This window comes from Aulonocara sp. 'chitande type north' Nkhata Bay, linkage group LG3 (genome assembly GCF_057382095.1).
Source record: "Aulonocara sp. 'chitande type north' Nkhata Bay isolate Kocher_YH1m ecotype deep benthic linkage group LG3, A_spYH_male_GT1.1, whole genome shotgun sequence".
Taxonomy (NCBI): Eukaryota; Metazoa; Chordata; class Actinopteri; order Cichliformes; family Cichlidae; genus Aulonocara; species Aulonocara sp. 'chitande type north' Nkhata Bay.
The window spans coordinates 10246312-10318400 of NC_141346.1; the positions used below are offsets into that span (position 1 = coordinate 10246312).

The 72089-nt window shown below is 41.9% G+C and overlaps 1 protein-coding gene across 1 annotated transcript; it reads right to left on the bottom strand.

Annotated features, from left to right (window-relative positions):
- Nucleotides 1–21959: 21959 nt before the first annotated feature.
- Nucleotides 21960–53156, bottom strand: LOC147333904 (sodium/hydrogen exchanger 9B2-like). The gene is made up of 13 exons (XM_086287309.1): nt 52917–53156; nt 51374–51482; nt 34662–34832; nt 28932–29074; nt 28701–28828; nt 28419–28500; nt 25398–25491; nt 25210–25316; nt 24974–25123; nt 24730–24838; nt 24413–24549; nt 22136–22310; nt 21960–22000 (listed from the first exon to the last, which is right to left on the bottom strand). The coding sequence occupies exons 1-13, from the start codon at nt 53154–53156 to the stop codon at nt 21960–21962; spliced, it is 1686 nt and encodes a 561-aa protein (XP_086143435.1).
- Between the last annotated feature and the right edge of the window lie 18933 nt (nt 53157–72089).

The following is a 72089-nucleotide window of genomic DNA, read 5'->3' on the forward strand; positions in this document are numbered from 1 at the left end:
ATAAATGCACTCACTGAATTAATCAAAAACCCAGAGAGTTGCCAAGTTAGTGAAACAGGGTAACAACTGAGCTTTGCAATTGCTGTCATTACCATAATGAGTCTGAGAGATCTGATGATGGTGTGCTTCAATACGCTCACTGAAGAAATATAATGAATAAAACTCATGTGTTATGTTGCCCCACAGCAGTAATAAACAGTAAAGTAAGGCAGCTATTTGTTCTTGTGCACCGATCGGACATTTATCTGCTGTGTGACATGTTGTCTTACAGATCACTGGTGGACAACTTGACAAAGAACTTGAAAATGTATCTGTAGACACTTTGTTACCTGCTGCAAAAAGCTGTAATTTGCTCCAATTTCTTTAGTTGAATCTATAAAAATTTCTGGAGTTTGACAGGCATGAAATAGCATTTTTGCGCCAAAGATCTATCCAGTCTTTAAGTGATGCCGTGAGGAATCCTGGATCCGGGCCCAGACTACCCTGCATTTAGTAAGGTTTTTGTGTTTTTAACATGTTTTAATGCTTTGTATCTTGTTCTATTTAATCTTAAAAAAAAAGTGATCACGGCCTCTCTTGGTTTTTATGACCACTATTGATTTAAAAGCTCCGTTTTTAAACCCTTACGATGTAACTCCAGCCCATGCAGCAGTATATTAGTGACTAACCTTATATTGTGGATGGATTATCTCACTTGTTCTCCTGACAGAAGTTTGGTCTGTTTACAGCATCCTGCCATGTGATTGCGTTTGTCCCTAACCATCGAGAATCCTCACGTTAACTTTTATCGAGTGGAAAAAAGTTAGTACTCATCCTCCAGCTTCACTATGCTAATCTCATGCTAACATAGCTGTGTAGCTACCACGTAGCACATCATTATATACCAGCTAGTCCAACTTCAGTAACCCTACAAACATCACTGCTGTTTAGCTTCCTGTCTTCATTTATGTCGGAAGTGATAGACATCTTGATTTGTTTAAAAAATCTCTCAGTCAGGACAGGCTATATTATATTTAGATGGAAACTAGTGAGCTAACTTCCTGCTAACTTCTAACTCTGTTAAATGTAATAAATTCTGCTTCATGGATATATCGAATGCCAGGACTGCCATAATGAATTAATTAAATACACCATTAAATAATTAATTAAATGTGGCAATAATTAATTAAAATTGGAATTAATTAATTAAATTAATAGTTATGACACATGTAATTAATTAATTATTGACACATTTAATTAATTATTTATGTATTTCACATTTTAATTAATTATTGACACATTTAATTAATTATTGACACATTTAATTAATTATTTAATGATATATTTATTTATTTCATTTTGGCAGTCCTGGCGCCTCGCTCTCATCTTGAAATAATTTTATCTGTCAGCCTCACCCATCAAACTCAGGGGGCGGGGTTAACGCTGCCCATGCAGCTTCTCTAACATTTGATTGGTTGCCGTGCAAAGTAAGTCAAAACAGGTCGATCCTAGATAATCGATTGCTTGTGTAGACTTGGGGCAGCCAGGTATCCCAGAATGCAGATCAAATCACAGGCAGCAATGGTGGTGGTGTAGTTTTAAAATACCCCGTTTTTCTGTCACCAACTACACTTTTAACAGTGTTTTAGCCGCGAATGTCGCACCGTAATCTTCACATGTCTGGTCAGGTTGTCAACATAGAACATGTTTGCAAAAGTGCTCAGATGTTTTCAGAGATTCAGTGGTTAAACGCTGGACTTCATTCACTCAGGTTCTGTCTGTCAGGTCACGTTTACTTCGCTGTTTTATTTACAACTGAGCAAATCGGTTTGGCTGAGGTTAAAGTTACGTTTTATAACTGCATAGTTTCACAGACGTTTAATGGTTCACTGGCACATGTGTTAGACTGAACTATTAGCTTTTCTTTATCTGGTGTGTTTTGGATTTAACAGTGAATTTTGAGATTAAACTGACTTTTAAAATTTTTTTATACAAGGAGGAAAGAGAAGGCGCATTTCCACCAACAGGAGCAGAGTTTGCAACAGCATGTTCATCATGAAGTCTGCAACCTGGACAGAAATATTATATCATCTGTTTTTTAATAGTTATTCAACTGTATTCTAAGCACCAGCTGTCTGTTAGAATGTGATTTTTTTCTCTCTCTGTTGGCAGAGGTATAAAAATGCGCAGGAAAATCTGACGTGCATGGCAAACTTCACCGACGATATTTAGGGAGGAATAAACACACATCAAACATAAATGAACTATTTTTTTGCTTTTTCGGTCATGTTATGTTTACCTGTCAAAGGCTTGTTACAAACTATGAAACACATCGTGCAGACTTCTGGATGTTAGAAGAAAACTAATACTGCTCATGAAGGAGACTAAAGGCAGGAAGGTGTCCTTTAAAACTAAACATGTTAATAGGACCTCCCTGTTTATATCATAGTTTATGATATAGCACGTGTATTTCAGTAATAGCCTGCTGATTTCAGTGTAGTGGTGAACAGTCGCACAGCTCACGTGGGCGTTATCTGTGATACTCCTTAACTATAATTTATCCAAGTTAACTTCAGTTAACCATTCAGACGGTTCTTTTGCAATGAAAAACATAAACACCCATGCTGCCGGTAGGTTTCCTCAGTGCCAGCTGTTAACATTATAGCTGCTTATGCAGTAACCATGGTAACCACGGACTCTGAGCGGCTGGATCGACGGAGGTCAGACAACAATTTTACACGTATGATCTTAAAACAGGACACAGCCACTATACGTGCTGGCCTCATATCAAATGTGAAGGCAGACTGAGTCTGTGTTTGACGTTTGTTTATATCTAATCTTCCTCTCAAACATTTAAACAGCAGCGAGTCTGCAGCTGAGGGAATACAAACTCAAACTGTCGGAACAGGTTTGCTCGTTTCTTGGATTCATTTGGTGATTTATTAAATGTATAACTGTTATTCTAATCTGCTGCTGAGTCTCTTACACTTTTCTTTATGCTGTATATTTTCACGTCTCTGGAATAGTTGGCAGTTAGATAGTCAGCTGGGAAACTCTGTGTTAACTCATGGAGCTGAGGATATCGTGGATATGCTGACCTCGCTGCGTGGTGTACAGAGCGAGGTCAGCATGATTAATATTCACAATAAAAATATTAGCCGAACATCATGAAGTCTGTATGTGTTTCATAGTGTCGAACAACCTTTGTACAGTTAAAGCCAGCAGTTACTACATGACGGAAACACCAACGTTATCTCTTTTATGCGTTTATACACAGGTCACGCTGATTACTGAACAAAAACCCAAAGATCAGATGTTAAACAGATTTATTTGCTCTCTCTCCTCCTTAAACATGTTTTTAATGTTAGTTATAATTCAGAATTGGCGACTGAAACACGTAGGACACACAAGAACATCAGGAAATAAAACACCGATAAATATAACCTCAGTAAAAGAAGTCAGCGGGGGTTAATACAGCTGTGTACCGGGGCCTGCACTTTGTCGGTGGGATTGCTTGCGAGGCGAGCGGGTCTATCCCACGCTTTGCCGTGAGACTGGGCAGACATCTCCGAAATCATCGAAGCACTTTTGCAAAGAGGCTGTATCTTGACAAACCGACCAGACACATGAAGATTAAACCACTACATTCTCGGCTAAAAAAATATTAAAACGGTATTTGGTGACACACAAACAGGGTTTTTCAAAGTTCAGTTCTGTTAGTTTCCACATGCCGGTTGTTGTGTGCTAGAAACAATGGCCACCAGGCCAAAGCAATGGTTTTGACTCGATCAGCGTTAACCCCGCCCCCTGAGTTTGATGGGTGAGGCTGACAGATAAAATTATTTCATGATGAGAACCAGGCGTCAGGACTGCCAAAATGAAATAAATAAATATATCATTAAATAATTAATTAAATGTGTCAATAATTAATTAAAATGTGAAATACATAAATAATTAATTAAATGTGTCAATAATTAATTAATTACATGTGTCATAACTATTTATTTAATTAATTAATTCCAATTTTAATTAATTATTGCCACATTTAATTAATTATTTAATGGTGTATTTAATTAATTCATTATGGCAGTCCTGGCGTTCCATACATGGATGCCTGGATGTTAAACTTAATTGTTACACCTGGTAGAGCAGAACGCTGATCATTTTATTACAGATGAAAGAATTTAGACAGTTTTTCAACTCTCAGTAATGCTGCAGTGATCATTTGACTTTGGGACCTGCAGCGGAGTTTGGGCCCAGACACAACTAATGACGTCAGACTTAAAGACCAGATTAGATGAAAACCTGGCCATGTGTACTGAAATGAATGTGGTTACCAAGGAACAAATGTGTGGCTTAAGCTAAGGCTACAATAACAATGCTTAGTTTGATAAAAGATACTTCATCAATACGGTTAGGGGACATTTTTTTTGTTTTGTTTGGTGATCGGTGAAACATTTTGGGACATTTTCCCAACCCCTTTTTCCAATTTGATTTTGTTTTGAAGAAGAAATTGCTCATGCAGCAGTTTCTCTGTTTCTTGGGAGGAGAGTTTTTCTTTGGCCTCGTGAGTAGACGAGCAGAGACCGTTGGAAGAAGCAGAAGAGCAGATTTGGGATTTTTAAAAAGAAAAAAGCTTCCAGTAACTTCTTAACATATTCACTCCATAATTACTTTACTGTGAAGAGTTCACATCTATAAACCTAGTGTTTCCAAAGTATAGGTGAATAAAATGCTCACATTTTTTTACTAACATTACATTCACACTAGCATACACACACACACACAGGGCTGAACCTTACCACGACTGTGGGCTGACGTCCGGCAGGTGCTCAACACTGAAATGAAAGTCAAACCACACAGTGTGTGAGTGCTTCTGAAAACTCCCAAACATTTGAGTCTATGTATTTGTGTTACTTATATTTGACACAAAGTTACGGGTGAAGCTCAGTCGTTATTTAACTTTCAGAATCAGAAAAGGGTTTATTGCCAAGTGTTGAGCAGATTTACAACATTATGAAATTGCTGCAAAATGTAGGGGGTTTTTGTTCAGTACTTACAGAGGAGAAGCAAAACTGTCTTCATAGCGTCTGCACGCTGCAGTTTCACTAACCGTTTTGTAGCAAAAGTGGCGACAACATCCTGTTAAAAAACCACATACTGTTGGGGGAGGGGGGGGGGGGACTTTAGCAAACCAAAAAGAACATAAAACATTTTAACCTTTACTTTGCATACTTCTGGGATTCATTAACATTTTGCTTTGTTGCTTTTGCTTTTTCCTATTATACTATGTTAATGTGTTTGTGAACAGAGCGAACACAGGAAAATAAGACACAACACACATCCTCTCTCTGCATTTTTGAAAGATCAAGTACAGGTCACAGTACAAAAAAGGCAAAAGCCAACTGCATGGGCGAACTGTACACTTGTCCCGTGTGTGTGTGTGTGTGTGGGGGGGGGGGGGGGGGGGGTGGACTGAATATTATTAGTAGGACAGATGGTGGCATCATAGAGGAGAAAACAGAATGCTGATGAGGGGTCTTAAATGAATGAGCTGAGTGAGCTGATTGTGAGTTTCTGGTGTGTGAAGAAGTTTTAACATTTGGCTACATGAGAAGAAACTTATTATGTGATGAGACAACAAGGTTATGCTGTATGTTGTGTGTGGCTGATTGGATGAATGTTTGAGATTAAACTGGCTGTTGATTTGTCTTTTGTTATTAAGTTGAGCCTGCCAATTAGGTTTGGTCCCAGATAACAAGACGACATTGAATTGATGTTGATGTGATTCTGTGAAGTGGGAGATTACATCGCTTAGCTGGCTCTCTTGAACCCACCCCAGAATGCAGCAGAAGATGGTTATCAGGTTGTCTTTTTGCCTCCCTTCAGGTCACGTCAGGTTCTAGTATTTTCTCCAGGGTTCGTACGGGTGCTTGAAATCCTTGAAAATCCTTGAATTTCAATGTTGTCTTTTCAAGGTTTGAAAAGGGATTGAATTTCAGATGTGGTGCTTAAAAGTGCTTGAAAGTGTAACAGTATTTCATTCACAATAAATAGCTATCTGATTGAATAGTTTTCTTATCAGGTAGAGAAATAAAATGAGCCGCAAAATGTAGAGGCAAATTTCCCCGCCTGGGCTGCCTTGCGCCTCTGTCTGTTTCAATATGTGACCCCACCCCTCCCTCGGACAGTCGGGGATGAGTGCGCTAACATACCTGTAGGTTGCTGTTTTAATGAGTGTTTGTTGGAAAACAACAATGGCTGAGTTTGCGCTCTCTAGTCGCATGATAGGTGATTCCTAGTAAATAATTTTCCAGTACGTGTACATTACACGCTATTTTTAAAAAATTATGATTATTATTTTGCTAGTAAACTCGCTGGAGAAATGATTGAAATGCACTGAGTGTGATGCAGTATGGCATCGCTATTATGGAATATGCTGTAAACTTAGCTAACATTACTTAGCAGTGATATGAGTTAATTTACTTAAGTGAAAGCTTTAAACATTAGCCTGATACATAAACTAGCCAACTTAGGCTTTCTGGTTAACCCTCTGGGGTCGACGGACCCAGAGTCTCCATTTCAACTTGGGTCAAACGTGTGGACTTCAAACTATATACCAGTTTTTAAATTGTGTTGATAGGCCACGTAAAACCGATATTTTTTGTTTTTAATAAAACAGTGGCGTTTACTCCGGGAAGAAACGGTAAAAACGGCGTTTTCTAAGGAGAGCGCTAGCAAACACGCTTTGCTTGTGAGTGAAAAACAACAGTCATTGGTGAAAAAATGTACCACGTCGACCAATCAAAAAAATGATATGGCAACATGTGGCATTTGGTTGTTTGGGAAGAGAGGGACGTTTTAGGAGTGACTGGTGAAAGAGAGAGAGAGAGAGTTTTGATACGTGAGAGATTTGTGAGGTTTACCGTGTTTGGAGTCTCAAGTTAGTGTGTTGTCTTGTGTAGTTAGTGTGTAGTGTAGTCGTTGTTTTGTTTTGTGTGTCAGTTCTATTAGTGAATGTGACAGATGCTGCAAAAAAGCCACCAAAGGCAGATTGCAGTGTAAACGCTGAGTGACACAGCTGCTGTCAGACCTGCAGGTTTATCCCTGTGCTGTTCTCATCTGTGTTATAGTGGACACAAACTATTTTTAGGTTATATAAAAAACGTCTGAGCCTTGGCTGCATTTTTAGGTAAATAGTACCATATAACTTTGTTGTTTGCAAAACTTGTGCATATTTTTTAAAAACGTAGAATTTCTATTTGCATTTCAAGTTATGAAAATGATTCGTTAAACATGCTTCTGGTTTTTACAATCAAAAATATCACTTTCTACTCGTATTTTAAATTTCGTCTGAATTTAGATAAATTGTGCTGATACAGTTTGTCAAAATGAGAAAATAACAGATTGGCAAGATAAACAGTTTTTAAAGGTGAAATATAGAGGCCAAATCAAAAGTAGTCAAAAACGGCCAATTACATCCTGGACCCCAGCTTTTTGGAGTATTTGAAATAATGGTAATATGAGTGATCCATATGGTCACAAAGAATAGCCACTTGTTTCTGTGCTACCAAAGTTCCCCGGCTTTCATTCAAAATGTGTTTATTGTCAGCACCGACACATTAAACTACTTAAACATTATGAATGTCTTCAAGCTCACACCGAGGCCTGTGGGGCACTATCAGCCACTGAGACAGTACACACATTTATATGTGCATTTGTATATGAATATTTCATACTGTAAGGTTGCCTGTTTATTTAAGGGAGATACAAAATACATTGGAATTTTATATAATAATATCACAGATGATAAATTCAATAGATTTTAAGTAGATACTTGTGGATTCTTAAAGTCTTATATGTTGAATTGAACTATGTGATCTGTTCAAAGCCTCCCAGTCAGTGCTGTTCTCCATGCCTGTCTGACTGTACATGATGTTATTAGCACAAACACTTTAAAGGTGACGTTTAGGACTTCAACAATAATACAGACAGCAATGTAGTTAGCAATAGAACAGTTTTATTGGGAATTAACTTAAAAAACAAACAAACATCTGTCTCCTATTTTTTGTCACACAGGAAAGAAGCATCAATTTCTGATGAGAAGACTTATTTATTTCTTTTTTTGGGGTTGATTTGTTCACATTGTCACATCTTAATTTTTAAGTGAAATGTGCATTTTGAGTTTATACACTATGCATATAAGGCGACCGTTTCCTTTTGCAGTATTTTTGTGTGGTTCGTTTTTCTATTTCTTAACAAAAGGTGAACAAAGGTGTTTAAGTTCACCTAGGATGATTTGTTTTAATTTTCACATGGTCTTACTGAGGTGATGCTAATTGAAACATGCATTATTTTTTTTATTTTTTTTTTTGGGGGGGGGGGCATGTCCTGGAAAAGCCTGAACAGGGACCTTGAAAGTGCTTAAAAAGCCTGAAATATGACCCTGGAAAAGGCGTATGAACCCTGTTTCTCATGATTATGTTTGGGGCATGTTCGTATTTCAAGTCTTGTTTTGTCTTGTAGCATCCATCATGCTCCTGCTCATAATCATGTTCATGTCAGGTATCATAGTTTAGTTCTTCCAGTTTAGTTTTACCCCTGTTTGCCTTTTGCTTTATTTTTGTATTCATGTTCTGCCACAATAAAAGGCTTGTTTTTTGTTTGTAATTCAGTTCCGTCTCCTTCAGTGTCTGCATTTGGGTCCTCCTTCTCTTTCAAAACATAGTCAGCTCGCACTGGCTCTGTCAGATTATCCAGGATAGGTGGACATGTGGAGACAGATGGCTATAGCTGCCTGTCTACCAGGCTTCACTTAATTGTACTAATAGACCTGGTCAGTTTTGATGAAGCTCTTGGGTTTTACTCAGCCTTCACTTGTGTAAACAGCTATAAACTTATCAAGAACCAAGAAGTACAATGTTGCCATGGATTCAGCAAATGGTGTGATGGAGTACAACATGACTTCTTGGTTTTTGTCTTTTTGTTTTTCATTTTGTACAATTAAATGAACCAAGCTGTTTGTTAACAGAGTCTTGTTATGCAATATATGATTGGATACACAGAACTGTCACTGAACACTTTGAAGCTTCCACTCTGGACTAAACATGTTCTTCAGGACATTCTCAGACACATATTATTAGTAATGGACTGAAAATAATAACTTTATTTGAACTGTGGACAGTATTAACAAAAAATGGGCATAGGGTTAATAACAGTGTATTATCTAGAGAGTGTGCAGTTTTCTCACTTTTATAATAAGATCCACCCTTACCAACCTCACGTGGGTTCAAAATACCAGGATGGTGATGTAAATATAGCTTGAGGCTTCATACATGGATATCACAGGGACTAGCACGTTTCTGCTCTACCTCAGTGATGATGTCATGGTAGCTATGTCCATTACACATGCTTTCACTTTTCACTCAGGTATCAAAAACCCGCTGGAGAGCTGGATGGCATCCGTGTTTGGACAGTGGAAAGGTTTGGCCATGTCTGCAATGCTTTCACTCGCCACACTTTTAGGGATACTGGTCACCTGTGGTTGTTGTCTCATTCCTTGTGCCAGAGGATTGTTGGTAAAGGTAGTGGCAAGGGCAGTGGACCCCGGAGCGGTCGTTCCGGTGTTCCAGTGTCCATTGATGAACTTAGATGCCATGGAGTGGGCCGAGGAGTGACACAACACGAAGTGTGGTGACATTTATTTCATAATGTCAAAAGAGGGAGTGTGGAAGTACAGAAATTTTATTGCTAACATATAATCTGCAGTTTTATCATTTATTTCTTATGGCATTTGATATTGTATTAAATATGTTTATTAAAGCTAATTCCACCATGTTAACCTTTTATTACAGGTACAGCCAGAAGTATTTCATACACATTGCATGATTGTGCTCATTCAGAGTTGATGTTCAGTCTCAGTTTATTGAAGGTTTCAAGCTTTGTGAAGCGCTATGACTTCACAATCTATTGTGTAAAAGACTCAGAACATAGAAGGCCACTACACGCTTATAATACATATAGTACATATAATCTAGGAACAGGCTTGAGCGAAGGCCTGAATGTATTCAGCTTCTTGTTGCAACCTGCGGCATTTGAGTTTACTTAGTAACAGGTGACAGAAGATGGGTCAACAGGAGGACAAGTCCACGGGTACCTCCATGGCCTGAAACCATCACCTTATTTGGGAAAAGATGTTAGAAAGAGGAACTTCTGTGTCTGACTCTAGCTCTAAAAATTGTCTCATTGTCTGTACAAGATGCAAATGATGTTCTTAGAAATACAAAAATATGTTATAGAACGCAAGAGGGGGCGTCAAACCCTGATGATATATAAACCATTCTCTGTGTATTTTTGGTAGAAGACATATGCTGATGTTTTCTCTCCTGTGTGTTAATAAACTCATCGTTTGACTGCACTCTTCTGGGCCTCCGTGGTTTGTGTCACTGCTCTACATTGATTGATTCCGCAACACTCTGCAGCAAATAACAATTAGCTCTTGAGGTTAAATGAATGCAGAAAACACAAACAACTTAAATTAAACAGTTAAATAAATCCAAACTTTCTTTGTGCCTACAAGTCTTGATTGACTTTCTTTCTCGTGGCCGTCTGGACAAAATGCTACTCGTGTCATTACTGTTCAGTAATACTTTTCTCTTTAGATGTCTTCCACCCACACTCATGCATCTGGCTTCCTGAAAATAGCCAAAGGTTTGCACCATTGCTGCAAACACTGTAACAAGTATTTTATCACAGTATGTCAAGAATTAACACCTGTAGAATTTGAAAGCCCATTGTTTGTACATTGTTGATTATTTGATCAACCTGGGCATTACCACCTGTGTTTGATGCATGTCCTGAAACAGCGATATCGCCTCAGCCTTTTTGCAGCACATTTCAGTCGTAAAGTATTAATTATGGTTGTAAAGCGAATGCTACAAAAGCTGATATTGGTGCCTTTATGCAAAAGTTTAAAAAGACCACAGTTCCACTTCGGGGGTTTTCTTTCCACTGGTGTCTGTCTGACTGACTGTGGTTATGACTGAAGATGTTTTGTTTGAGGTGACGAGCAGAAACAGGAAACACATGCGTCTCATGGTGTTTGTCATGCGACTCAGATTAACTCAGGATGGATGTGAATCTGAGTGAGATATTTGAAAATGATATTTATTAGAATAATTCAGAATAGAATAGAATAGCTTTGGTATTCCCCCGGATAAGCTGGAGGAGGTGGCTGGGGAGAGGGAGGTCTGGGCCTCTTTGCTTAGGCTGCTGCCCCCGCGACCCGGCCTCGGATAAAGCGGATGAAGATGGATGGATGGATAGAATAGGATAGGATAGAATAAACCTTATCACAAATGAGACATTTATATAGACACAAAGTAGTCCTATATACTTAAACAACTGAAATTTGTTTGTACAGAACTAAACTGTGTTCTTTAATCTAACAGCTGCTGATGAGAATGACCTGCAGTAGCGCTCCATCCTACACTGTGGGTGTAAAAGTTTACTGCTGAACGAGCTGCTCAGCGCTCGTACAGGCTCATGCAGGTGGAGATGGCTTAGACCCTTTTTGTGGAGTGCATTTGTGTTTGTGGACCAATGCAGTTTGTTATTGAGGTGAACACCCAGTCATTTGTACTCCACCCCCGTTTCAATGCCCAAACCCTGGATGTTCACTGTTGTAATAGGCGGTGACTAAGACCAACACTGCAAGTCTGGAGACACACAGCGTTTATCTGCATGTAGCAGGGTTGGGTTACAGACTACAAGTATGCGTGTGGGATGGTTTATAATCTGCACTGGAATCCAGTAGTTGTAGCTGTGTGATAATGGTTTGGTACCAATATTACATGAGATCCCAAAGAATATATGAAAAAATATTTCAAAATGTGTGAGTGAATATTCTCACCTCTGTTCTTGACTGTACCTGGTCTTTGGTTCCTGTGGTAACGTGCTGAGTGTGGTGCTGTTTGCAAAATAAATGGTTTGTGAGGTTTTATTTCGAATGCCTGAGCTCTGGGATTTTGCCATCTTTGCTCTTTTAAACCAGACTTTAATTGTGGTGACTTTTCTCTGGGCATATAGTGGTCCCTCGTTTATCGCGGGAGTTACATTCTAAAAATAATCCACGATAGGTGAAATCCGCAAAGTAGCCAACTTTATATTTTATAATTATTATAGATGTTTTAAGGCTGTAATACCCCTCACTACATGCTTTATACACTTTTCTCAGACAGGCATGAACATTTTCACACGTTTAAACACTCTCAAAGTTCAAACCTTCGTAGAAAAATAAGTCCAGTATTATAAAATGAAACCAAAGATCAAACCCTGTTTTCAGGTCCAGAACATGAGAATAGAGCTGCAAGAGAATTCAACATTTATGAATCAATCGTACAAGGTAGAGGAAGCAAGAAGAATGGGTTGAGTAAAGTTTGTCTTATCTGACTGTTTTGTTTCGCTTAATGCACCTTATAATCCTTATAATATTATATCTTTTTCAAAAAGATATAATAACATTTTCCACAGAAAATGTCATTAGACAATAGATTACCCAATCATTTAAGATTAAACATGACTTCCATATTTGATGTTGTTTTCCAGAACGGGCAACACAGCTTCTCCATTTTTAATGAGGTTAACTATCTGTTACTGCCATTATTTACTTAATCTGTATCCAATATTTGCTTTTTGCATGTTTTAAACACACAGCAAAAAAATACCTTTTTCTAACAAACCAAATCTGAAATCAGAAATGATTGCTTTATTTTTTGTTATTGAATGTGATGTAATTTTAAAGACCTGACTTCCCACATCAAGTCTATCTACATTGCTCCACCACACCAAAATAACCAAAAAACTCCAACACATCAGACTAGCATGCTGGCTGCCAGTCCCCATATGACGAATGACCTCAGCTGTACTTCACTTATTCAACAGACAAACAGAAAAAATTTTAAAAAATGAAGTAAAAAAAATGAAATCTGGTGTGGCAAATATATTTTAGCCTATATTGACACTAGCTAGCCAGGAATTGATTTATAAAACACATACTGTCACTTTTAATGAGCTGATAACATTACCGTGTAATGTAAAATTGTAAAAGTAAAAGTAAAAATGTAAAAAGATGGCGGCGCTTGAACAACGCGAGGCTCAGTGTCTCTCCAGCATCTGCTATTTAGCGGTTTTTTATCTACTTTTAACCGGATTATTCATCCAGAATTGCTGTGCGTTGCTGACCTACAGCAGACAAGAGATTCTGGACATCTGGACTGATAACTCCAACAGTTTTATCACCGATCTCCGACTCATCCCAGAGATCTCCAGAACACCGGAGGCTGCCCACTCTCCCCGGCCGGGCGGAAGTGCACGCAGACGGCGCCGAGAACGTAAACAAAGGCGAGGTAGGCACGGAGGGCTACGGGCTAAGCTAAAACTAACACCACACCGGCTGCCTTTACCCAGTATTTTCCTCGCCAATGTCCGTTCTCTGGCAAACAAAATGAATGAGATACGGCTCTAACAACAGACGGGTTATGGACTCAAATGTCATGTTTTTCACCGAAACATGGTTGAACAACAGCTGCCCGGACAATGCTATCGAGTTAGCAGGACGCCACACACACTGAGCCGACAGGCTAGCAGATGACTCCGGCAAGACCAGAGGTGGAGGTTTGTGCATTTATATTAACAATGCTTGATGCATGAACTCCACTACTACTGAGAGTCACTGCTCACCTAATGCGGAGTTTTTAATGGTCAAATGCAGACCTTATTATCTCCCCAGAGAACTCACTTCGATCATACTCACTGCCGTGTATATACCCCCCGACGCTAATGCTAGGTTGGCCATGAAAGAACTTTCTGCAGCCATTAACAAACACCAGAATAAACACCCCGAGGCTGCTTTTATTGTTGTTGGCGACTTCAACCACACCAACTTAAAGACAGTCCTCCCCAGATTTCACCAACATGTCTCCTGCTACACCAGAGGAGACAAGACTTTAGACCAGTGGTTCTTAACCTGGGTTCGATCGAACCCTAGGGGTTCGGTGAGTCGGTCTCAGGGGTTCGGCAGAGCCTCCACCGCGGAGGTCGCAGAGGTCCAGCCACGCCCGAATTATCGTGTAAATTTGTGATGACATGCCCCCTTCTGGCCATCACTGGCTGCAGACGATCATGCTACACTGCTTGGCCAATCAGGGCTGTGGGGAATGTAGCGTGCACAGTAGTCAACATGTGAATGTCGTGGTAGTACTTCGTGTGATTTTTTTTTAACATTTTAATCCATACTAACTATGTCGGGCAAAAAAAGAAAGTGGTTGGACGAATATGTACAATATGGATTCACATGTATCACGGAACGTGATGGGGGTGAGCGTCCTATCTGCATGATTTGCAACGCCAAGTTGAGCAACTCTAGTCTCGCACTGGCAAAACTAAAGGAACACTTCTTGAAGCTGCATGGAGACGGGGAATACAAGAACACAACACTTGCTGAATTCAAGGTGAAGAGAGCCAGATTCGATGAAAGGCCCACTCTGCCTGCTCTTGGATTTGTACCCGTTAACAAACCGATCCTCACAGCATCGTACGAAGTTGCTTACCTGATCGCAAAGCAGGGCAAGCCACACACCATTGGTGAAACACTCGTGAAACCAGCCGCGTTAAAGATGGCAAATCTGATACTCGGAACAGCGGCCGAAGGTAAATTATCACAAATTCCTCTTTCAAATGACACCGTCAGCGACAGAATAGAAGACATGAGTAAAGACATCTTGGCTCAAGTAGTCGCCGATCTGATTTCAAGCCCGGCAAAATTCAGCCTTCAGCTCGATGAGAGCACAGACGTTGCTAATCTAAGCCAGCTTACTGTTTTTGTGTGCTATGTGAAAGATGACATGATAAAAGAAGATTTTTTATTTTGTAAGCCTCTTACAACAACAACTAAGGCAGCCGATGTGAAGAAGCTTGTGGATGACTTCTTCTGAGACAACAATCTTTCATGGGACATGGTTTCTGCAGTTTGTACGGACGGAGCTCCCGTCATGCTGGGAAGAAACTCTGGTTTTGGTGCGCTAGTAAAAGCCGATGCACTACAAATCATTGTGACTCATTGTATTTTACACAGGCATGCATTGGCAACAAAAACCTTGCCTCCAAAAATGGCAGAAGTATTAAAAACCATGGTGGAATGTGTGAACTATGTGCGAAATAGTGCTCTGAGGCACCGCATCTTCAGTGAGCTGTGTAAAGAAATGGGCTCTGAATTCGAGGTACTTCTGTACCATTCTAATGTTCGGTGGTTATCCCGGGGACAGGTGCTGAATCGTGTTTTTGCCATGCGTGTGGAATTAGGCCTGTTTTTGCAAGAGCACCAACACTGTCATGCAGATTGCTTCAAAAATCCTGAGTTCATTCTCATTTTAGCGTACATGGCTGATATATTCGCAGCTCTCAATCATCTCAATCAGAAGATGCAGGGTGGTGGAGTCAATATCATAGAAGCGGAAGAACACCTGAAGGCTTTTCAAAAAAAGCTAACGTTATGGAAACGACGAACAGAGAACAACAACTTTGCAAACTTCCCCCTTCTGGACAACTGTGTAAGTAAGGTCGAAGATGTGTCTGGAATCGGAGATGTTTCTGTATCCACGGAACTGAAGCAAACAATTGCAACGCACTTAGATGAGCTTGCAAAGTCTCTCGACAGATATTTCCCTACAAGAGAGTCATATCCAGCATGGGTGAGACAGCCGTTCACGTTTGCTGTTGAGACAGCAGATGTCAATGATGAATACCTTGACAAAATCATTGAAATTCAGCAGAGCCAGGTTCAACAGCAACTCTTCAGAACAACAACACTCTCAACGTTTTGGTGTCGACAAATGGACAAGTATCCAATTATTGCTAAGAAAGCCCTGGATTTTTTTATACCATTTGTTACAACATATCTTTGCGAGCAATCCTTTTCGACGATGCTGGACATAAAAACGAAGAAAAGGAACAGACTTTTCTGTGAAAATGACATGAGACTGGCACTTGCCAAGGTGAAGCCACGCATATCTGAACTGGTCTCTCAAAGGCAACAGCAGAAGTCACAATGATTTGCAGGTATGTAATTTGTTGTAAGTTCATGCATTGTGTTGGTTTTGTTCTTTGAACAAGGTGATGTTCATGCACGGCTCATTTTGTGCACCAGTAAAAAACATATCAATGTCTTGAATTTGAAAAAAAAAAAAAAATTTCACTAAAGAGGGGTTCGGTGAATGCGCATATGAAACTGGTGGGGTTCGGTACCTCCAACAAGGTTAAGAACCACTGCTTTAGACCATGTGTATTCCAACCTGGCTGGAGCCTACAAAGCCACACCCCTCACCCACATTGGACAATCGGACCATCTCTCCCTGTTCCTCAAACCTAGGTATTCACCACTCATCCAACGTGTGAAACCTGCTGTGAGGACAATTAAAGTGTGGCCAGAGGGGACAGACGCAGTGCTCCAGGACAGATTTAAAAACACAGACTGGAATATGTTCATCCACACAGACCTGGACCAGTACGCCTCATCTGTACTGGACTACATCTCCGAAACCACAGACAGTGTCACCACCCAGAAACGGATCGCCATGTACCCCAACCAGAAGCCTTGGATGAACCGGGATGTTCGTCTCCTCCTGAAGGCCCGCAACACTGCCTTTAGGTCAGGAGATGCACACGCCTACAGTACAGCCAGGGCTAATCTAAAGAAAGGCATCAAAAAAGCCAAACACCATTACAAAAAGAAGGTAGAAGAACACTTCTCCAACTCCAACCCCCGACGCATGTGGCAAGGACTCCAGACCATTACAGACTACAGGATCACCAAACCCTCCCCCGCATCCTCTGATGTCTCCTTCCTCAACGAGCTCAACAACTTTTATGCTCGTTTTGAGCGAGGGAACCCCACAACCACAACCAAAACAGACATGACGCCAGACCACCAACCTCTGACTGTGAGCAGCTTCAAGTTCCTGGGAGTCCACATCTCCGAGGATCTCATCTGGACGACCAACTGCTCCAAGCTGGTCAAGAAGGCTCACCAGCGCCTCTTCTTCTTGAGGACTCTGAGGAAGAGCCACCTGTCCTCAGACATCCTGGTGAACTTCTATCGCTGCACCATCGAGAGCATCCTGACCAACTGTATAACAGTCTGGTACGGGAACTGCTCTGCCTCGGACCGGAAGGCGTTGCAGGGGGTCGTGAAAACTGCCCAGCGCATCGCCGGAGCACCACTTCCTGCCATAAAAGACATCTACAGGAAGCGGTGTCTGAAAAGGGCTGGGAAAATCATCAAAGACCCCAGTCACCCATCACATGGAGTCTTCACCCTCCTGCCCTCTGGGAGGCACTCCAGGAGCCTCCAGACTAAGACCACCAGGTACTGGAACAGCTTCTTCCCCACAGCTGTCAGACTCCTGAACTCTGCCTCCTGACATCTGACCCACATTAAACTCATGGACTGAACATACACACACACACAACCACCTACACACACACACAATGAACAACCGTACCCTCAAACACACAATAATAACATGGACTGAACCACCACCCACAACCACAAGCACTTTATATAGCCTCTGTAGAAATTATCCACATATCTCACTTATCTTAACTGCACTACTGTATAGCTCTGTGTAAATAATCATTCTGTACATACGATAATTTTTAATCCTACAACTGTTTATAACTTGCATAGTTCACATTTCTGTATAGCTGCATATCTCAGATTTCTGTATAGTTTTTCATATTTATATCCTGTTCATAGCTTGAAATCACTACAGCCTGTACATACTTATAGTTATAGAATATTCATAACATACTTCATACCGTGTACATTATAACATACCATAATAGACCCATTTCTGTAATATACTTACATATCCAGGGCTCTAGAGTGCGACCAATTTGGTCGCAAATGCGACCAAATTTTTCAGTGGTGCGACTAAAAAAAAATATTTGGTTGCACCTGTGCGACCAAATGTTCGGGTAACAAAAAAAATAATCTGCAACCTTCCCTGTGGTCAACAACAGACACACATTATGCCCCTATCGTGGACTAAACCAATCAGAGATAGTAAGGGGCGGGACCGCTCTGACTGGCCGTGGTCCAGTTGAAAGTGCAGGTGGAAGTGGGAGGTGAGTATAAAGCGATATCAATTCATTAAATCCTGAATCGACTTTTAAATATAACTGTGTTTTGCCAGAAACGCCAGATTCTCAGATTATAGCTCACAAAACCATTTCAACAACAACCAAACAGCAGATGAGAGCAGGTACACGGATTCCACACAAAGACATAAACACAGACCGGACCGACGCATCAGAATCAGATTTGTCTTTCTCGGCTTTCTCACCCGACGGCCCGAACACGGACACGCTGTCGGAGCTTAGCGATCCTGATGCATCCAGTCCGCGCTGTGATTACGTCTTTTTGCGCTGATTCTGAGCTGCAGGTTTTGTCTCTCCAACCAAAATTCGCCGAGCCAGCACCAAAAGAAGCAGCAAACTGCGCTTCACATTTAATCAATGTTGTCATGAATTTTGCTGTTTTGCTTCCACGACTATTAAAATCACACTTCATGCACAGCTAGCTCTCTCTATCTCTCTCTGTACTTCAAGAACAGTTTCCCGTCTCCAATCTCTGTTTTCTGTATTCTTCATTCGCTTATTACCCACCAGTCTACCGTTGTTTACAGCGCTGTGGCTGCTGTCTTTTTATTTTCTTTTTTTCACTTAAATGACCTCGGACAAGAAAGCCTATTTTTTTCTGCTGTTCAATACTGAAGAAATTTAAACTTTATATGCAGAACATTGTAGAATATTTTTAAGGTTATCTGCTATAAAAAGCCAGACCAGGAAAATCTCCTTCATGTTTTTCTGTGTTTTATTCTCAGTTACTTTCACACAAAGGCATCTGCTGTGATGTTCACAATTCTGATGAAGTCAGTACTGACAAATGATCAGAATTATAATATTTCTGACTGTCTGAGGCTAAGTTGAATCGAATCGGGACTTTGAAAACCGGAATCGAATGAATTATAGAAATCTGTGATGATACCCAGCTCTAGTGAGCAGCCTAGGCACGACAGAAGTGGATGTAGCTGTAATAGGAAAAGAACTATTGCTAACTTTTCTGTTAAGTTAAGGCCTGTTCCTTCTGAAATTCATAGCCAGTGCTCTGACACGGTGTCATCAATCTTTGAATGCTGAAAAAGCACAGTGTATCCAGAAAAACACATTATATTATATAAATTATTATAAAATTTGTGTCCGCCTAACTTTTGTGCCGGTACGCCTAACTTTTTAAAGTTAGGCGTACCGGTACGCCCATGGCAAAAAGTTAGTCTAGAGCCCTGATATCTATATTATTGCTAATATATATTGTAATATATCTATATCACAGCTAAAGCACTTCTGGATGGATGCAAACTGCATTTCGTTGCCCTGTACCTGAGCAATGACAATAAAGTTGAATTCTATTCTATTCTAAAATTAATAATTGGATTAACAAAAACAAATGCTGCATAAAAGTCAACATAGTATAGTTTATCACACTAAAAAGGACATGTTGGTAACGCCCTTGTAGAGCAAAACCACTGACGCAGTAACAATACCTGTAAAAACATTTCACTGCCACTTGGCCAGGAGTGGACGAGTGCTTGCAGATGAGTCCTCATCTTTCAGACAAACATGGGGGTTTTCCACCAGTATATATAAGACCGGTGTAGCTCAGACATATGACGCTCAGCAAACAGAGTTCATTTCGAAGGATTGTAAAATAGATGAAATACATAAAATGTTATAACACAAAATATATCGGTACTTTCAACACATTTGCTTTACTAATAATGACCTAATAATAATATAAACATTTGCACATTTACAGTTTCTAACCTAAGTATATGAGAAAATAGAAGAAACTGTTATGGAAAAACGTTGAGCTTCTAAGATCCTACACGCAATTTCTCACACTAGAATATTCAAACTCACTGAGTTTCTACGACCCTGCACCCACTTGTTGCAATAACATGTAATCGAGGCTCTTCCCGTTGGTCTGGTTGAAAACCCTCCCCAAATCAAAACCCGCTCACCGTTGCAGATTCTTTGTGGTTCCCTTCTTGATTTGTCAAAATTCCGCTTGCGAGAATTGCTGAAGCACATCTTGCGGTTCCCCCTTTTTTGAAAACAAAAGAACGGTGGGACTGAAGTAACTTTACCTCAGGATGGCCAGGTACCGCTTGCCCATGATTCAGCAAAACTCACCCGAGGAATTCTGCCGATAACGCCAAATTGTTATGGAAAATCTTGAATAAAAATTGTAACCAACAGGCGAGCGTGTCTTTGAAGTGAGATTTATTAAAAAAGAAAAGAAAAACACTCCAGTTGAGAAAAACGTTCATATCACACACCTAACCCGTTTTTCTGAGGAAAAGACATCACCCTGAACCCTTTTATATCTCCCAAACAAAGAACATTCCATAGCAGATCAATTATTAGCAGATCCTTATCTCTTCAATCTAGGAACAGTTCCTCATCTGCAACAGGATGTCCAGATCCTTCAAGAGGAAAATGAGTCTCCTTGGGAAGGTGCAATAAAACTTGGGCCCCACTTGTGATCACATTCCACATACATACAACTGATGTCAAAAGTGAGCTTTCTATACTAAGTACAGAAAGTGTTACTACTATTACTAAAGTGATGTAATTAATACATAAACTAAAGAAATTTCTAATACAAAACCTACAGCCAGTATATATAAATGAACTGCAGCTAAACTCTGTTTATCATTTACATTATGTGTGGATATACCTATATATTGTATATACAGTTTATATATAAGGAGTTTTTCCATTCAGAAGTGTGGGGATGAACAAAAGTATTTTACCAGCACAATATAATCTGCGGTGTGATCATTGCTTTTAACAATGTAAGAGATAGCTTTAAGATGACCTTAAGATGTTTATGCATACTGTTATCATATTAAAGGAATTGCAATACATGCTTACAAAACACTTATATCAGGTCATTTTTATTATCGTTTATAAGTTCATATTCTTGTATTAAGCCTTTAGTAGAGGTTCTTGATTAAAACATTTATTTAGTAGATGACATATACATAGTTTCAGTTCGGTTATTACATATATGTGAGTGGCTTCTGTCTCTCTGTCTGGTGAGAGGTCAGGAGCTAGACGGCGAGGTGAAATAGGGTGCAATTGTGGTTAGCACACAGACACACACACACACACACACACACACACACACACACACTCAGAGAGAATCATTTATAGGTGAGAGGTTAGTTATGTTTGTCTCTGCAAAAGAGGAACAGTTTCTTGTTGTCTCTGCAAAAAGAGGATAGCTTCATAGCTTGCTCTTGAGAGTCACATTGTCTTTTTCTTGAACAGCCCGTTGCGGTATGTTAAATACCCCGATTCTTCCATCTTTGGGCTGAAGGAAGAACAACACTCAGTGTATAAATGCTCAATCAACAATCTCTTTATTCCATACAATTCTCATTATTCCATACAACACTTTGAGCATTACAGATGTCGGAGATGTGGACAGGAGGGTGTCTCGAAGTGTCCAACAGTTACACAGACTCTTACAGCTTCTTCCCCCTCCCTTCAGGGCCATAAAGCCTAAACCCTCACATTCTTTCCAGCTTAGTGACGGCCTTGGCTTCCTGTTTTAACTCCTCCTGATGAGATGGGGCAGAAAAACTCTACAGTATGTTCTGTTCTCTTTGTAATCAGAAAAGGAAGGCCATGATTCTACACAAACAGCATTTCTTATAACTCAGCAGTAAAATGCATCATAAAACAGTGTAATGATTTCACAATCTTTAATCAAAGGCATAATGTGGCCTATAGCGTATAATGATTCAACAGTTATTTGATTAGAAGTATAAGGTGGATAAGATGGTGTAATAATCTCACAGGTCAGATGGTGTAGCTTCACCTTCTGTCTCTTCTGCTGAGGTCGGGATTTTTAGAGAGGTGAAGAAAAGACATTTGTTGTTTACATATGACTACACCTGACACTGTTCAGTGATTTAAGAGTAACATTATGAAGTCACTACACAGTGTGTAGATGTGTATGCCTGCTGACCTTTGACCTGCCGGGCCAGGAGACGTGGTCCTGCCAGTCCGATACCCAGTGCACCAACTGGAGCTGTGGTCAAGATGGCTAACACTGCTAATGTTAGCACGTCCAAACCAAACTTAATTAAGGCCTCGTCCCCTTCCTTCCTCGCCATGTCCAATGCCTTGGAGCCAATGGCAGCCTAGCACATACAGACATAAATAACTGCTCAGGAGAAGTGCAGATTAACAATGAAGGAATGTATCATTAAAGTCACAGAGGTGGTTTTAACCCTTTAAAGCCGGTCGGAGCGGACACGCTCCATTTTGCGTAACTATTTTTAAATCCCGGTAGAACTGCAACAACGTAAGCTAGCGCAATAATCTTTTTTGCATATGAAACCGGAGGAGTTGTACTTACATCTTATGCCATCAGCTTGTCCTAGGTCACAGTTTCCTTCCACATATAGCTTTGCAAAAACTGCATAAAAAGTACTTGCAGCAACAAAAACATAATATTCCAGAAACACACTTTGCCGATCCGATCAGCTGTTTGTAACACTTCCTACGTCCATCAGCGTGAACTATCACATGTCCGGCATGACCTGCCCGAAACCGCAAGTGGCGTCATTTTGCGTAAATGTAGTTTTTTAACATCGTGGCCTTATGAGCCTATACTTGTGTTTTTAAAAGTTATGTTTGACTTTATGACTTTCTGTGTCGTTTCTGGGATGCTGAGGACTCATATTGCACTGTTGGAAATATTTTATTTTGATGCATATGCTGTTATTTTGCAAATTTGCACTATAATATATTTTTTCATTTTTCCTGCAGTATATGAAAATTGGTGTATCTCAAAAATAAAACTATGAAGACACTTAAAATAAATTTCCTTTGGTGGGAAACTAGTTTGTGCAACTTTTTTGTATTTACAGTTTTGAGGGATAAGCCTCTTAAATTTCTCTAACTACAAATATATGTTAAAAAATCAAAAACGATTTAAAATTTTTTTGTAGTTTATTGCACTTTTTTGCAATTTATGTAATTACTATCCACTTAATGCAGACATATTATTAAAATTTGGGCTATAATGGTTGTATTGATGTATAGCAACTTGAAATGCTCCAAAAAATGGCTCCACAGCATGTAAAAATATACTATAAGCTCTGGCGGACTTGGTTCTATGGTAGGTCTTAAAGGGATAAGGGAAACAGCGGTACTTTTTTAGTTTTTAGTCATAACTGAGGAAGATGTAGAGGCCCTTGGGTTTCATGACTAATGACAAACTAGAACATGTTTGTGTGATTATCGTGGTAATGTAGGTTTTAGAAGTCAATAAAGAGAATTCAGGAGCCATGTAGGTAGTTCTAATCAATTCAATTTAGTGATTTCAGTGGTTTATAAAACACAAGATTTGTGTGGATAATTTTAGTGGCTGTTCTGAACACCAGTGGCATTTTAGGAGTGTTAAGAGACTTTATGGATGTTAAGTCTAATTGTTGAATGTTGTCAATGTGCTTCTTAAATTTGTAAGGTCTTAGTTCAATATATAGGATCAAGACATTCCTTTGTCTCTGACCACCTCTCCAGCCACTCTGTGCTGGGGGAGGATTATTATAGACACATCCCTTGTGAAGATTCTGTTTCTTGTGTGGTAAGCTTCCTGCCCTTTTGGGGCTTCACTGTGTTGTGCATGGTGAACCAATACAGGAATCGAAACCATATATTGGGTGTGGGGGAGATTACCATTTTATGACTAAGGATGTTGTTAGAAACAGTTGGAAGTCACGCACACAGAGAGACACACATTCTCACACACTCACTCAAACACACACACACACACACACACTCTCACATGCATACACACACACACATACATTCTCACATGCATACAGATGTTTACACATACACACACATAGTGCCTTGTCTTAGAACCATTTGGGGGTTTTACGGTGGGAGGTGCTTTTGCTGTGATGTGTATTGTGTGAACTGTTTTCCCAATAAAAGGCAGCAAGCGGAGGCCGTCGTGGGGGTCAGTCTGCGGTAGGATTTAGAGTGCTTTCTGAGACACCGGCCGGGGCCTCCCTTGCTAGCAAGTAAAAGATGTTCGTCTTGTTTTTGTCGTTAACGAGAATACGTTTCTAAACTAGCGGGGTTTGTGGAAACACAGACCCAACAATTGATCCTTTAGAAGTATCTGGACAAGTCTGAGGTGCTTCTAGTTCTTTTAATAAAGTCGGGTACATTATTCTTGAAAAAGGAAAATTGTCTAACAGTCTAATATCAGGATTACACACTCACTGACCTGCACAGTAGCTTTAGGCAGCCAGGCCACAGAAAGGAAGAGCTTCTCTTTTAGGTTGAATCCTCCATAATTAACCAGCAGGAAGGTGACAAGGAGACGGATCACCAGACCAATAAGAATGCAGGCCATACCCAGACCTAAGGGCATAGACACAACAACAAAGAGGAAACCAATATCTTAAATATCTTGATGCAGCAAATTGTGTTGCTTAGAAGGTTAAATCTCTTTGATTACTGGGGCCTAAATAGTGAGAAGAGAATCTAGAGCCAAATGGAGCAAAGTCTAACTAAAATATGTCGTTAATATAATGTTCTTACCCACAGTACTTGGGCTGAGTTCTTTAATCGTGATCTCAGCTCCAATCAGACCAAAGAGAAGTGGCTGAAATACATCCCATGACCGACCCACCATTTCTGCTACTGGTGCCTGATTGCGAAGTTAGAGATACCTGGATTAACCACATTCCATAGTGCCAACCATTAAGAATGATGTTGATTTAGGGTAAACATGGCAAAATCCAAGGGGCGGGATGCAGGTTAAAGTGATCCTGATATATGATACCTTTTCAGTCTTCCAGCCCAGTGCAGCCAGGAAAGCCAGCACCAGTATACAGAGACTTCCAGCTCCAGCAAAACCAATAACATGACTGAAGAAGACTGAAAATGTGGACAGACCCAGCAACATGAGGGTCCTCCTCAATACCAGATCCTCCTGCAATCAGACAGAAGATATTAAAGACACATTTTATGAACAATTAAAGAAAGAAAAATCATATTAATATAAAAATAATGTCAAACCTGGTCATTGCTGGGGAAGCAGTACAAGAACATGCCCAGGATCATACCAGCTACGATGCCTCCCACCACCTCCAGCAGACCCTTCAGTATGTTCATCCATGTAGAACCTGCAGGACAAACACAACGAGACCATGTAGACTAGAAAAAACACAAACCATAAAGCACAGGACAGAAAAACTTTCTTTGACCTGTAGAGAAGGCGATTCCCAAACAAGTAGAGAATCCTGTTATGGCGAGAATAACATCAAAGCTTCCAGCTGCAAGCAGGAGGGTGGGGATTCCCTGAAGAACAACACACAGTGACATTAGAGCTTTAAATGTTCTTGACCCTTTGGAAGTTTTTGGGTTGGTGAAGCTTAACTATTAGTCAATCCTGAAGGAGCCTTGAGCTCTTTTGGGTGATTAGCAGTGCCGCTTCCATTTAAATAAACTTCCAAGTGTTTTAAAGCTATTAGAAGTAGCTGTAGTAGCTACTACTAAGTAGCTGAAGGGATTCTTCTGTATATTTCAAGCTTATGAATTCATTTGGAGGGTGTTTTGAACTGATAAGGTTTACAAATCCTTTAGAAGGGTATTGTTACTGAATCACTATCCTATCAAAGCTTCAAGGGATGCTCCTGACACCCCTCCAACACCCATCACTTTCTCTCAAGACCAGGTTCAGCTGAAATTGAGGAGACTTCACTCAAGCAAGTCTGCTGGACCAGATGAAGTGAGTCCCCGCATCCTCAAGACCTGTCCCCCCAGCCTGTGGAGTCTTCCATAAACTGTTCATGCTGAGTATAAGTCTGAAGAGGGTCCCAGTGCTGTGGAAGACATCATGTCTCGTTCCTGTACCAAAGACACCACATTCCAGTGGCCCCTAGGATTACAGGCCCGTGGCACTGACCTCCCACATCATAAAGACCCTGGAAAGGCTCATCCTGGACCAGCTCCGACCCATTGTCAGACCACATCTGGATCCCCTTCAGTTTGCTTACCAGCCCCGTCTCGGAATTGAGGGCGCCATCATCTACCTGCTTAATTGTGTCTACACCCATCTGGACCAGCTGGCGAGCACAGTGTGGGTCATGTTTTTTTGACTTTTCCAGTGCTTTCAACACCATCAGGCCGACCCTCCTGGGTGATAAGTTAACAGCGATGCAGGTGGATGCTTCACTGGTGTCCTGGATTGTTGATTACCTGACAGGAAGACCACAATATGTGTGTCTTCCACAGTGTGTCTGACAAGGTAATCAGCAACACAGGGGCACCACAAGGGACCGTTCTCTCTCCCTTCCTCTTCACCCTCTACACCACAGACTTCAGCCACTGCACAGAGACCTGCCATCTTCAGAAATTTTCTGATGACTCTGCAGTGGTTGGATGCATCAGCAGGGATGATGAGACAGAGTACCAGCCTGTGGTCAACTCCTTTGTCACGTGGTGTGAGAAGAATCATCTTCAGCTCAACATGGCAAAGACCAAGGAATTGATCGTGGACTTCAGGAAGACCAGGAAACACTTGACCCGTTTCAATCCAGGGAGTCAATGTTGACATTGTGGATGACTATAAATACCTCAGAGCATACATTGACAATAAACTGGACTGGGCTAAAAACACCACAGCACTTTAAAGGAAGGGCCAGAGTCGGACAATGTTAAGGATTTTCTACGAGTCTGTTGTGGCCAGAGCGATCATCTATGCTGTTGCATGCTGGGGTTTGCATGCAGGTTGAGGTTCCCAGATGCTAACAGACTCAATATACTGATCCTAATAAGACTAATAAGCAGTGTTGGGTAAGTTACTTTAAATTAGTACTTTAAAGTTACTTTAAATTAGTAACTTAGTTACATTAATAGTTACTTCTATCAAAAGTAACTCAGTTACTTCAAGTAACTCGTTACTAGGGAAAGTAACTTTGGTTTTACTCAGAATTCTCTTGTTGCTTCCGTAACTGGATACCCAGCAAGAGTGCCAGTCTTCTAGCTTGCTTACTTGCCACAAGTGCACTGTGCCACCTACCAATAGAAAGGAAAAGATAATGTGCACATTTCCACGAGAGAAATCCCACGCCTGGACCGTCGTTGACCACCACCATGATTCTAGCCTACGTCACAGTGTCATGTGCGCATTTTACATCCAACATAAAAACTGCAGTCGTGGTGCTTTCGATTGTACTCAGAACTCGGAAATTCTGCCTTCTGAATAGAAAGATGTAGGTAGCACCAGACTGCAGATGAGCTGCATACAGGGCTGGACTGCGACAAAAAAATCGGCCCGGGTATGTTGACTAGAGACCGGCCCACCATTATAGGAAAAATCATAAAGCCATTGAATGAAAACAAACGCTGTTGTGACAGTGATGTTCACTGTTTTGATGGTATATATGTATCAATCTATCAATCGTTTGTTGTAAGATTCAGATAATAAATTTTTACGAAAAAGTCAGCATAACGAAAATAAACTACACCTAAACTTGGTTTATATCTGACCCAGATAGACTGCAGGTCATAACTTCTTACCTGAAGTTCAGTTCACCTGACACTCGGACCAGCAGCAGCCTCGGGTCTCTCCTCCTCCTGCCTCCCCTTTCCCTCATCCACCTGCTGGCCTCCACCACTTGCTAATGTTATTGAAACTGTGGAAGCTCCGCGATAGCCACCACACGAAGTACAAATAACGACCCTATCTAAATCCCGGTAACGATTAGCGCGTTCCTGATTTTGGCATAATAACTAGTTACCGTGCTCTTTACCACAATAATAACGTGGTTACTGTAACGCGTTACTTAATAACGCGTTAGTCCCTACATTGCTAATAAGTGACTAATACCTTATTGATAAGTGATCAATAAGGGATCAATAAAGTATTCTGATTCTGCTTAAGCTTATATCTTTGTAGAAGGTATTAAGGACCACAGTGGGTCTCCTAGAGGTCACTTTGGGTCCTTGTAAAGGGGCTAGGACACAATTAGGAAGCTTAGCAATCACTGAGCATGTGTTGATGGAGCTAGAGCCATTACAGCAGTTCTAGAGTCCTCTAGAACTGCTGTAATGGCATTTATTTTTAGGTTATACTTGCTCCGCATAAGCCTACACACATGTTGTGTCATTTCTATAGACTCATCTCAGGCTCATCTCTTTTTCCACCCATACGCTGCCCCTTCTGGCAGGATGAACCTTTCATCAGTCAAATGTGGTGATGATAGTAACGGGTGATAATTTACCTTCTCCACTCCATATCCTTCTCTCTGCAGGAGCAGCATTGAAGGAAAAACAACTGCTGGAGAAACGGCAGCCAGTACAAAACTGCACAAACACACACACCACAGATACAGTGAGTGTCACTTTACTTACTTTGAATCAGTCATACAGAAAGAAATAGCTCCAATTAACATGCAGAAACCACCTGTTTAAAGTCTGTTTAAAGAGATTCCAACATGTCAACTAAAGTATTAACTAAGACCATTTTGTGTGTGTGTATGTGTGTGTATGTGTGTGCAAATTACCCCAGTATGAAACCCCAAACCCATGGCAGACCCAGCAGAAAGTGAGAAACTACAGCAGCACTGCAGGCCTCCACCACACAGGGTCCAACTGCAACACGTACGCACACTGCTTTCAGTCGATTTAAAGCCTGCATGCAAACAAGGATTTAAGAGACTGCATTCGATTTTCTGTGTGTAACTACCAGCGTGTCAGGAATTGTATGCTGCTACAGTATTTGACTGTTCGTGTACCTCAGGGTTGAGGCCCAGACCAGCCCTGGTCAGGATGATGGACAAGGCGATGTTCCTCAGAGCTGCAGACCAGTGAGTGTTGATGAAGATGGCGTCCGTTACGTAAGGAACGTTACGCAATAGCAGACCCGCCAGCAGCATACCTAAACACACACACGTTTGTACAGGCTTGCTGTAGTTGTAAGGGCCATATCTAACATAACGTGTGGTAGCACGTTATGATATGGCCTGCAACTGAGGGTGTGATCCCCCTAAAATTAAATGGAATTTAATTGTATTTTATTTGAAATCGCAATGTACGTCTATGTATCTACATATACTTACTGATAGATACTGTACATACTGGACAACAATTCAAGTTTTACTGACATGAAGAAATAATAAGCAGTGAAGATTTTCAGGTAATTTAGTGGAAAAAGTTTGTATATATGAAGTACTTCAATTCAATTCAATTCAATTTTATTTATATAGCGCCAAATCACAACATAAGTCGCCTCAAGGCGCTTCATAGATACAGAGAAAAACCCAACAATCATGTGACCCCCTATGAGCAAGCACTTTGGCAACAGTGGGAAGGAAAAACTCCCTTTTAACAGGAAGAAACCTCCGGCAGAACCAGGCTCAGGGAGGGGCGGCCATCTGCTGCGACCGGTTGGGGTGAGAGAAGGAAGGCAGGATAAAGACATGCTGTGGAAGAGAGACAGAGGTTAATAACAGATATGATTCAATGCAGAGAGGTCTGTTAATACATAGTGAGTGAGAAAGGTGACTGGAAAGGAAAAACTCAATGCATCATGGGAATCCCCCGGCAGCCTATGTCTATTGCAGCATAACTAAGGGAGGATTCAGGGTCACCTGGTCCAGCCCTAACTATATGCTTTAGCAAAAAGGAAAGTTTTAAGCCTAATCTTAAAAGTAGAGATAGTGTCTGTCTCCCGAATCCAAACTGGAAGCTGGTTCCACAGAAGAGGGGCCTGGAAACTGAAGGCTCTCCCTCCCATTCTACTTTTAAATACTCTAGGAACAACAAGTAGGCCTGCAGAGCGAGAGCGAAGTGCTCTAATAGGGTGATATGGTACTACAAGGTCATTAAGATAAGATGGGACCTGATTATTTAAGACCTTGTATGTGAGGAGCAGGATTTTGAATTCAATTCTGGATTTAACAGGAAGCCAATGAAGGGAAGCCAAAACAGGAGAAATATGCTCTCTCTTTCTAGTCCCTGTCAGTACTCTTGCTGCAGCATTTTGGATTAGCTGAAGGCTTTTCAGTGAGTTTTTAGGACATCCTGATAATAATGAATTACAGTAGTCCAGCCTGGAAGTAATAAATGCATGAACTAGTTTTTCAGCGTCACTCTGAGACAGGATATTTCTAATTTTAGAGATGTTGCGCAAATGGAAGAACGCAGTCTTACATATTTGTTTAATATGTGCATTGAAGGACATGTCCTGGTCAAAAATGACTCCAAGGTTCCTCACAGCGTTACTGGAGGCCAAGGTAATGCCATCTAGAGTAAGAATCTGGTTAGATACCATATTTCTAGGCTTTTCAGGGCCGAGTACAATAACCTCAGTTTTATCTGAATTAAGAAGCAGAAAGTTAGCGGCCATCCTGGTCTTTATGTCTTTAAGACATTCCTGCAGTTTAACTAATTGGTGTGTGTTATCTGGCTTCATGAACAGATAGAGTTGGGTGTCATCTGCATAGCAGTGTAAATGTATGCTATGTCTTCTAATGATGCTGCCTAAGGGAAGCATGTATAATGTAAACAGAATTGGTCCTAGCACTGAACCCTGTGGAACTCCATAATTAACCTCAGTGTGTGAAGAGGACTCTCCATTTACATGCACAAACTGGAGTCTATTAGATAGATATGATACAAACCACTGCAGCGCAGTACCTGTAATACCTACAGCATGTTCTAATCGCTCTAATAGGATATTATGGTCGACAGTATCGAATGCTGCACTAAGGTCTAGCAGGACAAGCACAGAGATGAGTCCACTGTCAGAGGCCATAAGAAGATCATTTGTAACCTTCACTAAAGCTGTTCCTGTGCTGTGATGAGCTCTGAAACCTGACTGAAACTCTTCAAATAAACCATTCCTCTGCAGATGATCTGTTAGCTGTTTGACAACTACTCTTTCAAGGATTTTTGATATGAAAGGAAGGTTGGAAATTGGCCTATAATTAGCTAAGACTGCTGGGTCTAGAGATGGCTTTTTGAGTAAAGGTTTAACTACAGCTAGCTTGAAGGCCTGTGGTACATAGCCGATCATTAGAGATAGGTTGATCATATTTAAGATCGAAGAATTAATTAATGGCAGGACTTCTTTGAGCAGTTTTGTAGGAATGGGGTCTAAAAGACACGTTGATGGCTTGGAGGAAGTAATTATTGAAGTTAACTCAGAAAGATCAATTGGAGAAAAAGAGTCTAACTTAACATCAATGGTACTAAGAGTAGCTGTAGATAATATTACATCTGTGGGATGATTACTGGTAATTTTTTCTCTAATGATAAAAATTTTATTTGTGAAGAAGTTCATGAAGTCATTACTAGTTAACGTTAAAGGGATTGTTGGCTCAAAAGAGCTCTGACTTTTTGTCAGCCTGGCTACAGTGCTGAAGAGAAACCTGGGGTTGTTCTTATTTTCTTCAATCAGTGATGAATAGTAAGATGTTCTGGCTTTGCGGAGGGCTTTCTTATAAAGCAGCAAACTATTTCTCCAGGCTAAATGATGATCCTCTAGATTTGTGACACGCCATTTCCTCTCCAGATTACGAGTCATCTGCTTTAGGGTACGTGTTTGAGAATTATACCACGGAGTCAGGTACTTCTGATTTGAGACCTTAGTTTTCACAGGAGCTACAGTATCCAGAGTCGTACGTAGTGAGGAGGTGAAATTATTAACAAGATAATCGACCTCTGTTGGGGTAGCGTTCAGATAGCTGCTCTGCTCTGTGTTGGTACAGGGCATTGGAGATGATAACAGTGGGTAGATTATATTCTTAAACTTAGTTCCAGCGCTTTCAGAAAGACATCTACTTTGATAAAGTCTACTCTCCACCGCTGTGTAATCAATTATTGTAAATGTAAATCTTATCAGGAAATGATCAGACAGGAGAGGGTTTTCAGGAAACACTGTTAAATGTTCAGTTTCTATGCCATATGTTAAAACAAGATCTAGAGTGTGATTAAAGTGGTGGGTGGGTTCTTTTACATTTTGAGAGAAACCAATTGAGTCTAATAACAGATTAAATGCCATGTTGAGGCTGTCATTTTTAGCATCTACATGGATGTTAAAATCACCCACAATAATTATTTTATCTGAGCTCAGAACTAAATTAGATATAAAGTCTGAGAAATCAGACAGAAACTCTGTGTAAGGCCCAGGTGGACGATAGATGATAACAAGTAAGACTGGTTTCTGAGTTTTACAGCTGGGGTGGACAATGTTAAGCATCAGGCTTTCAAATGAATTAAAAGTCTGTCTTGGTCTTTCATTAATTAATAGGCTGGTGTGAAAAATTGCTGCCACACCGCCCCCTCGGCCTGTGCTTCGAGATTTCTGGTAGTTAGAATGACTCGGGGGTGTTGATTCATTTAAACTAACATAATCATCCTGCTGCAACCAGGTTTCTGTAAGGCAGAGTAAATCAATTTGTTGATCAATTATTAAGTCATGTACTAACAGACTTGGAGGAGAGAGACCTAATATTTAATAATCCACATTTCACTGTTTTACTCTTTGGTTCAGATGTGGATACTGTATTGTTCTTTCTTTGTAATTGTTTATGTTTAAGTTGTTTGTTGCTGGTTTTTAGTTTGTTTTTTGTCTTTTTGGAAGCTGACACAGTCTCTATGGAGATGGGTTTTTGGGGGGGTAGCAGGAGGAGAGAAGCTGCAGAGAGGCGTGTAAGACTGCAACTCTGCTTCCTGGTCCCAACTCTGGATAGTCATATTTTGGGGGGTTTAATAAATTTGTCCATATTTCTAGAAATGAGAGCTGCTCCATCCAAAGTGGGATGGATACTGTCTCTCCTAACAAGACCAGGTTTCCTCCAGAAGGTTTGCCAATTATCTATGAAGCCCACATCGTTTCTGGGACACCACTCAGACAGCCAGCAATTTAAGGAGAACATGCGGCTAAACATGTCACTCCTGTTCTGATTGGGGAGGGGACCAGAGAAAACTACAGAGTCCGACATTGTTTTGGCAAAGTTGCACACCGATTCAATATTGATTTTAGTGACCTCCGATTGGCGTAACCGGGTGTCATTACTGCCGACGTGAATTATGATCTTACTGAATTTACGTTTACCCTTAGCCAGCAGTTTTAAATTTCCTTCAATGTCGCCTGCTCTGGCCCCTGGAAGACAATTGACTATGGTTGCCGGTGTCTCTAGCTTCACATGTCTGAGAACAGAATCACCAAGTACCAGAGTTTGACCCCCGGCGGGTGTGTCGCCGAGTGGGGAAAAACGGTTAGACACATGAACGGGTTGGTGGTGTACCTGGGGCTTCTGTTTAGGACTATGCTTCCTCCTCACCGTCACCCAGCCGCCCTCTTTCCCCAGCTGCTTGGGGTCTGCCGGGGAACAGCTAGCGGGGCCTATGCTATCTTCGGCTGCACCAGCTACAGGGGCCTGGCTAGCTATGGGTGAATGAAGGGTGCGAAGCCGAGTCTCCAATTCAGTAATCCTGGCCTCCAGAGCTGCAAATATGCTACATTTGTTACAGATATCATTACGGCTAAAGGAGGCCGAGGAGTAACTAAACATCTGACACAATGAGCAAGAAAGTGCAGGAGGGACAGGTGAAGTAGCCATGGTGCTAACGAGTCGGCTACGAGCTAAGCTAAGCTAGCGAAACAGTACAGAGACAGTGAGTGAATACTTTGGCTATAAATTAGGTAGTGAGTACACAGAAAGTGTGCTTCGGATGAAGCACGTGAAGATTATACTATGAAAAAGAATGTATTTAAAAGTTGTTAATTAAATTGCTAAGCAAATAAGCTACTCAGAAACACCACTGTGTTTGAGCAGGAACAGGAAGTGATACTCTACCACAGAGCGAGCGAACACCAAGTGACAGCGCCACGTACTGTTAGGGATGCAGGCTGTATTATAGAGTGGATTAACATTGCCTTTATACTTTCCTATTATGCATTATTTTGGTGTGTATCATGGATGTTCCAATATTCAAATGTCCATTTATGTCACATATGAGGACTGTTCTCCTTTTCCTTCTTATAAGAAAATAAAATAGCATTGAACACTGAATAGCAGAGGCCCATGTGATAAAACTGAGCCAAGTCAAACTTGACTTTTTCTTTCACAACCACCAACAAATGGACTACAAAAGAACTTTAGTGAAACTACAAAAAAAGCAAAATATGTGGCAGCTTTTGTGCTTTTCACACAAAAGCCGCTGCATAACATTGCTTACACCCCTGAACGTAGAACATATTTATAATGCAAAAAATTGACGGAAATCGATTGGATGGATTGATGGAGAATGGATCATTCTCAAAGAGAGAAATCGCAGCACCCCCTAGTGTTCTAGCTGCACAATTGCAGCACATAACAGCGCTCGAGTATAAACGCTGGGAACTTGCATGGGCTACACTGTAAGCTCTAAATTTAACACAGGAAGTATTTTTTAAGTTTTACAGGACCTCTAATAATCTGGATTAGACTACAACACAATAAGTTACTGGGCTGTACCAAGTAGTGGAGGAAGGGGGGGCAGTGTGGGCAGCTGGATCATTCCCACCAGCTTCCCTCCCAGCACGGAGCAGATGAAGAGGATGATGATGCCAAAAAGGTTCCCTCCAGGTAAACACTCTTTTCCCGTGATGGACCAGACGACTCCAAACAGCAGAGCAAACAGACACACTGCAAGGAGATGTGAAATCTTTCAGACTCGTTAAGATTCAGAGTTTTTCTATTTCTCTGATAGTATGCATATTAACAGTGCTGCTGGTCCTTGGCAGAGGTGGGTAGTAACAAGTCATATTTACTCCGTTAAATTTACTTGAGTACGTTTTTGAAAAGAAAAGTACTTTTAAAGTACCTTTTTTGCAAAATACTTTTTACTTTTACTTGAGTGCATTTGTGAAGAAGAAACTGTACGTTTACTCCGCTACATTTGGCAATGTTCGACTTGTTACTAGGGCTGGGCTATATCATACTGTTAAGTCTAATTGATGAATGTTTGTCATTATGCTTCTTAAATTTGTAAGCTCTGAGTTCAATCTATAGGAACAAGACATTCCTTTGATCTTGACCACCTCTCCAGCCACTCTGTGCTGGAAGAGGCTTTTATTGCAGATACATTCTATCTGGAAGATCTGTTTCTTGTGATGTTGCTTCCTGCTTTTATGTCATACACATAACACACACACACACATACACACACACACACACACACACACATATACATACAGTGCCTTGTCTTTTTAACCAAGGGGGGTTTATGAGGGGAGGTACTATTGTTTTGTGTGAACTGTGTTCCCAATAAAAGGCAGCAATCGGAGGCCGGATTTGGGGTCATTTCGTGGTAGACACCGACGAGGCCTCCCTTGCAAGTAAATCGATCGATCGCTGACTGTCTTGTTTTCTTCATGACGAATAAGTCTCTAAACCAGCGGGGCTTGTGGAAACACAGACCCAACATTTATTTGGTCCTTCGGAGCCTGAACCCAACGCATCGCATCCACCGAGGAGAGGGAGATGACGCCGCCGCAGTCTGCTAGCAGCCAGCGTCTGGGACACCTGTTGAAAGCCCTGGTGCTAACTTTGTCACCAGGCCGGAGAGTTTGCATCTGAACTCCCCTCGGGATGGATGGCGATTGACGGGATCCAGAGACTTTTCCGATGAACGAAAACAACACTAACAGTGAGTAGAAAAGGCCTTATGCGTCACTGAGACGCGGGTCCAGGGGAGCGCTCGTTGCGCGGTTTCACGCGAACCTAAAACAATAGAGAGCGGCTACGTGACCGTGCGGTTTCTTGCAGGTACGGGAGTGCGCCAGCCGTGCGGGAAGGTTGCAGGCTACTAAAGAAACGGCTCCGTAGCTGCGCGGTTTCACACGAGCACGGGAGTGCGTTGGACTGTGCGTTCAGGACGCAGGTCCATGAGAGCTGTGCATGCAGACGCAAGCAATAGGCCTATTTTGTGTGTGTGCGGGCCAGACGTGGTCTGCGTGAGTGTGGCTGATTGTTGTCTTGTCATGACGAATAAACTGAGTAAGTCTGCCTTGAAAGGGGATGAAATACACTGCAAAGTTTTTATTGGGCAGCACGTGGTGTGTAGATCGTTGAAGAATGAAGTGAAATTGTGCGCAAAGCAGAAGTGAGGGTGAATGTGTCTGACGTCACGGTGTGTGTGAAAAGGTATCCAGCTGGGGCAGACATGATTCTGCAGGTCACCTGCCCACCTGACCAAAGCAGACATGACGCCAGACCACCAACCTCTGACTCTCTCCCCCACCGATGTAGGAGCGGTGCTGAGCAGGATCAATGTCCACAAGGCTGCAGGTCCAGATGGCATCCCCGGGCGTGTTCTCAGAGCGTGTTCTGGGGAGCTTGCAGGAGTGCTCACAGACATATTCAATCTGTCCTTGGCCCACGCTGTGGTACCGGCCTGCTTCAAATCCACCTCCATCGTCCCGATACCCAAAAACTCCAACCCATCTTGCCTCAATGACTACCGCCCAGTAGCACTCACCCCCATCATCACTAAGTGCTTAGAGCAGCTGGTCCTAGCACACTTCAAATCCTGTGTCCCCCCCACCCTGGACCCCCACCAATTCGCATACCGCCAGAACAGGAGCACAGAGGATGCAGTCTCCATCACACTGCACTCTGTCCTCTCACACCTGGACAACAACAACACGTACGCCAGAATGCTGTTTATAGACTTCAGTTCAGCATTCAATACAATCCACCCCCCACAACTCATCAGGAAACTGACAGACCTGGGCATCAGCTCCCTCATCTGCAAATGGTTACTGGACTTCCTGACCAACCGCCCCCAACATGTCCGGCTAGATAACCACTGCTCATCTACCATCACAATGAACACCGGTGTACCACAAGGCTGTGTGATGAGCCCTTTCCTCTACTCCCTCTTCACCCACGACTGCAGACCTGCTGATGGTTCCAACACCATCATTAAGTTTGCAGATGACACCACGGTGATTGGCCTCATCAGTGACAACGATGAGACCGCCTACAGGGAGGAGGTGGATCGTCTGGCTGAGTGGTGCGACACAAACAACCTGCTGCTTAACACCGAGAAGACCAAGGAGCTCATCGTGGACTACAGGAGGAATGCTGACCCACATCCACCCATCCACATTAAGGGGACGGCTGTGGAGCGTGTGAGCAGCTTCAAGTTCCTGGGAGTCCACATCTCCGAGGATCTCACCTGGACGACCAACTGCTCCAAGCTGGTCAAGAAGGCTCACCAGCGCCTCTTCTTCTTGAGGACCCTGAGGAAGAATCAACTGTCCTCAGACATCCTGGTGAACTTCTATCGTTGCACCATCGAGAGCATCCTGACCAACTGTATAACAGTCTGGTACGGGAACTGCTCTGCCTCAGACCGGAAGGTGTTGCAGAGGGTCGTGAAAACTGCCCAGCGCATCGCCGGAGCACCACTTCCTGCCATAAAAGACATCTACAGGAAGCGGTGTCTGAAAAGGGCTGGGAAAATCATCAAAGACCCCAGTCACCCATCACATGGAGTCTTCACCCTCCTGCCCTTTGGGAGGCGCCACAGGAGCCTCCGGACTAAGACCACCAGGTACCGGAACAGCTTCTTCCCCACAGCTGTCAGACTCCTGAACTCTGCCTCCTGACATCTGACCCACGTTAAACTCATGGACTGAACATACACACACCCACAATGGACAACTGTACCCTCAAACACACAATAATAACATGGACTGAACCACCACTCACAACCACTAGCACTTTATATAGCCTCTGTAGAAACTACCTACACCCTCACTTATCTTAACTGCACTACTGTATAGCTCTGTGTAAATAATCATTCTGTACATTCAATAATCTTTAATCCTACAACTGTTTACAACTTGCACAGTTCCCATTTCTGTATAGCTGTATATCCCAGATTTCTGTAAAGTTATTTATTTCATATTCTGTATAGTTTTTCATATTTATATCCTGTTCATAGCCTGTACATAGCTTGTACTCACTACAGCCTGTGCATACTTAGTTATAGAATATTCACAACATACTTCATACCGTGTACATTATAACATACCATAATAGACCCATTTCTGTAATATACTTACATGTCTATACTATTGCTAATATATATTGTAATATATCTATATCACTAAAGCACTTCTGGATGGATGCAAACTGCATTTCGTTGCCCTGTACCTGTGCATGTGCAATGACAATAAAATTGAATTCTATTCTAATTCTATTCTATTCAGTGGACACAAAAGAAAGAAATAGTTGTGTGGATGAAATATGAATGATAACATGAAGAGTGTTTGGTGTTTCTCAGCCTGAAACAATGTAATGCTACTTTCTGTTTTGGAGAAAAGGACAGTTTTAAAAAAAAAAAAAAAAGAGAGAGAGAGATGTGTGTTGTTTAAGCAGTGATGAGAATAATGAAAGTATGATGAGAGAGGAACACAAAAACATACAGAAAATGCATTAACTATACTAACCCTACATGCATATACACAATATGTGATACTCATGAAGACCAGACAGCATCTTAAGCATGAGATTCTGTTTGTCATCTTGTCCAAGTCACTAGTAAGATAAAAGTGATACATAGACTAGTGGACTGAATATTATAAGAGGACAGATGGTTGCATCTGGAGAAAACAGAATGCTGATGAGGGGTCTTAAATGAGTGAGCTGAGTGAGCTGATTGTGAGTTTCTGCTGTGTGAAGAAGTTTTACCATGTGTGGAGCAGGGAAATTATTTTACTGCTATTGTTAAATAATCATCATTATTACCATTGCATTAATAATATAATCTGCAGTATGATCATTGCTTTAACAATGTAACAGATAGCTTTAAGAAGGCTTTAAGGTTTTATGCATACAGGTATTAAATTAACTTTGTATTCCAGGTGCAGTTATAACTATTTTATACATATTGCATATCTGTGCTTATTTGAGTTGATGTTCAGGTTCATTAATGGTCTAAAGCTTCACTAGTGAGAGTGTCTAGATGATCCATGCTGAGGGAAAACTAGAACATAGAAGGAATTGCAATACATGCTTACAAAACACTACAAAAGTTTATTTTAATATCTTTTATATGTTCATATTCTTGTATTAAACTTTTAGTAGAGGTTCTTGGTTAAAACATTTATTTAGTAGAGGACATATACATAGTCCCAGTTAGGTTGTAACACATAAGGATGAGCCTCTGTTCTGGTAAAAGGTCAGAAGTGCAACAGGTGAATTGAGAAAGAGCATGTGAGGTCGTGACACACACACATGAGTTAGATTTATTTAGAGGAGAGAGAGATTAGTCATGTCTGGATTGTAACGGCGAAAGTGTCTCGGTAAAAGAGGAACCATCCTTGTCTTCTCGGCAAGAAAGAGGAACTGAAAGGTTGACCAGAGGAATCGGCCATGAAAATAGAAGATGATCTTCTGTGTTAAAAGTCATGGTTGTTTTGATATTGACGTATGTATATATCCTGTCTGTGACGCATGAAGGGGCGTCAGTAAATCAAGCCCTGATGTTATAAAATAATTGTTTGTGCTTTAGTAAGTCGAAGACTACTTGCTGTCTGCGTACAGAGTGTCTTCCCACACGTGTGTAGTCATTAAAATCATTGTTTGACCAAGAGCTTCTGGACCATGGGTGGTTTGTACTCTCCTTCCTCAATTTTGAACCTTAACACATGGCACACATTTGGTTACATGAGAAGAAATTTATGTGATGAGACAACAGGGTTATGCTGTATGTTGTGGCTGATTGGATGAATGTTTGAGATTAAACTGGCTGTTCATTTGTCTTTTGTTACTAAGTTGAGCCTGCCAATTGGGTTGGTACGATTTACCCCCCTGAAATGAAGAACACGTGTCGTGACTTAACAAGACCTTTCTTTTCTTTTTATTTTGTTACTTTCATGGTGCACTGAAAGTTTTGTTTGATAATTTTTCTGTTATCTAAGCAGATCTGAACGTTGAATAGGAAGAACTACACAACATGTTGTTGCAAACGGTTGCAAAGTGAGTTTCTCCAAAATTAAAATGGGCTCAGGAGAAAGCCACATATTTGGGACAATTAGAAAATGAGTTCCTGTCCAAAACGATTCAACGAGGAAATCCAGTCTAAAATTTTTCTTTTCTTTTTGAAGTGTTGTCGGCTTTGCTGAGGGTGGAAACTAAATGCGACGATAATTTCCACTATCAGCAAAAGAAAGAATCGCTGAGTGAATGAATGAGTGAGAATTTTTAAAAAAAAAATGGGGAACTGACTGACTGGTTAAAGCTGACAAGACTGACTGACTTAACACCATTGTGTGAAGTTAACCCCCACCTGACAAAGGTGTGGCTGTATCTCTGTGTGTCTCTCTGTTGTAGGAACAGGAGGAAACTTGGGTCACATGACTATGTGAAATCTGCAAATTTAAAAGAAAGAGTGTATACACCTGCGCAGCGCTAACATTTACATTTCTTTTCTACAACAGATGGTTAATCATGTGATTTGGTCATGTGATTTATAGCAGGACACAACTTAATGATGTTTTTCTACCACAGGATTACTGAGATTTTGTTTGAAGAAAACTGTAGTTACAGGCTATATGTTGATGATGAAATTACACTGTGTTGTTGGAGAAAATATTGGAGAAAATGTGAATGTTACAGGGGAAAAAGTGAATACAGTGTGATACTGTGTTTGAAACCAGTGTTACTTCTTTTTACAGCAGAGTGTTAACTTTATGACCTTTTACAGCACCTCTGGAATCTGGATGGCCGACACCTGACCACCAGGATGAACCGTGTGTTTGGCTAATGTTTGTTTTTCTTTAAGAGTGCTTGTAAAGGATTCAGCACAGACAGACAAGTGACAATTGAACAGATGTGCAGTGGTTACAGAATAGTTACATGGGGCTCATTATCTGACCACTATTGGGCTCATGGTGAGTGACAAACTTAAGGGAAGTCACTGATTACAATGTGGAATGACATTGAGATGTTAAATGTTTTTGAGCAAATTATGGGAAAAGTAGGAGTTTAATGAGTTTAGAATAAACCTGCAATGATACTTGTCTCTGTGATGCTGAATACTTTATTACACTTATGAGCTGCAGTTGGTTGCAAATGTGAAGTTGTTTTAACTTTAAGACTTTGTCTTCTAGGATACAGGAGCTGGGAGCTAAACAAGCAAAACATTTAATTGCTGACTAATGTTTTTACACAGGTTTACAGCTTGGAGTGAAGCTGCTCCAAGGGACAAACCCTGGAGGTTGTTTTAGGGAGACTGTGCAACATTCTTGTACATGTCTCATTTGGGAGTTGACACATGGCGAAAGCCGTGTGGCGAGAGGAGTGTCATTTTCTTTAATTTGCAGATGTCGTGAGGTGCCATGACGAGAAGGAGTGACTGAGTGGATCGCCCACAAGATGGGAGCTGAGGCCAGGAGAGAGGCTTCAGGAGGATCAGGGATCACCTTCAGCACAGCAGACATCACGCAGAGAGCTGTGCTACTGGGCTTCCAGGAGATCGTCATGAGGAGACTTCGCACAGCAAAATCTTAAATAAAATGAAAGAGTTTCGACGTTGAGGAAGACAACTAAGATGTACAACGTGCTCTGCCTTAAATCTTCAGCAGCATTGGAACATAAGAACCTGAGGGATGAAGGGAGCATGCCAAGCTCCAAGAGTGACAGTGCAGAGGAGGTCCAGCGGTGGATTTGTGGTTCTGTTAACAGCACAAATGCCAGGTGACTGTGAAATAACTAACAGCATTTTTTTCTTTTTCCACAAGTGAAGCCAGTAACTTACTATCCTAAAAGATTAGCTCTAGTTGCTTGTGCTTTACCTCCATGTGTGAGATCAGTATGTGCAGCAGCTTAAGCTGTACAATGTTTCAGGAAATAGTTTATTTCACCTTTTGACACTGTTAGTTCCACACGAGGTAGATGTCTACTACAGACACTTGTCTTTAATGTTACTCTTACTCTCACAACCACACATAACCATAAAGTGGTGCACAATTCTGAATCCATCAACCCTTTTGCCAACAAAAGAAGAGGGCACTTCTCATGAGTGTAGAGAGCACGTGGAGAAGGAGTGTAAGCCAAGGGATGACTTAACAGATGTGCCACTCGTTGAGGGAAAGGTTTGGTTTGTTAAAGGTTTGAGTTTTACAACAGCAAAGCTAAAGCTAAAACAGGTTTTACTGTAGTAGATAGTGAGAAAGTTATCTGTGCAGGACTACTAGCATGTTTCATATCTGCTTAAGCAGCAGAGATAGTAGCTTTAACGGAAGCGTGTAAAGCTGCAGAGAGACAATATACACTGATAGCCAATATGCATTTGCTACATTACATTTCTTTGCAGTGCAGTGGGTGAGACGAGGTGTGACAGCCTCTACAGGGAAGTCTGTAGAATACGCCAAACTCCTGCAAAATCTGCTGGAAGCAGTATTATTGCCCAGTAGAATTGCCATTTGTAATTGTGCAGCACACACGTGAGGGAAAGATCCAGTTGCATTAGGGAATGCTTTTGCAGATAAGATCACAAGAGAGGCAGCTTTAGGAGCACATGGTGTTAACATTTTAGCAGTGCAACATCAGCAGACATCGCCTATTATGCGGGATGCACTGGCATACATGCAGGCCCACTCACCTACTGCAGAAAAACAGTTGTGACTTACAGAAGGAGCAAGCTTGCAGGATGGTGTTTATTCAAGGTTCAAGGTTCAAGGTTCTTTATTTGTCACATGCATAGTTATACAAGTATAACACACAGTGAAATGTAGCCTGACACGCTCCTCGACATGTGCAAAAAATTGGGGGGGGGGGGGGGGGGGGGGGGTAGAGGAAGAACATTATATATATATATATATATATATATATATAGTATATACACTGGGTGAATGTGCAGTAGTAGCAGCAAGCAGGTGAATTCTGTACATTAATATGAATAGACATCTGACTATTTTACAGGATAGACAATATAAACATATTTAAAATTAAAGGAATTTGAAATGTACATTGTGCCTTGGTTTAGAGTGTCTGGAAGAGAGTCCTGTCTCAGTCAATTATAGATGATGTGAGAGGGCGGGTGTGTGTGTTTAGGGCACGGATGGCTTGGGGATAGAAGCTCCTCTTGAGTCTCTCTGTCCTTGCCCGGATGATGCGGAACCTTCTACCAGATTGCAGAAGTTGGAACAGTTTGTTGCCAGGATGGGACGGGTCCTTCAGTATCTGCGCTGCTCTAGTCCGGCATCTCCTGGTGTAGGTGTCCTGAAGCGGGGGGAGAGCAATCCTGCAGCAGCGTTCTGCTGTACGGATCACTCTCTGGAGAGCTTTTTGGTCCTTCACACAGCTGTTCCCGAACCACGATGTCATGTTCTGTGTGAGGATGCTCTCCACAGCGCCTGTATAGAAAATCCTGAGGATCTTTGGAGAGACCCTGAACTTCCTCAGTTGTCGTAGGTGATACAGGCGCTGCCTAGCCTTTTTGGTCTGGACCTGAATGTGGGCAGCCCATGTCAGGTCTGAGGAGATGTGGACACCAAGATACTTGAAGGACTGCACCCTCTCCACTGGAGCTCCATTGATGATAATGGGCTTGTAGTCTCTGTGCTGACCCCTTCTGAAGTCCACCACCAGCTCCTTGGTCTTGCTGACGTTCAGCTGGAGGTGGTTGTCCTGGCACCACGATGCCAGATTCTTCACTTCATCCATGTAGGCCGCCTCATCGTTGTTGGAGATGGCACCCAACACCACTGTGTCGTCAGCAAACTTCACAATGGTGTTGGAGCCATGGGTGGCCACACAGTCTGAAGTGTAGAGGGAGTAGAGCAGTGGTGAGAGGACACATCCCTGAGGTGCTCCTGTGTTGATGGTGATGCTGTTGGAGAAGCACCTGCCCACCCTCACCACCTGAGTTCTGCCAGTGAGGAAGTCCAACACCCATGCACACAGACGGCTGTTAATCCCAGATCCCTGAGCTTTGTGAACAGTCTGCAGGGCACTATTGTGTTAAACGCTGAACTGTAATCAACAAACAGCATTCGCACATAGTTACCCTGTTTCTTGTCCACGTGGCTGAGAGTGGTGTGTAGGACGTGGGCGATGGCATCCTCTGTGGATCTGTTGGATCTGTAGGCGAACTGCAGCGGATCTGTGGTGTCTGGGATGGAGGAGGAGATGATGTTCTTCAGCAGCCTCTCAAACACCTTCATTACTACCGAGGTCAGTGCAACTGGCCGGTAATCGTTCAGGGATGAGGGTTTGCTGTTCTTGGGCACAGGGATGATGGTGGATCTTTTGAAGCATGTGGGGACCACAGACTTCGCCAGGGACTCGTTGAAGATGTAAGTGAACACACCTGCTAGCTGGTCAGCACAGCAGCGCAGCAGACGGCCGGTGATGCCGTCTGGCCCCGCCACTTTCCTTGTGTTCACTCTCCTCAGTGCCGCTCGGACGTCATGCTCCGCGATGCTGGTCACCGGTCTCTCGCTGATGACGTCACTGTCCTCGGTAGTCAGGCGGTAGATAGCATTAGCCGCCTGGCTAACCTCGAAACGGGCGTAGAACCGATTCAGCTCGTTGGTGAATGCAGAGTCGGCGTTGATCGGCGCAGTGTCCCTGGCTTTGTAGTCTGTAATGGTGCGTAGTCCGTGCCACATACTCCGTGTGTCGCCCTGGTGGAAGCGGGACTCCACACGTTCCCGGTACCGGCGTTTGGCATCTCTCACCACGCGCCGCACGCCGTATGAGGCCGCATTGTAGGCGCTCATATCGCCAGTGGCGAGACCCGCGTTGTAGGAGGCGGTCCTGGCGTTTACTGCAGTGCGGATCGATCTGTCCATCCACGGTTTCTGGTTTGGGAATGTGGTGACTCTCGCAGTGGGGATAATCTCCTCCGCTAGCATATTGACGAAGCATACTGCTACTTCCGTAAACTCGTTGATGTCGACTGCGCATGCTCTGAACATGTCCCAGTCTACGTCGTTGAGTGAGTCCTGTAGCGTAGCTTCTGATTGGGCAGTCCACCGTTTTACCTCCCTCGTGGTCACGTCTTCCCTCCGTATGCTTTGTTTATACTGGGGAATGAGGAAGATGGCGTTGTGGTCAGACTTCCCAAAAGCCGGGTGTGAGACAGCTTTGTAGCCCTGCTTGTATGGCGTGTAGCAGTGATCCAAAATCCGATCCCCTCTCGTTGGACACGAGACATGCTGGTAAAAGTTTGGCATGACTTGTCTGAGGTTCGCTTTGTTAAAGTCTCCTGCTACAATGAGGGCTGCGCCCGGGTCCTTGTTTTGAAGCGAGCTCAGCACATCATGTAATTCGGACAAAGCCATACCTGTGTCCGCTTGGGGTGGGATGTAGACCACCGTGGCGATGACTGAGGTGAACTCACGGGGCAGATAGAAAGGGCGGCACTTAATGCTCAGGAACTCCAGATGTGGCGAGCAGCCGCTGGAGAGAGTAGAAATGCTCCTGGCATCACACCACTTTCTGTTTACCATGAAACACACTCCTCCACCTTTGGTTTTGTTCGACTCTGCCGTTCTGTCCGCGCGGAGCACAAAGAATGAATCCGACGGAGTTACGGCCTGGTCCGGCACGGTGGGGGTCAGCCATGTCTCCGTGAAGCACAGAATGTTGCAGTCCCTCATGTCACGTTGGAAGGTGACCCTTGCTCTTAGGTCATCGAGCTTGTTCTCCATGGATTGTACATTGGCCAGTAGGATACTGGGCAGTGGTGCGCGATGCGCCTGCTGTCTCAGTCTGTTCCTAATACCAGCGCGTTTTCCCCGGCGCTTCTTTGTTCTGCGCCTCGGATGAGCGGCCCGTCCTTTGTTGTTCTCCGCGCCGCGTAGAATCTCTGGCGGCCAGGAAGGGTCAGGTTTAAAAGTGTCCAAGATTAGATGTGCAACCTTGGCACCGATGTTTACAAGTGATCCGCTGTCGTATACTATAAGACTAGAGGATTTTGGGATGTAAACCAGAGCAAAAAATAAGTAAAAAACAAGAAAAGTGGATAGTCGGAGCGGAGCGGTAAGGAAGGCGTCTGGACGTGGCCGCGCCATCTAATCTTATCATCTAATCTTATTGTCTGTGTGATAAACCGATACTGCCTTAGAATTTGTATAAGACTGCTGCTATTTTGAGCCATGGGCCATGCCATATCTCAACAGGAGGGAAATGATGACAGCAGTAGTGCAACATTTTTATACTCTAGGATTTAATACCTTTTAAAAAAAATTTGCAGGTCATGTATGATATGTTGCAAGTACAATTCTCGGGGTAATTTGAAACCTAAGAGAGGGAAATTCCCCAGATCCAGTCACCCATTTCAAGTTATTCACATGGACTTTATAGAGCTGTCCAACTGTAATAACTATAAGTACTGTTTAGTGATAGTGTGCGCTTTTTCAAAGTGGGTAGAAATCGAATTCCCAGCTAGCAAAGCAGATGCCATTTCGGGATTCCAGAGACCCATTATTCCAGAGAGGGATAATGGTCACTTTGTGAATGAAGTGATTGGATTAATGGCACAACATCTAGGGATAACACTAAAACATCATTGTTCATATCACCCACAAAGTGCAAGGTTGGTACAGAGAACTAATGGAACAGTAAAGCTAAGACTTTAAGTCAATGGAAGAGACAGGCAGGACATGGTAAGACTGTATAGAATTAGTTAAGATGTACATGAGGATTACTCCAACAGAGAACGGTCTGACTCTTTGAAATTATATATAGTAGAGCATTTAGAGTTCTAGTCTTCTGTAGTGATGATAGAAAAGCAGAAGAGAAGAGAGAGCATATTAGCAGATTAGATGCTTGAAATGTTTAAAAGTAAAGAAGTCATGAGAACAAATGATCTGCCAGATGATTCTGTTTCTCCGCAGGAGCAGAGTCTGAAATCTGGAGATTGGAAGTGCTGGTCCAGTCCACGGTGGGAAGGTCCCTATCAGGTGCTGCTGACGACGACCACAGCAGTGAAGATTGCTGAAAGAAACACTTGGATACATCAAGCGCACTGAAAAAAGGTGACACACACATCCAGGCCAGCTCGGAGTAAATGGCAGGAAGACCGGGTACAAAGGGGGGGGGGAAAGCCTCCAGGGCCCCTCGTCTCAATCCGGTGAAGAAACCAACTGAGCCACAGGTACTCATCAGAATGGCTGGGAATGTGCTGTGCACCTTCTTGAGCCTGTGGACCCTGAGTGGGATGACAGGAGCGCACTGGGACAGAGCAAACCACACCCAGTACCCGCATGGGTTTTCAACCAACTACTGGTGGCAGTTTATGAAGACAACCGCTCACATAAACAACGAGACCAATTCTTATGCTTGTCTACACATTTTTCTGGACTGTGGCCATATAGCATTACTGAGAGCGAGACAGTTTGTTTGGTTGCCTTAGCAACACATCCAGGAGTAAACGTACTTGGAACACTGCCAACTTTTCAACTGCTCTGAACCTGAATGGAAGGTTGATTCACCAGTAGCTGGGAAGGTGAACTGCTTTGGTAAGACAGACCTGCTCGTCTGACTCCAAGTATCTGACACGCTGCTGGACATTATACAGCTAAACGAACTGGAAGCAGGCCAGTTACCTATGTGTATGAAGGGCAATGGATTAGTCCAAGTTGGAGATTTACCATGGAATTTGTGCAACGTCACCTATTCTTTTTGTCCTCTGCAAGAAGGATGTAAACAGAGAAGCCTTTTGTTTATATTTACATCATGAACACTTCTCTAAGCTGGTTGAGGTTTTGAGCCAAGAAGATCAAAACACCTTGATCCAATTTCCTTTACAAAAGCTTTTTCTGCGGTGACAACAGGACAGGAGAAGAGTTGTAAATGCAGATAATTCACCGGTTGACTCTAACCCCCACAGGATGCCTACAGTGAGAAGATTTGGGGGGTTGATAGGAGTCATAAAAAGGAGTGTTGACCAGGCTACAGCTTTGAAGTTAGCTGAGAGCCACATGGACAAACAATAAAGTCAACTGATGTGTTTGCCTATGTCTGTATGCAGTTGGATTGTAGTGACATATGATTTTTGAGAATGTTGATTATTCTTGTTTGACTGTTGACATTCAGTTGTTTACTTGCAAGTTGAAGTTTACTGTGTATGAGATCAATGAGAAGCAGGTTAACTGTTTACATGAATTAAGTGTGAACTTTTGCTGCAATAGGAGGTGAATGACATGAGGAGCTGTGTATGAATGAAATCTACACTGACACTGTCAAAACAAGGGTGCATAAGTTGAAATTTAAGTACAGAATGACAAAAGGGGGGGAATGTTAAGTCTAATTGATGAATGTTTGTCATTATGCTTCTTAAATTTGTAAAGTCTGAGTTCAATCTATAGGAACAAGACATTCCTTTGACCACCTCTCCAGCCACTCTGTGCTGGGAGAGGCTTTTATTGCAGATACATTCTATCTGGAAGATCTTTCTTGTGATGTTGTTTCCTGCTTTTATGTCACACACATAACACACACACATTCTTACCTGCGCACACACACACACACACACACACACACACACACACTGTTCACGGTAATACCGGTGTAATGTTGGCCAACGATAGGAAAATGAAACATCGCGATAGAATATGGGTAAAACGCGCATGCGCAGTGCCTTTGTTTACATATGCACATGGTGGCGACGCAGAATGAGAAGAGCGAAAGTGGATCGTTAAATGAAACGGATGAACCAGAATTGGTCTGTAAAAATGCTGCAACTTCAGTGGTGTGGAACTGGTTTAGCTTTCATCCGTCAGATACACAACAAAGCACTATCTTTGGTAGAGCATGCCAGCGGGCTGTCGTTATTACCGTGTTTTTTGGAAAATACGGCACACTTAAAATCAATCCTTTGATTTTTCTGAAAATCGACAGTGTGCCTTATGTATGAATTATGGTTGCGATTACTGACCTCGAAATGATTTTATGTGGTAGACGGCGCTCAAAAATCTGTCAAATGTTTCAGTACGACTTTGCTAAGCTACGAACCCGCACCGCTTGATGGATTGTCGGAGCATTACAGCTATCGTAGGCAGGAGCCTCGCAGAGTGATACGTACTGTGCTTCAACATAATATTACCGTATTGTGTGTGTATAACCTCTTTTTAAGTTTTGTGGATATTATACATGGTTATGCTGAGGATATGTCGGCCAGTTTCCACTGGAAATGCCTTTTGGTTAAACTGTCAGCAAGGAATTTGCATTTGCACTGTTAATTTTTTATATAACTTTAATGCACTTAAAACAGCTGCTTGTTTAAGTGAAAATACATTGATGGTTTTTTTTCTTTGCACTAATAAAGTTGAGGAGTTGTAAAGTATTTTGTCTAGTGTCAATTATATCGTCAGTTATATCGTTATCGCAAATTTTTAAAAGGTATATCGTGATAAATATTTTTGGTCATATCGCCCTGCTCCACTTGTTACCTGTTTCCACATGTTGACTCATGTCGACTCGTTACTTAAAAAAAAAAAATTTAATTTCACACATTACATAATACTGCTAATAATGGATCATGCCGCCAGTGGCGTTTCCTGCAACTCTTTTACCAATCAGATGTGGCCATGCAGTCACATGACCAGTTTGAAACTGTGGCGGGCAGAGTGGCCCAAGCGTTTTAAAGTAGTGGACACGCGGAAAGAAGAAACACATGAAAACATGGCAGAGTCAACTGTCTCCGCTAGAACTGAAGAGGATGAACACTCTTGGCCTCATATACAAAGATTGTTTCACTTAAAAGCAGTACAAAAGAACAGCTATGTCTTCAGTGTTGGTGTCTTCAGTGCGAGCCAAAATGAACTTTTCAGTGTGAAAAAATTCAACTCATGTAACCTGAGGAAACGTGTTGCGGTAAGTTTACTCTAAATATCTTTTTAGCTGTGGTTATAGTGATGGTAAATTCGATTCTTTTTTACTGAATCGAGTTTGAATGAATCACTCGTTGTAGTGAGATACGTTTGTGGGTGTTGTTTCCGCAGCTTTTAACTGCTTGCTTGTTAGCACGGGTGAGCTATAAGCTAACAGCTAGCCTGGTTAATGAACCTAGAGTTCCACGCACGTGTAAACACAGCTCATCTCTACTGCTTTAACTATTAAATCAGAAGGCAATACTTCTGTTGACATATTATGTAAAACAGCAACTTGTTTAGTTTAAACAGTCTGCATTGAAGTAACAGCCAAACAGTGTGAGGAGGATCTATTGGCTAGCACGTGTTAGTTAGCCTTGCATGCTTTCTTATTTTGAACTTAATCTGGAATTCATTGCAAACTGTTTGTGCAGGATATGAAGGACAAAATTTTGTTTTTCAACAAGAGTTAGTAAAAAACCATCTCCAGTGTGATCAAATCTTCTTGTCATCAAATCACATTTTCATGCCAAACAACTGGAGCTTGGCAGTCTATACAACACTATAATGCCTAGACCTAATTCTTTGGAAAACCACACATCTTTCCACAGGTCTCAACTTCATCAGACATCACCTGCTGTTTGCGCTGGATGAGACCAGCTCAAACAGCAGCCTAACCGACGAAGATAATGGATCCATTGGGTCAGGAACACCAGAAGCAGGGGAGCTGGAGAGGTACCTTCCATGTCCGTTCACTGGAGGTGTGGATCTATTGCATGGCTTTCCTCACATCAAGAAGCTGTCGATCAAAATCAGTACAGCTCTTCCTGCATCTAGAGCAGGGGTCCCCAATCCCAGTCCACGAGGGCCGGTGCCCCTGCAGGTTTTAGATGTATTCTTGATCCACCACAGCTGATTTAAATGGATAAATTACCTTCTCAACATGTCTTGAAGTTCTCCTTGTTCTAATGTTTTCTCTGAGGCTGCTGTGCCATTTAGAGCAAACATGAATATAAAGTATACTGCATATATAGTGCCTTATTTTGTTGATATTTTTACATATATTCTACTTGAAAATACTAAAATTTGTACATTTATATTTGTTTGTCTGATAGTATTTATTTAAAAAAATATATCGGACATTACAACCAGTTACTCACTACTTGAGTAGTCTTTTCACCAACTACTTTTTTACTCTTACTTGAGTAACTTTTTTGATGACTACTTTTCACTTTTACTTGAGTAATAATATTTTAAAGTAATGCTACTCTTACTTGAGTACAATTTTTGGATACTCGACCCACTTCTGGTCCTTGGGCTGATAATTCTCACATTATGAGTGTTCGTTACCTTTAGTGATGAGCAGGTTGATGAGTCCCCGAGGTCGAGGACATCTGTCCTTCAGATTGATACAGGACGCGCAGCATGAGGAGGGCGACTCAGATGATGGCATCGTCATCTATCCACACACAGATTTTTTTTCTGTTTTTGATTTTTATTTAAGTCAGATAATTGGACCTTGATCACTAGGTCACACTTGCCTAGATACTGCCTGGTAATGCCATGGCAAACACTAAATGCTAGGGAAAAAATATCACAACAGATTACTGCAGTTCGCATAGAAGACTCCACCTTGTCTAAAATATTGCCGATCATAGGACATTTGTCTTTCAAGTAAAAGTTGTGCCTTTTCATTGCAACTTCCAACTGACAAAGAGCACAAGTTGCAACAAATTTCAGCTAGAGATTGCTAGCAACTACTTCCTTTAGCAACCAGTTTCATAGTTACTACCTCCTGCTACCACCCACCAACCAAAAAATACATTTTTTTTTAGCAATTGATCATTTCCAGAACATTGCCAACCAGTCTTTGTCTTAAGCTGGTCATACACTGTGCAAGTTTTTTTTTTTTCTTCAGTCGTGTTATTCAGCTTCTGCTCTGCTTCTGCACGATTGACTCGCAGGGGTTACAAGTTCGTAGATCACGATGCAGGGTCTCACACTATACAGCCCGATACTCAGTTGCGACCTGAGTGCTCACACTGTGCGTCCATAACATGAAGCTTATAACACAAAATCTGTCGCTCGCTCTTCCTCTCTGTCTTTCACTTACACAGTCACGCACACCGCCACCATCAACTTTGCTAAATTGCTAATGAAAAACATTGATCAGGCAGCTGTGATTGAGCAGGAATGTCCATCGAATTATTGTCATGGTTGTTGTGGTTGTGATAATTTTGTGAGGCCACATCGAAAAGGTTCAGATGAGCTTGGCAAAGTTCTACAAGTTGTGCCTCCATCGCTTGTGTCCAGATCACACGCTGCACTGCCGTGCTGCTCCGTCTTTTCACTTTTATTTCTGTGTTGCGCGTGTGCAGTGTGAGAGGCTGCGGTGACACCCTCATGACGGCCGACAGGATTACAAACAGGTTTGATTTTCTTACGACCAAGCAATTGATGATCGGAAGCTGCTCGTGAGGTGTTAATCGCTTCTCATTACCCCACGTATACTACACGATGCACGACACACGATGAAGGCGAAACACAGCCGATCATCAAAAATCAGCTCAAAATGGGCCAGAAATCGCACAGTGTATGCCCAGCATTATGTGACACACAGCCTAAACCAGAAATTTTATGATCACTAACACAGGTGGCATCTTAAACCCTTAACTATCACCAGGTTGCTGACAAACCCCTTAGAGGTTGCATATTTGGACAGCTGGGATAGAATCCAGGACTTCTGGGTGGTTAATGCTGCAGTGCTCATCTGTCCACATACATTTGGCCTAAACCTTTATAATCACCGAGTCTGGAGCAAGAACAACCCCAACACATGCATTTGTTTTCTATAAATAGCTGGCCTTTCAGGGGTGACTCTTCAAGCACTCACCGTGGTCGTGTCGTCCGGCTCCTCCGTCTTCCTCCGGGGCAGGACGGTGATCTCTCTGTCCTCTTGACCAGCCTGAACTTTACTCCCTACCTTTACCGGGAACAGGTGTATGCGCATGTGTATGCACCCATGTGTGTGTGTGTGTGTAAGAGAGAGAGATAACTGGGTTAGAGACATGGACTGTAAGGTGGTGTCCTTTATCCTCTTCTTGTCAAACCTCTTAAAGTGGGTGCATTTCATGGTCAACGAATTATTAAGACCCTAAAAGTTACTCCATATAATTACTGTTAACATTTAAAAAAATTCTAAAAAAACAAAACAAAACAAAACAACAACAACAACTTCTTAAAAGGTAAAAACATAACATGATAATGTGATTTACAGATTTTTCATGTTCAGAGATCTCTTTAGAGATGGTGATAAAATAAAAATAAAAGTAAGAGGCAAGAAAAACTAAAAAAGTCATATAGAATAATAAACAGCTGATTTAAAAAGACGAAGGCAGTAAAACACCATAAAAGATTAAATCACAACACCCTCCTCTCTGCCCCTTAATGCTCTCTGGTCGCTATGGTAACGTGGAAATATTTCTTTCAAAATCAGACACACAACTACAGGGTGGGCCATTTATATGGATACACCGTAATAACATGGGAATGGTTGGTGATATTAAAGTCCTGTTTGTGGCACATTAGTATATGTGAGGGGGCAAACTCCTCAAGATGGGTGGTGACCATGGTGGCCATTTAGAAGTCGGCCATCTTGGATACAACTTTTGTTTTTTCAATAGGAAGAGGGCCATGTGACACATCAAACTTATTGGTAATGTCACAAGAAAAACAATGGTGTGCTTGGTTTCAACGTAACTTTATTCTTCCATGAGTTATTTACAAGTTTCTCTTTGTTCACAGCCATTGACATGTCGAAGAGGTTAACACGTGAGGAGCGGATCGAAATCATGTTGATATCTGGTGAACGCAGTAACCGGGTCATTGCAGCAGATTTCAATGCAAGACACCCTACGAGACCACCCATCTCCCATGCTACAGTCAGCAAACTGCTTGCTAAGTTTCGTGAAACTTGGATTTTCCAAAATGTGGACGCAAGAAAACTGTCACTAATGAAGAATCATCAGTGGCTGTTCCAGCTTCATTCAGCAAGAGCCCACAGCGTAGAAACTCACCGCATGTCACTGGAGAGTGGCATTAGTCGAACATCCCTTCACAAATGGCACCCTTACAAACTCCACCTACTGCAGCATCTCAACGAGGATAACCCAGATCGGCGCACAGAATTTGCAGAATGGGCAAAACAAAAATTGGAACAGGACCCTCAGTTCACGCAGAAGATTTTGTTCAGTGATGAGGCAAGCTTTTATGTGAACGGTGAAGTTAATAAACAAAACCACCGCTGTTGGTCTGACACTAACCCACATTGGATGGATCCCTCCAAGACTGTTGGACCAACAAAAGTGATGGTTTGGTGTGGTATATGGGGTACAACGATAGTGGGTCCATTCTTCATCAATGGAAACCTCAAGGCCACTGGATATTTGAAATTGCTACATGATGATGTGTTTCCCTCTTTATGCACTGAAGCTGGCACGTTCCCTGAGTTTTTCCAGCAAGATGGTGCACCACCACATTATGGGTGCCAGGTCCAAGCATTCCTAGATGAACAGTTTCCTGGAAAGTGGATTGGTCGTCGTGGGCCAGTTGAATGGCCCCCAAGGTCTCCCGATCTGACCCGCTTAGACTTTAATCTTTGGGGTCATCTGAAGGCAACGGTCTATGGTGTGAATATACGAGATGTGCAGCACCTGAAACTACGGATACTGGATGCCTGTGCTGGCATTTCTCCTGGGGTGTTGCTATCAGTGTGTGAAGAGTGGAAGAAGAGGATTGCATTGACAAGCCAACACAATGGGCAGCAGACATTTTATAAGTGGTCAGAAACTTGTAAATAACTTATGAAAGAATAAAGTTACGTTGAAACCAAGCACACCATTGTTTTTCTTGTGACATTACCGATAAGTTTGATGTGTCACATGACCCTCTTCCTATTGAAAAAACAAAAGTTGTATCCAAGATGGCCGACTTCTAAATGGCCACCATGGTCACCACCCATCTTGAGGAGTTTGCCCCCTCACATATACTAATGTGCCACAAATAGGACTTCAATATCACCAACCATTCCCATTTTATCACGGTGTATCCATATAAATGGCCCACCCTGTACAAAACAAATAAAGAAGTACATGAAAATGTATAATAAAAAACCCACAACAGAATGCAGCCTCCCGTCTGCAGCTAAACACCCCAATAGCTTTTAAAAATAGCTTAAATCCGGTCAGATTGGGCAGCAAAGGGCTGCTTAAATACCGCAAACTCCTCTGCTCCTCCACTTGGACCGCTAGCACTGACCATAGCTATCGCTACTGACCACACGCACCATACACATACTTTTTTCTTCTTATTCGAATCTTCGGATTACGTATGTGCCGAACCATGGAGTGGGATCGGATTACGGATCAACCGTGATCCGTTGCACCACTACTGAAAACCATAAATTTAAAACCCGAGCCTCAATTCTTGCTGCCTGGCACCAAGCTACTCACCGGTCTGTGGCCCAGGAGTTTGGGACCTCTGCTCTAAACCACACATATAGACTAGGCCAGGGGTCAGCAACCTTTAACACCCAAAGAGCCACTTGGACCCGCAAATACTTTTTGACATCTAAAATGAAGATAACACTGTATATTGTTTTTTTTACCTTTATGCTTTGTGTGAACAACTAAGGTGTGTTGCTTTTGAAATCCATGAAGTGCTACAGAGAAAATTACATTTTATTTATGTAATTAACACATTTTGAACTCTTAAAGAAATATAACAAAAGGAAAGACACCCTGCTGAACTAAAATAATCCATGTAGCAAACAAAAACTGTTGTGAGCCGCCACCCTTTTATCGCCTTCGGGCTTTTGGAGCCTTGACCTGACTTTTAAAAAACAATTGGAAAAAAGCACTATGCCGCTAAAAAAAAATGAAAAATAGATATTTGCAAAATTCTGCCTAAATATGTATTTTACCCGGTTAATGTGCGTGGCAGGGTGTGGTCTGCAGTGCCGCTGCAGGGGAGGCGGACGCACCTGAGCGGCACCCGCAATCACACCTCGCCGCCTTAACGTCTGTGCTATCTCTGCTGTTGTGTTGTCGTGCTGTGAGCTGAAAAGCTACATCCGGCTGTATGCGTACAGCAACCGTGTGTGAAAAGTGGTCAATAAAGAGATGCTGAAAAGTGTGTTGATGGAAACATCGTCGGGTCTGCCGTGATATGTTTACAATGCGACCTCTGCTCCTGAACCTCTGCGCACAGCGTCTGCAAATCGGGGCTGTACGAAGTCACTTTCATCTTTACGCAGGACTGTAAGCTGTCATCTGTGAGGCGTGAGCGGTGTTTGTTTTTAACATAGTTCACAGTGGAGAACAGCTGCTGACATAATGTGGATCCGAAGATCCATAATTGGCCTACCTGGGGTTGAAAGTCTCGATAAATGCACGGCGTTTCTGCGGGTACACCGGCTTCCGCGAGTGACGCTTATTTTGAGCGATGAAAAATAATAATAATAATAATAATATAATATTATTTTTATATTTCAATATCACAATAATCTTCCAATTTAGAACTACAAGTTAAAAAAAGAATTAAACACAAATAAAATACACTTCAGCTAAATACTTCTAATTTATTTTCCCAAACCACCTGGAGCCGCAGTACAACGATTAAAGAGCCGCAGGTTGCCGACCCCTGGACTAGGCCTACAGGTTCTTCAGCACATCCTTGGACACACATTATTAGTAATGGACTAAAATAATAACATTACTTAAACTGTGGGCAGTATTAACAAAAATGGGCATAGGGTTAATAACAGGTTATTATCTAACAAGCATGCGGTTTTCTCCCTTTGATGGCAAGATCCACCCTTACCCAACTCATATGGTTACAAGGATGGTTATGTAAATATTAGGGGTGCAACAATACACAAAATTCACGGTTCGGTTCGATACTTTGGTGTCACGGTTCGATATTTTTTCGATACAAAAAAATGTTCATGCTTTTTTAATTTGTCATTTATTAAAATTATAAATATATATTTTAACTCAAACGTGCAGTTTTTAAATTGAATGTTGCTGAAACAACAAAATAATATAAACATATCAGGTCCCCATAAGGAGAATCATGTGCTAACGGCTGTCTAAATGACTCGGGTAAAGTTTGTAGCATGCGTGCTTGTTGTTTTTGTCTGCTTCCACTTGTCTTTGCACTAGGATGATGTCGGCATAAATATGCAGTCATATTCGTTGTGTTCCCACTAGTGCTGTCAACGTTAATCTCGTTGAAATGACATTAACGCCATAACGCGGCAAATCTCCATTAACCAGTTACCGCGGATCACCCCCGTGCATGGGGCTGTACGGCGTCGACATGTTAACAAGCTAACTGCGCTAACGCACTAGTTCCCACCAATTGAGCATTGTGTGGCACATCCGACATAATGTTTTACTTTTGTCCATGACGCGCTTACCATCAGGGTCATGCTTCACATGAAAACCAAGATAGTTCCAAATGCCAGATCTGAATGAGGGTGGGGGAGGTTCAATTTCGGGTAGCGTTGAGGCAGTTGCCATGTTGCAACGACCTTAGCTTCTGTCTTGCTAGCTTGCACTGCGCTCAGTGGATCTGCACTCAACAGTGCAGCCTAGGTGGAGTAGTCAAACGCAGATCCACTGAGCGCTCAACACAGACAGCATCGTCAGAAGAAAAGTTGATAAAATAAATACAAAATTTTGTATTGTTCAATACATACGCGTACCGAACCGAAAGCACTGTATCGAACGGTTCAATATCGATACGAGTATTGTTGCACCCCTAGTAAATATAGCCCGGGGCTTCATACAGGGACTAGCATGTTTCTACTGTACCTCGGTGACAATGTGTCCATTGCATATACTTTCACATACTTCCTCACTTGGTCTGCAGTAAATAAAAATAAGCCCTAAAGGTTATACGAATCAGAATCAAAATACAGTGGAACCCCGACTTAAGAAATTAATTTGTTCCAGTGGGTCTTTCGTAAGTCGAAAATTTTTGTAAGTCAAAGCACCCATCGTGCCTTCTAAGTGAACGACAGGCTATAGGCTAATTGCTAACTGCAACAACAATACATTGTTCACGTGGAACAGCGAAACGCAAGTATGAAAGTCAAGGGGCTTGTAACATGATTCGGAAGGCATTGTGGGCATTCTAGCCTCAGCCCATCAGAGCCAGCGGATTTCATTACTCGGGCATTTTGCCGTAACACAGGAAGAAATATTGCCGTTAAGTGCCTTCGTAACTTAAATTTTTCGTTAAATGGGGTATCGTAAGTCGGGGCTCCACTGTATTAATCCCAAAGGAAATTATAGGTTACAGCAGGCAGCACACTAAAGGCGCATGCGCACTTACAAACCTTCTGACCAAACTTTACACAAACATCACATTGGGAAGACATGTCAGAGAGGTAGGCCGATAGGAAAAACAACGAAAAAACATAACATGAGGGGAGTGGAGGAGAAAAAACTGCACTCAGACTGAGCTCCTAATGTGAGAACAGTTTGAGAAGAGAAAAAAAACACTACAGCACAAAAAGCACATAACTGTCAATACACCACAGAAACAGACAGGCAACAGGGGTGGGTAAGGGGAAGAGAGAGCCAGTGTAGACAGCGCATCCGGTCCTGCAGCATGTGTGCGCTGGTCCAGTCGACCCGCCATCTGTCCCAGGAGGAGACAATCATCAAAGACGTTTGGAAAGGGATGGGGGATGAGTGTTTATCAGTGTATGTTTATGCATGTGTGTGTCCTGAGTTTAGCTAAGAGAGTACCCAGGTGAATGGAGGGATTGGAACATAGCTGAGTCACTGTGAGAGAGCTGAGGAGCAAAAGGCGACCGTGGCTCAGGGGGTTGGGAAGCGCATCTGTAACCGGAAGGTCGCCGGTTCGATCCCTGGGCCCTCTCACCTGGTCGTTGTGTCCTTGGGCAAGACACTTTAGCGGTGTCCCAAAACGTCGGCTGCATCCTCTGGAGGCCGCATTTGAAGGCCCAGCGGCCCAGCCAAATTTCAGCTGCCAACAATGGCGGCTGCTGCTAAGTTTTAAAATTAATCTTTCTGGGTCACAAAATAAACTTTTTTTCTTTTCTTTTTTTTTTTCTTTTTTTCTTCTTTTTTTTTTTTTCTCTTTTTCTCTTTTCATTCTTTTCTTTTCTTCCTTCTTTCTTTTCTTTTTCTTTTTGTTTTTCTCTTTTCTATCTCTTTCTTTTCTTCTTCTTTCTCTTTCTCTCTTCTCTTCGTTTTAGGAGTTGTTATGTTGAGGGACGGTCACTCAGAAATGGACTCTGTCTGCCACACAGATGCAATTAGAACCGGTAACTGTTTTTAGTGAACGCCAAAGCTGTGTTTTCATTCTTTCAGCCAAGTACATCACATCATAACACACACCCTGCTGTACCCACAGGCTCACATTTCACTGTACAATGTAACACATTCCTGAGTAAGTGTATGTGTGTGTGGTAAAGGAAGCAGATGGGATGAATATATGAAACTGGATCCTGTGGGGTCAGCGTTTGCTGAGTAACACCAACCTCATGTTGATGCGACATTCACGAGTCCTGACCTCAGTGTCACATCAACTGTCAGGAGTGTTGAAGATAATAAGTTCAGGGTGGATTTAGGTCGTCGAACCTAAATGACTGTAGGACTGAACGAGCAGCAGCAGATATCCAAACAAAGAGGACTTTCCCCTCGTTTTCTGTCATATATAACTGTTACAGTAGCTGAACTGTAACAGGATATGGAATTATCCATATTGAATATTGCCAACGTTTCAAATAACGAGGCAAGTAATAAATTCTATGATCCTCAGCCTTTCAGACTAAGATCGCAGTTTTTTCTAGTCTTGGATCTCTGTGATGTCATAGAGAGTGACTCCTTTTAAGGCCATCTCAGACACACAGTTCTGGCTCTGAGCACTCAGCACCAACTCAGCTGTCAAACCTTCTGTTTATGATAAACAGCCAATCAAAAGGTAGTTCTCTTAAACAGGACCTAAAACACTTTGTTTCAGACATGGCATTGTCACGATAATCTGTGTGTGCCAGGACCCAAAATCCAGACTCACAAGCAGGACTGCACTCAGAACAGATTTAAACTGGGAAGGCCAACTGGGAGATACTAACCAGAAAGAATTATACAAGGAGTTACCTTACAGACACGACACACAGCAAGAGGGAGATCACAACACCGGACAGAAGGAGATGCAGACACTATATACACAAGTGGACGGGGAACACAGGAATAATAACCGAAACTTAAAGGCTAGACAGCAAACTAAGACCTGGGGATACAAACAACAGAGTGAATACAACAGATGAAACACTGGAACATAACTTCATAAACCAAAAGTACATCATGAACCCTCAAAACACTGGATCAACGACCCAGGAGGGTGACAAGCATGAACCCAGAGGTTGCACCAACATGACATAAGAATCTTTTTCACTCAATCAAAATATGGAGTTGGAAATGAAATTAACAAATTCACTAAGTCCATTAAATAATATCCTGATCCTGTAGTAACAGAGGGATAAACTTGATGAGCATTGCCACAGGCTGTGGGAAAGAGTTGTTGAAGCTAGATCAGGAAGAAGGGCGACGACCGTGAGTGGTAGTAAGAGCACCACAGATGTGATGTTTGACAAAGCGGATCATAGTGTTTTTTGCTTCCTCTAAACCTGCTCAAACAGCATTTCACAATAAAAGTCTGCATGGCTTTTGACTAAGAATGATAACAAGCACAGATTCATTCATCCAAGCATGTAATCTGCCTGCCACGGTCAAAGAGTACCATCAGAACAGTCCATGTAAAAGATAACTTGTACAGACAAGTACTTTATGTTCAAACAGAGGATTACATGAAGACACAACATGACGCTGTGGAGCCTTCCATCCATTCAGCCATATCAACATAACACAGAGAAGGTCAGAATATTCCACTGCACAGTATCCAGAGTTTGACGGTGTCGATGTCGGGCTTTAATGTTCCCGTTTTTGTAGAAAATGCAACATTTTATTTGTTTTATTGTACAAAAATAGTAATGGTTGAACTTCTCTGTATACCAAAGTATTCTAAAGCTGGGACCAGAGTGGGTCAACTGGACCACCAGACAAAGATCCCAAGCAGTAAATCTGAAAAATAAAAGAATCAAGGTGCCGCAGTGAACCAGTCAAAGTCCAGACTTAACCTTTTTTTTTTTTTTTGTGACATCAGAAACAGCAGCATGTGACATCACGTGATGGCGGAGCTTCAGTTCATCCTTTGTCATCTTTTTTTTTTTTTTTTTTTCTTTTTAATAGGACAGGGGGAAAGAATGAAAGAAAGAGGGGGAGAGAAAGAGAGAAAACCAAAGAGGGGAAGAGACGGTGAGAAGGGGGGGAAGAGAGAAAAAAAAACAAACAACAAAAAAAAAACTCCTGGGTCACCTGTATGGAGAAAAACAAACAAACAAACAAACAGAGGAGACAGCAAACAACAAAGAGCAACATAATAATAGAAAAAAAAAAGCACCATCACAATAAACTAGCTAGTCATAGATATCAATAGTTACATTGTAGCCACATCCACCCTGGGGCGCACTGACAGAGGCGAGGCTGCCAGACACTGGCGCCACCGGGCCCTCTGACTACCACCAGTAGGCAACGGGTGAAGTGTCTTGCCCAAGGACATAATGACTGAGACTGTCCAAGCTGGGGCTCAAACCGGCAACCTTACGATTACAAGGCGAACTCCCAACTCTTGAGCCACGATCGCCGGCGAGAGCAGCAGACTCCCGGCTTCATCGTTTTCAGACCCCCGCTCTTTCGCTACTCAAGTTAAACATGATATATAAGTCACTCAGATAACTTAAAAATGTAATTGTTTGCCTTTTTTCTGTGTTTTATTTGTTCCGGAGTATATCGGTTTGGCTGAGATCAAAGTTATTAGATTATTAGATTAAATGAAACTTTATTAAACCATTGGGTGGGTTCCTCTGGGATTTTCACACAGCTGAATAAACGTTAAACAGAAAACTGATTAAACAGAAGTGTGAGACGGTCAAGAATTTACGCCAGTGTCCTGTTATATTTTAGATAGCAAGGAGCAGACGGACGAGTTTATTAAACTCCACCAACATAGCGGTGATGCAAATCTGAAGGCTAGACCGTCCAATTTCACAGCCTCGCACTTCCGGCCTTCTTAAACTAGTTTTTTAATTACGCAGCAAGGCAGAACAAAATCAGGGCTGTATCAAGACACAGGGACTAAACCCCAATTCAACCAGACCCAGAACTAATCAGGAATTAAAACAGGACTACAACAGTTCAAAAAGTGTAAAGTCCTTTGCTTGTAGATTGTTGATAATGGGCATGGGCATAACCACCTGTGTTTGATGCATGGCCTGAGACAGCGACATCACCTCAACCTTTTTGCAGCACATTTCAATCATAAAGTATTAAGTATAGTTGTGAAGCTAATGCTATAAAAGTTAATACTGGTGCCTCTATGCAAACATTTAAAAAGAAAACACCTTACAACAGACCACAGTTCCACTTCATAAGGGTTTTTCTTTCCACTGGTGTTTGTCTGACTGATTATGGTTATGACCAGTGTTGGGTAAGTTACTTTAAATTAGTAACTTAGTTACATTACTAGTTACTTCTATCAAAAGTAACTCAGTTACTTCAAGTTACTCGTTACTTTAAGAGTAACTAGTTACTAGGGAAAGTAACTTTGGTTTTACTCAGAATTCTCTTGTTAATGTGTTGCTTCCGTAACCCAGCAAGATTGCCAGTCTTCTAGCTTGCTTACTTGCCACAAGTGCACTGTGCCACCTACCAATAGAAAGGAAAAAATAATGTGCACATTTCCACGAGAGAAATCCCACGCCTGATTCTATCCTAGCCTGCTTTTTACATCCAACACAAAAACTGCAGTCGTGGTGCTTTCGATTGTACTCAGAACTCGGAAATTCTGCCTTCTGAATAGGAAGATGTAGGCAACACCAGACTGCAGATGAGCTGCATACAAGGCTGGACTGGGACAAAAAAATCATCCCGGGCATTTTGACTAGAGACCGGCTCGCCATTATAGGAAAAATCATAAAGCCTTTGAATGAAAACAAACACTGTTGTGACAGTGATGTACACTGTTCTGATGGTATATATGTATCAATCTATCAATTGTTTGTTGTAAGACTCAGATAATTATTTTTTTTAAAAGTGAGACATTTTAAATGAGAATAAGAAAGTATTTCCTTGTGCCCACCTCTCCCTTTTAATGCCCTACATGGACCCCTGGCAACACTTTGCTAGATCCGCCCCTGCACAGTTACCAGCTGTCAGCTACTTAGAAAAGGATCCTGGTGTTATTTGTCTCTCAGAAACAGTTCATAACTTCCCTTCAACTCATTCATGTTAACTAAAAGGTAAACCTGTTTCTCCATCACAGCTCTGATGATTCAGTAAGGACATCTCCTGGTTTCATCTTCATGTTTCCCTCTCACCACATAACCAAACCGATATCATGACCAGCAGCTTTACAGCTGTGGCTCCAGCCAACATCAGCTGATACTAGAAATTAATATTAAATAAATTCTAACAACAGCTGATCAAGCTTAAACGTGCTGCTGTTGTTTACCGCGACATCCGCTGGTTTCCTCTTTCTGGCGCAAAGTGGGCGATAAATAAACAAGAGAGAAAAGCCAATCAGCTGATCATAGATCAGTTTCATGATTGAAGTAGAATCAGGAGAGGGAGGGGGAGAGGATGAGAGAAGAAGAGGCAGCTGTGCAGCGTAAACACAGAAACTCCAGCTTTGTGTCTTTTTCATTGTAGCTGAAGTCCGGGACAAACTGTTCCTTTTCACCTCAATACGAAACGCGTAATATTTTCTCTAAATACGAGACGGTTCAGTTTTTTACGGGACGGTTGGCAACTCTAATAATTAACCTTATGAACAAAATAAAGTTCAACATCAGTAACATAGCACCACCCAGCTGTATAGAAACTCCGTCATGCTAGCTAGCACGCAGTACGAAAAAGTCAGCATAACGAAAATAAACTCCACCTAAACTTGGTAAATATCTGACCCAGATGGACTGCAGGTTATAACTTCTTACCTGAAGTTCAGTTCACCTGACACTCGGACCGGCGGCTGCTTCGGGTCTCTCCTCTTGCCTCCCTTTTCCTTCATCCACCTGCTGGCTTCCACCACTTGCTAATGTTATTGAATCTGTGGAAGCTCCGCGACAGCCACCACACGAAGTAACGAGTAACGACCCTATCTAAATCCCAGTAACGACTAACGCGTTCCTGATTTTGGCATAATAACTAGTTACCGTGCTCGTTACCACAATAATAACGTAGTTACTGTAACGCGTTACTTAATAACGCGTTAGTCCCAACACTGGTTATGACTGAGGATGTTCTGGAAACAAACGTCTTTGTGTTTGTTATGAGACTCAGGATGATTCTGAATCTAACTTGAGATATTTGAAAATTATATTGTTAGATTATAATATTATTTTATGCCATGTTAGACCCCTAATTAAAGATTGTGAATTATTATGTAGTTTTAGTTTGCATTATTCTCCTGAATTAGAAGAAGCTGATAACTGTTGCATTTGTTAAACTGATTTGCATTACATTAGACTGCTGATTTATTGTGGATGAATGATATTGTTTTATGATGCATTATACTGCTGAGTTATAAGAAATACTGTTTGCAGAAAGTCATCGCCTTATTTGTCTGATTAGAAGAGAACAGAATATACTGGAGTTTTCTGCCCCATCTCAGCCGGAGCAGATAGACGGGGAGCCAAGGTCGTAGCTTAGGCGCTGTGTGAGAGAAAGCATGTGAATGTTTAGGCTTTGTATGATAAGGTGGAGGCACCAGAGGCTATAAGAGTTTGAGCAATGCTCCACCATTTTGAGATCTGAGGCTGTCTGCATCAGTGTCCATCTCCCACGCGTGTGATCATTAAAATCAACGTTTGACTTAACCCGGTCGGACCAGTGTTGTTATTGTGGTATTTTCTCTTGTCTCCATCCCCAATATTTTGAACCTTAACAATATCTAAGACCAACACTGCAAGTTTGGAGACACACAATGTTTATCTGTATGTGCCAGGGTTGGGTTTACATGCTACTAGTATGTGTGTATTTTTTTGTAGTCTGGGCTGAAACCCATTAGTTGTAGCTGTGTAATAATGGTTTGGTACCAATATTACATGAGATCGCCAAGAATATATGACAGAAATATTTAAAAATGTGGCCGTATGCTCGTCCTCCTCTATCCTATCTAGGGCTGTGCGATATGACCAAAATCTCATATCCCGATATAACACATTTATCGTCCTGACAACGATATAAATCACAAAAATGTAACATTTTCTGTAAATTATGCGAATCTCGGGCAACTCAACTTGCGTGAAGTGTTTCCAACTGGGCCTTTACCTGGAGTCGAGTGTTTTAACCGATGCATGAAACTATACATTTTTAGACATAAGTTGTAAAGGCCACCATTTTCTTTCAAAGTTTGACTCTAAGGTTTATTTTTTAGCACCTGACGGCTCTTTTTTGCTTCTCATCCATAAACTCTCTGCAAACTCTTTCACGTTTATTTTGAAAAGTCTCAACAGGATCTTGAGCTTTATTGTGAAAGGTTTACAAGGAAAACAAACAAGAGGACAGCGGAGCCACGCGATGGTTTTACCGTCATTGCTGCTAACGACAACACGTAAAAACAGGCGCTTGTCCATCCATAGTGTGGTTTTATTAAATATAAGAGAAAGACAGAACTTTAAGAAATTAATATAGCCATCAAAATGGTGAAAAAATATTCCTGTAAACAGTTTATTTTACGACACCACGAAACAAACGATAATAGGAAACAATAGATGTTTTTATATCGTCATCCGATATATATCGCTATATCGAACAGCCCTAATCCTATCCCTTTTATTGGTTGAATATATTGGTTGAACTACAGGGCTGTTTCGAGGTGACTGACTGGGAAACACTCTGTGAGCCTCACGGCGAGGACATCAATGGGCTTACTGAGTGTATCACAGGCTACATAACTTTCTGCACCGACTCCATTGTTCCAGCTCAGACTGTTCATTGTTACCCAAATAACAAGCCGTGGGTGACTAAGGACATCAAAGCCCTCCTCAACAACAAGAAGAGGGCTTTCAGAGGGGGCAACAAAGAGGAGGTGAGGAAGATCCAGGTGTTACTAAAGGACAAGATCAGAGAGGCTAAGGACAATTACAGGAGGAAGCTGGAGTGGAAACTCCAGCAGAACAGCATGAGAGAGGTGTGGAGGGGCATGAAGACCATCACTGGATTCAGGCCAACCAACAGCAGGGGAGCTGAGGGAGGTGAGAATAGAGCCAACGAGTTGAATCTGTTTTTCAATAGATTCGACACCACAGTGTCTGCTCCCACCCCCACAGCCTCACCTGTAGTCAGCCTGGAATCCAGAGCCACACCACTGTGCCAGCCTCTCTCTTCACATGGCGCTGTTGCCTCCTGTGAGATTCCTGACACCCCTCCCCCACCCATCACCTTCACTCAATACCAGGTAGAGATGCAAATGAGGAGACTTCACTCAGGCAAGTCTGCTGGACCAGACGGAGTGAGTCCCCTTGTCCTCAAGACCTGTGCCCCCCAGCTGTGTGGAGTCTTTCATAAACTGTTTATGCTGAGTCTGAGTCTGCAGAGGGTCCCGGTGATGTGGAAGACATCATGCCTCGTCCCTGTACCAAAGACGCCACGTCCCAGTGGCCCCCAGGATTACAGGCCCGTGGCACTGACCTCCCACATCATGAAGACCCTGGAAAGGCTCATCCTGGACCAGCTGCGACCCATAGTAAGACCACATCTGGATCCCCTTCAGTTTGCTTATCAGCCTCGTCTCGGAACTGAGGACGCCATCATCTACCTGCTCAATCGTGTCTACACCCATCTGGACCAGCCGGCGAGCACTGTGAGGGTCATGTTTTTTGACTTTTCCAGTGCTTTCAACACCATCAGGCCGACCCTCCTGGGTGATAAGTTAGCAGCGATGCAGGTGGATGCTTCACTGGTGTCCTGGATTGTTGATTACCTGACAGGAAGACCACAATATGTACGTCTCCCACAGTGTGTGTCTGACAAGGTGATCAGCAACACAGGGGCACCACAGGGGACTGTCCTCTCCCCCTTCCTCTTCACCCTCTACACCACAGACTTCAGCCACTGCACGGAGACCTGCCATCTTCAGAAGTTTTCTGATGACTCTGCGGTGGTTGGATGCATCAGCAGGGATGATGAGACAGAGTACCGGGCTGTGGTCGACTCCTTTGTCACGTGGTGTGAGCAGAATCATCTGCAGCTCAACGTGGCAAAGACCAAGGAACTGATCGTGGACTTCAGGAAGACCAGGAAACACTTGACCCCTGTTTCAATCCAGGGGGTCAGTGTTGACATTGTGGAGGACTATAAATACCTTGGAGTACACATTGACAATAAACTGGACTGGGCTAAAAACACCACAGCACTTTACAGGAAAGGCCAGAGTCGTCTCTATTTTTTGAGGCGACTGAGGTCCTTCAACATCTGCCAGAAAATGCTGAGGATTTTCTATGAGTCTGTGGTGGCCAGTGCGATCCTCTATGCTGTTGCATGCTGGGGGAGCAGGCTGAGGGTCGCGGATGCCAACAGACTCGATAAACTGATCCGTAAGGCCAGCAATGTTGTGGGGATGGAGCTGGACTCCCTCAAGGTGGTGTTGGAGAGGCGGATGCTGTCCAAGATAAAGACAATGTTGGATAACACCTCCCACCCACTCCATGACATGCTGGTCAGTCACAGGAGCTCGTTCAGTGAGAGACTGAGATTACCGAAAAGCACCACTGAACGACACAGGAAATCATTCCTGCCTGTGGCCATCTCCCTGTACAACGCATCCACTTAACACACTGTTTGCTGCTACAACTACACATGTTTCTTTTCCAACTATTTATTTATGAGTGACTTATGTATGTATGTATATATATATATGTATATATTATACTATTCTTAGTTAGTGTATTGTCTGTCTTGTCTTGTCTTAATGTTGGTTTAAAATGGAGCACTGTAACAAAAAAATAATTTCCCCCAGGGATCAATAAAGTATTCTGATTCTGATTCTGATATGCAGTGTAATGGCTTATTTGAGGCCCTGTTGGCGGACTGACTGATTTGCTGGAGTGGAGATTTTACTAGTTCTTGTTTTTGCTATGTTTGTTTGTTTGTTTTTTATTGCAGTGACTGTGTTTATGCATGTGCGAGCGTGTGTGTGTGTGTGTGTGTGTGTGTGTGTGTGTGTGTGTGTGTGTGTGTGTGTGTGTGTGTGAGACATCCTGCTGATCACAAAGGGTCATCTCCTCTCACCCTTTATATGGCTTAACTTTAATGGTTCACCATATACAAGCACAGATGATCATCCTTTACAGATAAGACAACCAGAACCTTTAGATTGGAGTGTGCCTGCAGTTTAACACTATAGCCAATTGCTTCGATGTGTAGGGGAGGAACAGAAGAATATCTAAACATGCAGTTTAAGGCAAGGTTTACAAGTGTAAGTGCAACAATGACAACATTGATCAAAATGAACCTAACAATGTGATTTTCCTCTAATGGTCCTCGCTGTTAGTCCAGCTCAATATTAGGCTGTTTTGCGTAATTTAGGACTCTACTATAGCCCTCCCACACTCATCTTTTATTGTGATCCATGCTGAAATTGTTTAAGGAAAAAAGCTATAATAGCTTAATATATTAAAGGTATCTTAATACTCAAACCAGACTGCCTCTGTGAATTTTCATCTTCTAGTTGGTTTGTTTGAAAATCGCCTCTGTCAGTGCGCCCCAGGGCAGCTGTGGCTGCAATGTAGCTGCCATCACCAGTGTGTGAATGTGTGTGTGACTGAATGTGTAAAGCGCTTTGGAGTCCTTAGGGACTAAGTTAAGTGCTGTACAAATACAGGCCATTTACCGTTTATATTTCCTGGGTAGAAATTCCTCTAGGTGGCATTATTGCATTTTAATCATATCCCCGCCACACCACACTTCTTTTTCACAATTTGCAGTATGTTTTTGTCCCTTAGCATTAACTCGGCTTTTGCTCTTTTCCTGTTCACAACATCTATTCAAAAAGAAAACAAATATACAAAACAATCTGCATTAAAGCAATTATTGTTATGTAATTAAATTACGCCTCTCTTTCACACCAACCCTCTTCCTGTCCTTGACTACATCCATAATCTCCCCTAAGGTCTTCCTCTTTCCCTTATCCTGGCAGCTCCATCTTCAACATCCTTGGTCTAATATAGCCATATAGTCTGGTCCTTTGGATTTTTAACCAACGAAATACTGAAATAACGCCAATATATTTAAAAAAAAAAAATCATATATTTGTCTACTTCAAATTTGGACACAATTTATTTGCAAAAAAGAGACAAAGCCCAAAGGAAACAAAGTTAGAGATTAGCATGAGAGGGAAAAAAAAAGGAGAAGAAAGATAGAGGTTCTGGTGTTGGGTGTACTTTCACTGCAAGTGCTGACACAGGCAGAAAACAGATGAACAAGCAATTCAAAACAAGCACCTGATGTTTTTCACGTGCTTGTTTTTCACGTGCTGTCAAAATGTTTTTCCTGGACATTTTGACAGCCTGATTTACTGACAACACTGTAAAAACCATCCATTTTAACTACTGTATTCAGTTTATTATTAAATTAAACAAAAAAGTCACTGTTGATGTTTGACTTTTATTTTTTAAATTTGGACCATTTAAAATATGTTTATTGAATTGTGATTTTAGATTTGTTGGAATTATTGCTTCACCCTTCGCAAGATTTTTCTTGAAAAAAAATCATTTTTTATCTGAGATTGAAAATGTCACATATAAATTCTTCCTTGTGACATAAACACATTTATTTTCTGTCTCAGACTGTAGATTTTAGGTCAGCAAGTCACTAGTGATTTGTCGGTCGCGAACGAAACGTCTCTTAGAGCCGGATCTTTGAAGTGAACGACGTGAACAGGCTCCTTATCCGGTTGTTCAGTGATGACGCGACGAATCCTACTTCCGGGTCTAAAGTAGTCTGCGTTTAATATGGCTTTTGTGTTGTTAACATGTTTAATGTTATGTATTTTCTTCTATTTGATCTCACAAAGCTCCTAAAACAGTCAGTGATCACTGCTGACCTCCCTCGGCTTTTATTACCACTAATCATTTATTTAAGCTCAGTTTTTAAAACCTTAGGATGTAACTACAGCCCAGCCCATGCAGCAGTATATGAATGACTAACCTCGTATTGTGGATGGATTATCTCAGTTGTTCTCCTGGCTGAAGTTTGGTCCTTTTACAGCATCCTGCCATGCGATTACATTTGTTCCTGACCACCGAGAACACTCACGTTAACTTTTATCGAGTGGAAAAAAAGTTAGCTTGTGTATATTATGCTAACATAGCTGTGTCGCTAGCGGTCACGTAGCACATCATTATATACCAGCTAGCCCAACTTCAGTAACCCTACAAACGTCACTGCTGTTTAGTTTTCTGTCTTCATTTATGCTGAAAGTGATATCAGAGCTGTAAGTTTGAATTTGTTTCCAAAACCCCGCAGTCAGGACATGCTATATTGTATTTAGATAGAAACTAGCGAGCTAACTCCCTGCTAACTTCTAACTCCGTTAAATGTCATAAATTCCGTTTTCATGGATGCCTGGATGTTAAACTCAATTGTTACACCTGGTAGAGCAGAACGCTGATCATTTTATTAAAGATGAAAGACTTTAGACAGTTTTTCAACTCTCAGTAATGCCACAGTGATCGTTTGATATATGGACCTGCAGCGGAGTTTAGACCCAGACACGGCTAGTGACGTCAGACTGAACAACCGGATTGGGAGCCGTAGGGTTTGTTTTGTTTTTTTTTTTCTTTCTCTCACCCTCTCTCTCGCACTTTTTTTCGCTTCACTCCACACACGAGCCTTGTGCTTTGCGCTGGGAAGAGGGGGGAGGGGGGGTAGTTACACTCGCAGCAGCACAGGAACAGAACAGGAGGGAGAGAAAGAGAGCCAGGGGCAACAACGTCACATTAGTAATCATCCACAACTATTTTCGGTTGCAGATGATAAAGGATTCAGAAAGTTTATTCATGCAGGCCCATATGACAGAGAATATGCATCTTCTTTTTGTTTTCATATTTTAATTTATATTTAATTGTGTTGTGGTTTGCAGTGTTTTGTGTTGTTTCACTTTAAATTTGTTTCAAGTGAAACAAGCTGAAAATTTAGTGGAAAATTTAAATAGTTAAAAGTTGAAATGTAAATAGTTTTTTGTATTATATGATTTATTTGTTACATTTTATGTGGACTGAATAAATAAAAGTATATTTACGGTGGCCACAAGAAACAAAGCACAAAACACGTACAAACTCCAAAACAGTAAAAACTCAGAAGCACATAAAAACTCAAAACACGTACAAAAGACAACAGAAGTGCTCCAGGATGCTGGGTGCAGTGTTGAGCTTTTGTTACCTAGTGGCTACACAAGCCAGGAAGTACCAACGACCAGATTTGGTGTGTGGTAGTAACAGGTAAATTAACATTTTTTTTAAATTATTTAAATATATATGAGTGCTTGTGTATAAATACACAAACAATACACACATGCTTTCAATTGTGTAATTTAAGTGATCTAGGTAGCTGTGTTTTGGAAGTTCAGTTAACGCTAGAAATGTGTTTTGGAAATGCTTTCTGGAGTTTGTACATGCTTTGTCTCTAGGGGCCACCGTATATAATTATATTTAAACATGTATAAATAAAACCCCCTTTTTTGCATTAGTAATCCCTTTTGTGCATAATTTTGGGACTTCGTCGGTTGTTTTACCTGTAACAGAGGCGCAGTCTCTTCGGTGTCCCGGGCGGTGCGTTCACGGACCACGTCCACATCGTTGTTGATGCTCATTGTGGATGGGGAACCGAAGCGGGAAACAGATTTATTAGCGTAA

What these genes read in the sequence shown, in the direction of transcription:
- LOC147333904 (XM_086287309.1), bottom strand. Translation starts at nt 53,156, where the DNA reads ATGAAATGCACCCACTTTAAGAGGTTTGACAAGAAGAGGATAAAGGAC. An exon ending in CCCCCTTCCTCCACTACTTG is followed by an intron (nt 29,075 to 34,661) that starts GTACAGCCCAGT and finishes GTGTGTGTTTAG; the next exon opens with GTATGCTGCTGGCGGGTCTG. An exon ending in CCTGGCCCGGCAGGTCAAAG is followed by an intron (nt 22,001 to 22,135) that starts GTCAGCAGGCAT and finishes TCCCGACCTCAG; the next exon opens with CAGAAGAGACAGAAGGTGAA.